The sequence below is a fragment of the Cetorhinus maximus genome, unplaced genomic scaffold, assembly GCF_964194155.1.
Source record: "Cetorhinus maximus unplaced genomic scaffold, sCetMax3.hap1.1 HAP1_SCAFFOLD_1982, whole genome shotgun sequence".
Taxonomy (NCBI): domain Eukaryota; kingdom Metazoa; phylum Chordata; class Chondrichthyes; order Lamniformes; family Cetorhinidae; genus Cetorhinus; species Cetorhinus maximus.
The window spans coordinates 1-60059 of NW_027597922.1; the positions used below are offsets into that span (position 1 = coordinate 1).

The window sequence follows — 60059 nt, forward strand, 5'->3', positions numbered from 1 at the left end:
TAAACACCGACAAGCCTGTCATCACAAACACTGAGCTCTCAGTCCTTTCTTACCCTGGAAAACGTCTACACAATGAATGAGGTCTCTGTCTTATTATTTCGAACTTACTGGGAAAACATGATGAGAAATGGGCATTCTTACAACAATCCCCTCCCATAGCCCACGTAGACTCTCCCCTATCACTGTCTCTACCCACCCATTTAATCCCCTCCCACAGCCCCATGTACACTCTCCCCTATCACTGACTCTTCCCACCCATTTAATCCCCTCCCACAGCCCCATGTACACTCTCCCCTATCACTGACTCTACCCACCCATTTAATCCCCTCCCACAGCCCCATGTACACTCTCCCCTATCACTGACTCTACCCACCCATTTAATCCCCTCCCACAGCCCCATGTACACTCTCCCCTATCACTGACTCTACCCACCCATTTAATCCCCTCCCACAGCCCCATGTACACTCTCCCCTATCACTGACTTTACCCACCCATTTAATCCCCTCCCACATCCCCATGTACACTCTCCCCTATCACTGACTCTACCCACCCATTTAATCCCCTCCCACAGCCCCATGTACACTCTCCCCTATCACTGACTCTACCCACCCATTTAATCCCCTCCCACAGCCCCATGTACACTCTCCCCTTTTGCTGTTTCTCTCCCTTTGTTAATTGTGCTGTTTTGCTGTTTAATTTCCAGAGTGAAGACGTTCTGGCGGAATGCCGTGTGCGTTTTCTCTCCTTTATGGGTGTCGGCCGTGATGTCCATTCCTTTGCCTTCATTATGGCAGCTGGTCCGGACCAGTTTGATTGTCACATGTTTTGGTGTGAGCCCAATGCTGCTGGCCTGTCAGAGGCTGTGCAGGCAGCCTGCATGGTGAGGGGCAAGGTGGGGTACAGGAGAGGGTGGGGGGTCAGCGGGGACAGAGGGTGGGGTGGGGGTCAGTGAGGGCAAAGTTATGGGGGGGCTGAAGGTGGGTGTTTGGGAGCGGGGTGAAGGTGGGGTGTTGGTGGGAGTGGAGGGCCGGGGTGGGGAGAGGGTGGGGGGTCGGGGTGGGGAGAGGGTGGGGGGTCGGGGGAGGGAGTGGGGGTGGGGGGTCGGGGTGGGGAGAGGGTGGGGGGTCGGGGGAGGGTGGGGGGTCGGGGGGTGGGGAGGAGTGTGGGGGAGGAGTGTGGGTGGGGTGGGGGGTGGGGGTGGGGAGAGGGTGGGGGGTCGGGGGAGGGAGTGGGGGTGGGGAGAGGGTGGGGGGTCGGGGGAGGGAGTGGGGGTGGGGGGTCGGGGTGGGGAGAGGGTGGGGGGTCGGGGGAGGGTGGGGGGTCGGGGGGTGGGGAGGAGGGTGGGGGAGGAGTGTGGGTGGGGTGGGGGGTGGGGGTGGGGAGAGGGCGGGGGGTGGGGAGAGGGCGGGGGGTGGGGAGAGGGCGGGGGGTTGGGGAGAAGGCGGGGGGTTGGGGAGGAGGGTGGGGGGTTGGGGAGAAGGCGGGGGGTTGGGGAGGAGGGTGGGGGTTGGGGAGGAGTGTGGGTGGGGTGGGGGGTGGGGGTGGGAGAGGGCGGGGGGTGGGGAGAGGGCGGGGGGTTGGGGAGGAGTGTGGGTGGGGTGGGGGGTGGGGGGTGGGGAGAAGGCGGGGGGTGGGGAGAGGGCGGGGGGGTGGGGAGGAGGGTGGGGGGGTGGGGAGAGGGCGGGGGGTTGGGGAGGAGGGTGGGGGGGGTTGGTGCAGAGACCGGGGGCAGGAGGGCAGGGGAGGAGTGTCTGGGGTATGAGGAGCTCAGTCTTATTGATTTTGCATCTTTTCCTGCTCCTCTCTTTCCTTCCTGTTTTCCAGCTGCGATATCAGAAATGTTTGGATGCTCGGCCCCCGGGACTTGGGAATTCGCTGACTGTGCCGTGTGCAGATTCTGTCGCTCGGAGAGTTGGCTCCAGTGTTAAGAAAGGGGTTCAGTCGCTCCTGGGTTCATTCAAACCCAAACGCTCTGGATCACAGACTCCGTGACAGCTCCGAGGATCAGACTCCACCTGAAACTCTGGGACTCATTCGACACCGAAATCAAACTGCCAACAAGAACAAATCAAATCCACGTGCCAGTGACCGAGACCCCTCCCCCTCCCCGAGACCCCTCCCCGAGCCCCCTCCCCTCCCCGAGACCCCTCCCCTCCCCGAGGCCCCTCCCCTCCCCGAGACCCCTCCCCTCCCCGAGACCCCTCCCCCTCCCCGAGACCCCTCCCGAGCCCCTCCCCCTCCCCGAGACCCCTCCCCTCCCCGAGGCCCCTTCCCCTCCCCGAGACCCCTCCCCTCCCCGAGACCCCTCCCCTCCCCGAGACCCCTCCCCTCCCCGAGACCCCTCCCCTCCCCGAGGCCCCTTCCCCTCCCCGAGACCCCTCCCCTCCCCGAGACCCCTCCCCTCCCCGAGCCCCCTCCCCCTCCCCGAGCCCCCTCCCCCTCCCCGAGTCCCCTCCCCCTCCCCGAGCCCCCTCCCCCTCCCCGAGCCCCCTCCCCGAGCCCCCTCCCCCTCCCCGAGCCCCCTCCCCCTCCCCGAGCCCCTACCCCTCCCCGAGCCCCTCCCCCTCCCCGAGACCCCTCCCCGAGCCCCTCCCCGAGACCCGTCCCCCTCCCCCTCCCCAAGAGCCGTCCCCCTCCCCGAGCCCCCCTCCCCTCCCCGAGACCCCGCCCCTCCCCGAGACCCCTCTCCCTCCCCGAGCCCCCTCCCCGAGCCCCCCTCCCCAGCCCCCTCCCCGAGCACCCTCCCCACTGCCACCGAGCCTCCCCCCCACCGGCGACGGAGGCCCCATCCTCCACCCCCCCCCCTTCCCCACCCACACCTTGCCCCCCCACCCTGTATTTCTCCTACCCCCACCTCTTCCCTCCCATCTCATCTCATCTCCCCATCTCCCCCCCCCCTCCTCATCTCCCCCCCCCCTCCTCATCTCCCCACCCCCTCCTCATGTCCCCACCCCCCTCCTCATCCCCCCCACCCCCCTCCTCATCCCCCCCACCCCCCCCTCATCTCCCCACCCCCCCCCCCTCCTCATCTCCCCACCCCCCCCTCCTCATCCCCCCCACCCCCCTCCTCATCCCCCCCACCCCCCCCTCATCTCCCCACCCCCCCCCTCCTCATCTCCCCACCCCCCTCCTCATCCCCCCACCCCCCTCCTCATGCCCCCCACCCCCCTCCTCATCCCCCCCACCCCCCCCCCTCATCTCCCCACCCCCCCCCCTCCTCATCTCCCCACCCCCCCTGCTCATCTTGCCCCTGCCCCCCTTCCCCCACTGTCTTTTCCCCCTCCTTGGTTCAGACTACAATGAGAGTTGGCCGGTAACACACTCCAGGCAACCTGGATCCAACCAGTGCCCAGTATGTGGGCCTCTACCTGGGGGTCAGTGCTGAATTGGGGGGCCGAGTACAGATGGAATCCAACACTTCTGAAAATGTTGATTTTCGTAAATTAATGTTTTGATTTGTAAAGCGATGAGGGTTTAGAGATTTATTTTCAGGTCTGGCCTGAGCAGGAGGAGCTGTGGCAGGGCCAAAGGCAAGTGAGGATTCCTGGGATTGGGGCAGGCGAACGGTCCGGGCCTGTTCCGATCAGCTCTTCTCCGGAGTTTTAAAGACTTTTGGCCTCAAAAAGTTTGCAAACCCCCAGCATTCTCCTCGCGACCAGGAAATGGAATTTATGTGCCTTTTTTGTTGGAATGTACAGTTCACCAAGAGAACCCTACAGAATATTCCCCAGCAACACTACAGCTATCCTAACAACCAGAAACAGTATACTTTCACTGTAGCAACACTACAGCATCCTCCATGGCTATGGGTCTCTGCCCTCCCCACCGGTTGCTAATGCTCAGTATTTTTGCAGTAACCCATGTGCCTGTGCTCTGCTCTGTGTTTCTCTTGCTGTAGTATTGCTGCTTGGTCTGCCCCACGGAGAACCCCTCAGTCAGAGGAACCCCTCTACCGGCTAACCAGTAACTATGGCTGGAATTGGTTAACCAGAGGGAGGCAGCCCAGGGTCAGGTAACCATGACGATTAAACTCCCCCTGTCACCACCAACCCCCCCTCCAAGTTTGTCTGTTTGAGCCCGAGGAGAACCCTCGGACCCCATATTGGACACTGAGGGGTTTGTAGTTCTCAGTCAATGTCTCTCTCTTTCCCCCCCCCCACCCACCCACCCAGCAGGGGAGCTGAGAGCTGGCACAGACCTTGTGTCGTTCCCCCCAACCCCCACCCCCAGAAGTAGCACCATGCAGATTGGGGAGAATTGGGAACGATTCCGTTCTCACTCCAGCCCCTGTCCAAGAATCATCCCAGGATGGAATCGTGGTTTTGATCTGAGTGATTGGACAAGCAGTGATGGCCGACGTGTATCGTCTCACTAGTGAGTAGATCATGCCTGACACTAATGTTGTGCTTCACACTCGTGTGCACAATTGTAATAATTAGTTAAACACGGGACGGGAAGGAAGTTACGTCGTTGAGCGATGTTGATGAGGCTAATTGGAGGGGATGCAGGGTTAGGGTTGCAGTAAAGTGCTGCAACCATTGGTGTGGGTTATGTTCAGGGGGCTTACCAGGGCAGTAGTTGCCCCCAACACTCCCGGACCCTCACAGAGATTACTGAATAGTGATGGTGTTTCAATCAGTTCCTGGAGTGAGGACTTGGTGCCCACTGACCCTCCTGTGACCTGAGCTGTGGAATGATGACTCCTGTAAGATACATTGAAAAATAGTTCATTTTGTATGAAAGTCATGTCTTTATTTCTGACATCATGTTTCTGTATTTAATGTACAAACATTCATAGCCAGATTTATTTATTGTGGGACTGTGTAGATGATTGTGGATATTTGTGTTGTACTAGCCTCATGAGCAGTGCACATTTACCTGAAGCTACAATCTGGTGACTATCTCGTTCACATCAGCTACTGAATTGGCAGCACTCCTACTTGCAGAAACCCTTAAATATTGCCAAGGTGGGGGAGTGAATTGTTCCATACTGACCCTTGGGCTCTCTGTGTTGGATAACAGATTCCTTGAGTAACGACGTTAATTCTCAGTACAGAATCGCATCGGAAAACTGTGGGGCTTAACCTGTTGTTATTGTGAATTAACAAATAAATTTCACTCAATGTCATCTCTCCTCGTGATTTGTGTCTGAATCTCAGCCTCTCTCCCTCTCCAACTTGTCCTTTTGTTCTCCCTGTCTCTTTTTTCCCTTCCCTTCTCTTCCCTTTGCTCTCTCCCTTCCCCTCCCCTCACCCCCCCCACCCCACCTTGGGGATTCTTGGTTGGAATCTGCCTGTCCCTTCCCTTCCTCATTTTCTCTCTCTCTCCATTTTCTCTGCATTCACTTTTGAACGAAGTCCTTCCACAGGATGAGTTCATGTTTTTGCCATCGCAGCTCCTGTCTGAAACTTCACCGACGGATGAGTTTACCGGTTACATGTTCGCTGCATCTGAGTTCGTGTTTGACATTCTGTCATCTTTGTGAGATCAGTCAATACAGAGAATTGTTCATTGTGGAATTGTATTTTGAAGGTTTGTGAAAATCTCTCTGGCTGTGTTGATGGATGTTTGCTGGCCCAGCCTATGTCATATGAACATACGAATTAGGAGCAGGAGTAGGCCACTCGACCCCTCGAGCCTGCTCCACCATTCAATAAGATCATGGCTGATCTGAATGTAACCTCAACCCCACATTCCTGCCCACCCCCGATAACCTTTCACCCCCTTGTTGATCAAGAATCTATCTAGCTCTGCCTTAAAAATATTCAAAGACTCTGCTTCCACCGCCTTTTGAGGAAGAGAGTTCCAAAGACTCTCAACTCTCAAGAGAAAAAATTTATCATTGGTCTTAAATGAGTGACCCCTTATTTTTAAGCAGTGACCCCTGCTTTTAGATTCTTCCACAAGAGGAAACATCTGCTCCACATCCACCTTGTCAAGACCCCTCAGGATCTTAAAGGTTTCAATCAAGTCATCTCTTGCTCTTCTAAACTCCAGTGGATACAAGCCTAACCTGTCTAACCTTTCCTCATAGGACAACCCGCCCATTCCTGGTATTAGTCTAGTAAACCTGCTCTGAACTGCTAATGCATTTACATCTTTCTTTAAATAAGAAGACCAGTACTGTGCACACTACTCCAGATGTGATCTCACCAGTGCCCTGTATAACGGGAGCATAACCTCTCCACTTTTGTATTCAATTCCCCTCACAATAAATGATATCCTATTAGTTTTCCTGATTACCTGCTGTACCTGCATACTAATCTTTTGTGATTCATGCGCTAGGACACCCAGATCCCTCTGAACCTCAGAGCTCTGTAATCTCTCACCATTTAGATAATAAGCTTCCTTTTTATTCTTCCTGCCAAAATGAACGCTTTCACATTTGCCCACATTGTATTCCATTTGCCAGATCTTTGCCCACTCACTTAACCTATCAATGTCACTTTATAGCCTCCATATGTCCTCATCACAATTTACTTTCCTACCCATCTTTGTGTCATCAGCAAATTTAGCCACCCATCCCTTCTGTCCCTTCATCTAAGTCATTTATATAAATTGTAAAAAGTTGAGGCCCTAGCATTGATCCTTGCGGCACACCACTATACCACCACCTCCCTCCTAGGGGAGGTGGTAGCATAGTGGTATTGTCACTAGACCGCTATGCCAGAGACCCAGGGTAATACTCTGGGGACATGGGTTCGAATCCCACCATGGCAGATGGTGGAATTTGAATTCAATAAAACTTTGGAATTAAAAGTCTGATGATGACCATGAAACCATTGCCAATTGTCGTAAAAACCCATCTGGTTTACTAATGGTCTGGCCTACTTGTGTCTCCAGACCCATAGCAATGTGGCTGACTCTTAAACCTCTGAACAAGGGCAATTAAGGATGGCCAATAAATGCTGGCCTGAACGAATAATAAAAAAAAAATCCTGCCAACTATCTGCTTCCTGTTAGCCAGCCAATCTTCTATCCATGCCATTATGTTATCCCCTACACCATGAGCCTTTTTTTCTGCAATAACCTTTGATGTGGTACCTTATCAAATGCCTTCTGGAAATCCAAGTACAGCACGTCCACTGGCCCCCTTTTATCCACAGCACATGTGACTCCATCAAAGAATTCCAATAAATTGGTTAAACATGATTGCCCTTTCACAAAACCATGTTGACTCTGCCTGATTACCTTGAATTTTTCGAAGTGCCCTGCTATAACATCTTTAATAATAGCTTCTAACATTTTCACTGTGACAGCTTTAGGCCAACTGGCCTATAGTTTTCTGCTTTTCATCTCCCTTTTTGAATAAAGGAGTTGTATTTGCTATTTTCCAATCTAATGAAACCTTCCCTAAATCTAGGGAATTTTAGAAAATTAAAACTAGTGCATCAACTATCTCACTAGCCACTTCTTTCAAGACCTTAGGGCGAAGTCTATCTGGACCTGGGGATTTATCAGCCCGAAGCCCCAGTTTGCTCAATAACACTTCCCTGGTGATTGTAATTTTCCTGAGTTCCTCCCTCCCTTCCATTTCCTGATTTACAGCTGTTTCCAGGATGTTACTTCTATCCTCTGTAGTGAGGACTGAAGCAAAATACCTGTTTAATTTATCCGCCATCTCCCTACTTTCCATTATTCATTCCCCAGACTCACTTTCAATAGGACCAATGTCCACTTTGTTAACTCTTATTTAAATATAGAAACTGTTACTATCCATCTTTATATCACTAGCTAGCTTTCTCTCATACTCTAACATTTCCCTCCTCCTTGATCTTTTCATCATTCTTTGCTGTTCTTTATATTCTTTCCAATCTTCTGAACAATTAGGAGCTAAATTTAAAAGCAGAACCTCCAAGGCAATAATCTCGGGATTGCTACCTGAGCCACAGTCAAACTAGCAAATAAACTCGAGGAGTTAAATCATGGCTCAGAGATTGGTGTGGGAGGAATGGGTTTCAGTTCATGGGGCACTGGCACCAGTACTGGGGTAGAAGGGAGCTGTTCCAGTGAGACGGGCTTCACTTGAATCGTGCTGGGACCAGTGTCCTGGTGGATCGAATAACTAGGGCTGTAGAGAGGGCTTTAAACTAAATAGGGGAGGGTTCTGGTAAAGGGAATACGTAGGCTTACAAAGCAAAAGGATATGGCCGCATTGCAGGGCAGTTATTTAGGTAATGATACCCAGAGTGTAGAAACATAAAAAAAAGCAGCAAATAGGGTCAAAGGGGAAAAAATGGTAAAAAGGCAAAATTAGTGGCCTTTACTTAAATACATGTAGTATTCAGAACAAAATAAAAGAATTAATGGCACAAATAGAAGTTAATGGGTATGATCTTATAGGAGAAGTGGTTACAAGGAAATCAAAGCTGGGAACGAAATATTCAGGGTATGTGGCTTTTCAAAAGGACAGGCAGGAAGGAAAGGGTGGTGGGGTAGCTTTGTTAGTACGAGATGGAATAAGTATGATAGCAAGAAAGGATCTTGGATCGGAAGATGTAGAATCCATATGGTGGAGGTAAGAAATAACAAGGGGAAGGAGACACTGGTGGGAGTAGTCTATAGGCCCCCTAACAGTAGCTATACTGTAGGACAGAATAAATCAGGAGATAATGAGGGCATGTAAAAAAGGTAGCACATTAATCATGGGTGACTTTAATCTTCCTGTAGACTGGGAAAATCAAATTGGCAGAGGTAGACACGAGCAAGAATTCATAGTGTATTCGGGACAGTTTCCTAGAACAATATGTTGTGAATCCAACCAGGGATCAGGCTATTTTGGATCTGGTAATGTGTAATGAGGCAGGTTTAATAAATGATTTCAGAGTAAAGCATGCCCTAGGAAACAGTGACCATAAAATGGTAGAATTTAGCATCAGTTTGAGAGTGAGAAACTTGGGTTGGAAACAACTGTGCTAAGCTTAAATAAGGGTAATTACAATGGAATGAGGGCAGAGTTGGCTGGAGTGGGCTGGGAAAGGAGTTTAGTGGAAAAGATGGTTGATGAACAATGGCGGACATGTAAGAAAATAGTTCATGACTTACAACAAAGATATATCCAGTGAGGAAGAAGGATTCAAGGAAGGGGATAAACCAACCATGGTTAACCAAGGAAGTTAAGGACAGTATCAAACTGAAAGAAAAAACATAATGTGGCAAAGATTAGAGGTAAACCAGAGGATTGGGAAAGTTTTAAAACCCAACAAAAGCTGACCAAAAATAATAGAGGGAGAAAATAAACTTTGAGGGTAAACTAGCAAGTAATATAAAAATGGACATAAGAGCTTCTTTAAATATATAAAAAGGAAGAGAGAGGAGACAGAGAGGTCAAGGAAGGGAAGGGAAGCGTCAGAGATGGACCATGTGAAAATGATGGAGGGGTGGGAATTGGAAGTAAAAGGCTGAGATAGACAGATTTTTAATCAGTAAGGGAAACAAGGGTTATGGGGAAAAGGCAGGAAAGTGGAGCTGAGGATTATCAGATAAGCCATGATCTCATTGAATGACGGAGCAGACTTGATGGGCCGAATGGCCTACTTCTGCTCCTATGTCTTATGGTCTTATGACCTGCTTTCTGATGGTCTTTGTGTAATTATATACTTTTTCTTCAAGTTTGATACTTATCTTTAACTTTTTTAGTTAACCACAGACGGTGGGCCCTCCCCTTGGAATTTTCTTTCCCATTGGAATGTATATATTCTGTGTATTCTGAAATATCCCTTTAAATATCTGCCACTGAACTTCTATTGACCTATCCCTTAACCTCATTTGCCAGTTCACGCTGGTGAGCTCTGCTTTCATGCCCTCATAATTGCCCTTATTTAAGTTTAAAATACTAGTCTTGGACACACTTCTCTCCCTCAAACTCACTGTAAAATTCAATCAAATTATGATTGATGTACCTAGGGGTGCCTTCACTAGGAGGTTATCAATGAATCCTATCTCATTGCTCAATGCCAGGTCTAGTATAGCCTCACTCTCATTGGTTCCAGAAGGTGCTGTTGTAAGAAACTATTCTGAAAACATTCTATGAACTCTTCATCTACGCTAAACAAAAACAGAATTACCTGGAAAAACTCAGCAGGTCTGGCAGCATCGGTGGAGAAGAAAACAGTTGACGTTTTGAGTCCTCATGACCCTTCGGCAGAACTGAAGTATAGTTAGGAGAGAGGTGAAATATAAGGTGGGGGGCGGGGGGAGAGAGAAGTTGAGGGATAAGCAAGCAGTGATAGGAGCAGATAATCAAAAGATGTCACAGACAAAAGGATCAAAGAGGTGTTGAAGGTGGTGATATTATCTAAGAAAAGTGCTAATTAAGAATGGATGGCAGGATACTCAAGGTACAGCTCTAGTGGGGGTGGGGTGGAAAGACTAACAAAGTTTTAGTTTTAGATTTAAAAATAATGGAAATAGTTGGGAAAAGAAGAATCTATATAAATTATTGAAAAAAAGGGGAGGGGGAAGAAACGGGGTGGGGATGGGGGGAGGGGGACTTTAAGATCTAAAGTTGTTGAATTCAATATTCAGCCCGGAAGGCTGTAAAGTGCCTAGTCGGAAGATGAGGTGCTGTTCCTCCAGTTTGCGTTGGGCTTCACTGGAACAATGCAGCAAGCCAAGGACAGACATGTGGGCAAGAGAACAGGGTAGAGTGTTAAAATGGCAAGCGACAGGGAGGTTTGGGTCTTTCTTGCGGACAGACCGCAGGTGTTCTGCAAAGCGGTCGCCCAGTTTGCGTTTGGTCTCTCCAATGTAGAGGAGACCGCATTGGGAGCAACGAATGCAGTAGACTAAGTTAGGGGAAATACAAGTGAAATGCTGCTTCACTTGAAAGGAGTGTTTGGGCCCTTGGACGATGAGGTTAGAAGAAAACAGTTGACGTTTCGAGTCCTCATGAGTCTTCTTCATCTACGCTACCTTTTCCCATCTGATTTTTCCAGCCTACATGTAGGTTAAAATCCCCCATGATTATTGCTGTACCTTTCTGACAAGCTCCCATTATCTCTTCTTGTATACTCTGTCCTACTGTCTCATTACAATTTGGGGGCCTGTACTCCACTCCCACAAGTGACTTCTTGTCTTTATCATTCCTCATCTCAACCCAAACCGCTTCTACATCCTGGTTTCCTGAATTTAGGTCATCCCTCTCTATTGTGCTAATACCATCATTAATTAACAGAGCTACCCCTCCACCTTTCTCTCGCTTCCTTTCTTTCCTAAATGTCACATACCCTTCAATATTCAGGCCCCAACCTATGTCATCCTGTGGCCATGTCTCTGTAATAGCTAGCAGATTGTACTTAGTTATTTCCATTTGCAGTTATTAGTTCATCTGTTTTGTTTCGAATGCTATGTGCATTTTGTCCATTATTATTTTTGTAGTGTCTGGTCTTTATCTGCTGATTTACTCTTAGATTTGTAATCTCTGTCCCTTCCTGTCACAGCCTGTTTATCATTTCCCATATTAATACCTGTCTCTGTTGCCTTGTCTCTACTCTTTGGTTTACCACATCTTCCCAAATTTGATCCTTTGCCCCCACTATTCAGTTTAAAACCTTCTCTACTTCCCTAGTTAGGCAGCTCGCGAGGACACCAGACCCAGCATGGTTCAGGTGTAGACCGTCCCAACGGTACAGATCCCACTTTCCCCGGTACTGGTGCCAGTGCCCCACAAACCGGAACCCACTTCTCCCATACATTCTTTGAGCCACACATTCAGTAATTGAATTTCTCTAATCTTATTTTTCCTTTGCCAATTTGCACGTGGCTCAGGTAATAATCCACAAATTACCTCTTGTGAGGTTCTGTTTCTTAATTTGATGCCTAGCTTGTCATACTGACTATGCAGAGCCTCCTTCCTCATCCTGCCTATGTTGTTGGTACCTACTTGGACTACGGCCACTGGATCTTCCCCCTCCCCCTCCCCCTCCCATTGCAAGTTCCTCTCCAGCCCTGAGCAGATGTCCCAAACCCTAGCACCGGGCAAGCAACACAGCCATTTGGACTCTCACTCTTTTCTGCACAGAATGGTGTCAATCCCTCTGACCATACTATTCCCTAATACCACTACATTCCTTTTTGCTCCCCCAGCTTGAATGTCTTCCTGTGCCACAGTGCCATGGCCAGTCAGCTCATCCACCCTGCAGCCCCCATTCCCATCTAAACAAGCTGCAAAAACCTCAAACCTGTTGGACAATTGCAGAGGCTCACACTCCTGCCCTCTGGGTCCCCCTAGCAGCCTCACTCACAGTCACACCCTCCTGACCCTGATCACTGACCAAATCAGAAGACCCTATGCTAAGCGGTGTGACTACCTCCTGGTACAAAACACCCAGGTAACTTTCCCCCTCCCTGATGTGTTGCAGTGTCTGCAGCTCAGCCTCCAGCTCATTGACTCTGAGCCGAAGTTCCTCAAGCCGCAGACGTGTTTGCCCTGGATCACGATGTTACCCAGGAGCTCCCACATGCTGCAGCCTTGACACATCACCTGTCCTGCCATCCTTAGTGTGCTTTAAATAATTACTTAATTATATTAATTACCTATTTAATATTGCTTTCTTATATACTTTATTAACTTTACCACCAAATTATGTACTAATTTAAACCTTAGAAACTTAGAATAGAACTTACCTACTTACCAGATACTTACCCTGTAGTAGAGCTAGAACCAATTTTTATGGGGTGATAAAGATAGAAAGAGGAAATGAACAACTCCTTCTCCCCTTTCACCAAACTCCCCTCTCACCAAACTCCAAGTCTTCACTCAGTCGGCTGTGCTCAATTTTTGTCACAGGAATAATTGTCACTCCCTCCACTTATCCCAAGAACCTTATTAACTCTGAGAACACAGGCGAACACAGAGTAATTTAATAGCAGCTACTTAGAGTTATGAAGGAATGGGACAGGAAATTGACTCTCAATCATTAGAAACAATCTGATTCTAAGATCATGGCATGTCAATGTAAGATTAAGTGAGAGAGATTCAGGAAACAGAACAGGAGAAATTATTTTTTTAACAAAAAGTTATGAGACAGCAGAAGCCAGATTAGCATTGAAGGAAAGGTTGGAGAGGGCGTTGACAGAGAACGGGAATCCCTGTACCTGAGCTGTTATTTGTGTGGACGGATGGCCAGAGTTTCCAGTCGCATGATCTCAATCCCAATGACTATAATCATTGTTTTGCTTTGCTATCCCTCCCCTTGGAGGTGGCAGCATTTCAGAGACAGAGCTACTCTTAAGAAGATAGTGTTCTGTCAATCAAAAATACTCCTCCCATCCTGAAACATGATGGGTTGATGAGAATTGGGGTTTGAAACACTGGTGAAGCTGGGGCTCCAGCTGTTGGAAGATGGGGTTTGTGGAGGGAAGGGAATGGTAGCCAAGTTTGAGAAGTTGCTCAGGGAAACTTGATTTGAATTTCCCCAAACACAGGTTGTATAGCGTCTGCTGGGAGAGGGCAGAACAATTGGCAAAATGCCCTTCACATTGTCCCCGTCTCCATCTACAGTTTCTTACAGAGTTGTAGGAATTCACTGGAGAAATTAAATATATATTCTCCCACACCCCCTCCTCCCACACACACATCTCCCACCCACACACAAACCCCGTCCCCTCCCCCACACACACTCCCCTCCCCCACACACACTCCCCCCTCCCTCTCTCCCCGCACCCACACTCGCCTCCCCCTCTCCACACACACTCCCCTCCCCCACACACACTCCCCCCTCCCTCTCTCCCTGCACCCACACTCGCCTCCCCCTCCCTACACACACTCCCCTCCCCCACACACACTCCCCTCCCCCACACACACTCCCCTCCCCCACACACACTCCCCTCCCCCACACACACTCCCCTCCCCCACACACACTCCCTTCCCCTTCCCTCTCTCCCTGCACCCACACTCGCCTCCCCCACACACACTCCCCTCCCCCACACACACTCCCCTCCCCCACACACACTCCCCCCTCCCTCTCTCCCCGCACCCACACTCGCCTCCCCCTCCCTACACACACTCCCCTCCCCCACACACACTCCCCTCCCCCACACACACTCCCCTCCCCCACACTCGCCTCCCCCTCCCTACACACACTCCCCTCCCCCACACACACTCCCCTCCCCCACACACACTCCCCTTCCCCCACACACACTCCCCTCCCCCACACACACTCCCCTCCCCCACACACACTCCCCTCCCCCACACACACTCCCCTCCCCCACACTCGCCTCCCCCTCCCTACACACACTCCCCTCCCCCACACACACTCCCCTCCCCCACACACACTCCCTTCCCCCACACACACTCCCCTCCCCCACACACACTCCCCTCCCCCACACACACTCCCCTCCCCCACACACACTCCCTTCCCCCACACACACTCCCCTTCCCCCACACACACTCCCCTCCCCCACACACACTCCCTTCCCCCACACACACTCCCCTCCCCCACACACACTCCCCTCCCCCACACACACTCCCTTCCCCCACACACACTCCCTTCCCCCACACACACTCCCCTCCCCCACACACACTCCCTTCCCCCACACACACTCCCTTCCCCCACACACACTCCCCTCCCCCACACACACTCCCCTCCCCCACACACACTCCCCTCCCCCACACACACTCCCTTCCCCTTCCCTCTCTCCCTGCACCCACACTCGCCTCCCCCTCCCTACACACACTCCCCTCCCCCACACACACTCCCCTCCCCCACACACACTCCCCTCCCCCACACTCGCCTCCCCCTCCCTACACACACTCCCCTCCCCCACACACACTCCCCTCCCCCACACACACTCCCCCCTCCCTCTCTCCCCGCACCCACACTCGCCTCCCCCTCTCCACACACACTCCCCTCCCCCACACACACTCCCCTCCCCCACACACACTCCCCTCCCCCACACACACTCCCTTCCCCTTCCCTCTCTCCCTGCACCCACACTCGCCTCCCCCTCCCTACACACACTCCCCTCCCCCACACACACTCCCCCCTCCCTCTCTCCCCGCACCCACACTCGCCTCCCCCACCCCACACACACTCCCCTCCCCCACACACACTCCCCTCCCCCTCCCTCTTTCCCCGCACCCACACTCGCCTCCCCCACCCCACACACACTCCCCTCCCCCACACACACTCCCCTCCCCTACACACCCCCCTCCCAAACAGCCCCCTACCCCACACACCCTCCCCCCCACCACCACACACACTCCCCTCCCCCACACACCCCCCTCCCAAACAGACCCCTACCCCACACACCCTCCCCCCCACCTGCACACACATCCTCCTCCCCCTTACCGCACACACCCCCCTTCCCCACACACACTCCCCTCCCTCTCCTCTCTCACACCCCCCTCCCCCTCCCCCTACAACACCCCCCCCACACACCCCTCCAACTCACACACTCCCCTACCCACTCCCCCACACACACATTCCCTTAACTCCCCCACGCACACACACCCCACCCCTCCCCTGCACACACCCCCACTCCCCCTCCCTGCACACACACCCCTTCCCCTCCCCCATACATACCCCAGTCCCCCTCAACTGTACACACACCCCCTCCCCCTCCCTTGAACACATGCCCCCCCCTCCGCTGCACTCCCTTTTCCCTCCCCTGCACACACCCCCTACCTTCCCCTGCACACACACCATCCCCACCCTTGCAAACACACTCCCCTCCCCTGCGCACACACACATCCTGTAAATAACTTTTTTTTTTATTTTGCTTGCTTGGACTGTGGCTTTAAAATTGGGATGTGGCTTTAATAACTACCATGGCTGCAGCTGAAAGACATATTCACTGGAACAGGATGAGAAACATCTACAATGTTGTTATCATGGGACAGAGTGTGCCATAAAAGAACAGGATGGTGCTGGAAAGGGGCCCTGGACTAAGGGGAACTGCTTAACAACGGCATTTTGATTGGCTCCTGACCAGGTGACCAAGGTTTTGTGTGGTAACAATGCAGGCAGTACAGCTCCTAGCCTGCAAAAAGGGAAGACCTAAAACCTCTCTCTCCTGTGTTTGTAAGATTCCAGTAATTCTGCCATCGTAGCTAGCTGGCTACTGCTCACATATCAATAACATGCGTTCTCTGAAAACCCCTGTCAAGAGGAAGAGGGGAAAAATCACAGAGTCGCAGAATCTTAATGGCACAGAAGGAGGCCATTCAGCCCATCATGTCTGCACCAGCTCTCCAAATGAGCATTATGACCTCGTGCCATTAAAACATAGAAACATAGAAACTAGGAGCAGGAGTAGGCCATTCGGCCCTTCAAGCCTGCTCCCCCATTCATTATGATCATGGCTGATCATCCAACTCAATAACCTGCTCCCGCTTTCTCCCCATATCCTTTGATCCCTTTCGCCCCAAGAGCTATATTTAACTCCTCCTTGAAAATATACAATGTTTTGGCCTTAACTACTTTCTGTGGTAGCGAATTCCACTGGCTCACCACTCTCTGGGTGAAGAAATTTCTCCTCATCTCAGTTCTGCCTTTTCCTCGTACCCTTGCACATTGTTTTTATTCAAATAATTAACTAATCCCTTCTTGAATGCCTCGATTGAACCTGCCTCCACCACACTTCCAGGCAGTGCATTCCAGACCCAAACCACTCGCTGTGTGAAAGAGTTTTTTCTCACGTCACACTTGCTACTTTTTCAAATCAGTTTAAATCTGTGCCCTCTCGTTCTTGATCCTTTTACGAGTGGGAACAGTTTCTCCCTATCTACTCTGTCCACCCCCCTCATGATTTTGAACATCTCGATCAAATCTCCTCTCAACCTTCTCTCCAAGAACAGTCCCAACTTCTCCAATCTATCCTGAAGTTTCTCATCCCTGGAACCATTCTTGTAAACCTCTTCTGCACTCTCTCCAATGTGTTCACATCCTTCCTATAATATGGTGCCCAGACTGTACACAATATTCCAGCTGAGGTCTAATGAGTGTCTTATATAAATTCAGCATAACCTCCCTGTTCTTGTACTCTTTGCCCCTATTAATAAAGCCCAGGATACTTTATACTTTATTAACTGCTCTCTCCACCTGTCCTGCCACCATCAATGATCTATACACATATACATCCAGATCTTTCTGCTCCTGCACCCCATTCAAAATTTCACCCCTTATTTTATATTGTCTGTCCATGTTCTTCCTACCAAAATGCATCACCTCACACTTCTCCGCACTGAACTTCATCTGCCACCTATCTGCCCACTCCACCAACTTGTCTATGTCCTCTTGAAGTTCCACACCATCCTCCTCGCAGTTCACAACACTCCCAAGCTTTGTATCATACTCAAACATGCACACCAAGATCTAGATCATTAATATATATCAGGAACAGCAAGGGTCCCAATACTGACCCCTGGGGAACTCCACCACAAACCTTCCTCCAGCCTGAAAAATATCCATTGACCATTACTTTCTGCTTCCTATTTTTCAGTCAATTTTGTATCCACGTTGTTACTGTCCCTTTTTAGAGACTTTGAAAAGCAAGTTTTTCAACCAGTGAACCACAGACTGAAAGTATTTGGAGGCCACCTCATGTCATCAACATCAAACTGCAAGGAATTTGGAAGATATCAATCAAAATCAACCCATCTAATCCTGTACTCCAGATTGATGCTATTGAACTGTTTTATCTCACCCTTAAAATCCATGTTTTGTGTGTCTTATGTATGGGTAGAATCTTCGGCATAAAATGACGCGGGGTGACATTGGGCGTGCGTCCTAACGTCACCATACATCATTCAGATTTTCAGTTCGGCGGACACGCAGCCAACTCGGCTGCGCACCCGCCGACTAGTCAAAGGCCTATTAAGGCCATTTAACAATCAATTAAATCATTGACCTGAGCTGACCAGGTGAAGAGCCCAGGCGGCCTCTGCATTTTCCATGGAAACTCATCCATGGGTGGGATGAGGTTTCATGAAGGGTTCATTGACATGTCCCAGCTCATGTGACACTGTCACATGGGACATGTCTTAATTTTTTTTTCTTTATTATAATTTTTAAAACTTAAAACTTATCCCCCTAAGGCACTTTTGTGGCTTTTGTGAGGCCAGATGGACTATATCTGTTTAGAGTCACTGCCATTTGGTATAAAGAATGCACCTGCAACATTTCAAAGACTGACAAAGTAATTGCAGGTCTGAGCAATTGTGCCGTTTATATTGACGACTTGATAGTTTTCAGTCAGAAGTGGGAGGAGCATTTACAACATCCAGAAGAATTATTTACTCAACTACAAGAAGCTAATTTGGTGATGAACTTGGCTAAAAGTGAATTTGCAAAAGCGCAAGTTACGTATCTAGGCCACACCATTGGACAGGGTAAGGTGGCTGTGAGAGATGCAAAAGTCAAGACTATCGTGGATTTCCCAATGCCTACAAAAAGCAAGAAGTTTTGAGATTTCTGGGCTTGAGTGGGTTTTACCGGAAATTTGTACCAAATTTTAGCCATGTGGTTGCTCCACTGACTGAACTATTAAAAAGGAACAAGACATTTCAATGGACACTGGAGTGTCAGAAAGAATTTGACAATTTAAAAACTGTATTAACTATGACACCAGTGTTGACTGTACCCAATATGCCAAGCAATTTAAGTCAGCTGTTGACACAAGCGATATCGGCATTGGGGCTGTACTGTTACAAGAAGATGACACTGGAATTGAGAAACCGATAGGATATTTTTCATGGAAGCTGAATGTACAACAGAGAAGATATTCAATGACTGAAAAGGAAACTTGGGGTCTGGTGTTAGCATTGCAGCATTTTGAGATTTATGTTGCAAACAATTCATCACAAATAATTGTTTATGCAGACCACAATCTTTTAAAGTTTCTGGACAAATTTCGAGACAGAAGTGCAAGGCTATTCAGATGGAGTTTATTACCGCAGCAATTTAATCTACAGATTATACATGTAGCGGGACGAAGAAATCTGATTGCAGATACATTGTCAAGAGCTTGAAGCTTAAAGGAAAAATTGGACATTTAAAAACCTGGACACTGGACTAGAATGATTTCCGTTGACACCAAGGATTTGTGTATATATTGTTATATTAATGCATGCATCTGTTGATGTAATAGTGTAATAAGTATAAGAGGTAATGTAAGATGAGTTCAGAAAATGAAGCCATCTTTTTAAATTATGATGGTTCATTTTTTAATAAGGAGGGGAATGTCAGGAAGATATAATAATTCTCATAATATTATTAGAATTTAATGTAAATTCTGTGTCCATGGGGCTATGTCTGTGTGTGTGGGGGGTGAGTGACTTAATTAAATTAAAGGCAGCTGGTCTGAAGGCTTTGATGTATTAGAAGATAAGCTAGATTTAAAATGTTAAATAGGCAAACATAGGGGTAAAGGGAATATTTGCATTTTAAATAAACCAGACTAGATTGATTTCAAAGGAGGGGTGAAATGTGTCACCGAGCCAGAAGTAAGAAACAGTGTGTTTATTTTTCCCAAAGATTAATGGTGAAATTGGTACTATAAGAGATTTTTATTATCAGAGAGGTAAAGTCCAAAGACAGTGAAAGAATGGGGATTTGCATTCAAAGGGGAAAATATGTACATTGGAGTGAAGGTTGTGTGCAAGGGAAGGCATTTTAGGATCTAACAAGTGTGAAACACTTTCAGCATCTAAGCCTCAAGCTGCTGTCTACAGAGAACTGAAGTTAAGAAAACTCACTTTGAATTGGATTGTTCAGGGTATCGTGTTTCTTTGCCTGGGTCTTTAAAAATCTGTGCATCATAGTTGCCATAACGAAAGTGTAACTGGGAGTTAGATTAATTAGGGGATTTAGAAGTTATCATAGTAGTAATTTGTAGATTATGTATGTATTTAAAATCCTTTCTTCTATTAATAAAAGTTTAATTTAGTTTTGTAAGAAACCTATAAGACTCAGTGGTCTTATTACTACTGAATTCAAGGCGCGCATCTTGAAATTTATACAAATTTGCAAAACAAGTTGTGGTAATTGTTTCATGTTTCCTTTTGGGATTTGAGCTGTTCAGCATTTACCATTGGCTGTGCCACAGCACTGTGGGTGTACCTACACCATATGGACTGCAGAGGTTCAAAAGATGGTTCACCTCCACCTTCTCAAGGGCAATTAGCGATGGGCAATAAATGCTGATCTGGCCAGTGATGCTCACATCCCATGAGCGAATATAAGAGTAGGGGAGTGGAACTAATTGGATAGCTCTTTTCAAGAGCCAGCAGAGGCACAGTGGGCCAAGTGACCTCCTGTGCTGTAAGATTGTATATTTTTGGGATGTGGCCAAATTAAATGGTCTCCATTGGACCTCAGGATGTGCCTATTTATTTTTTTTTTTCAAATTCATTCATGGGATGTGGGTCTCACTGGCTAGGCCAGCATTTATTGCCCATCCCTAATTGCCCTTGTTCAGGGGGCAGTTTTTAAAGAGTCAACCACATTGTTGTGGGTCTGGAGTCACATGTAGGCCAGGCCAGAAAAGGACAACAGATTTCCTTCCCTAAACCCCTTGAGTGAACTAGATGGGTTTTTACAACAATTGACAACAGTTTCATGGTCATCATCAGGCTTTTAATTACAGATTTTTATTGAATTCAAATTCTACCATCTGCCGTGTTGGGATTCGAGCCCAGGTCCCCAGAGCATTATCCTGGGTCTCTGGAATACTGTACCAATGACAAAACACTACATCACCGCCTCCCCATTTACCCACACTGCACCTTAGTAGCAGAATACTATACTTGCTGATCGCAGGATGTCCTCCAAACAATCAGGAGAATGGCTGGGGGCACCCCTTTTATATCCAGACTGTGGGGTCAGGGTTGAAGGGTCAAGGTGGAGCACCCCTGGACGAGCAGTGGTCAGTCAGCAGCTCCGAGATCAGGTGATCCCAGCATCTGGTGTGAAAGGTCAGCCCATTGACACAGCCTGGGTCAGTGCAGAAATTTCGGCCAATCAGATTGCACGCTTCTTGGAGCTACATTAATCCCATCTGCGCCAGTGCTCTCACAGCATGCTTCATGCTACAGGGCAGATGTGGGGGGGTGGTGGGGTGGTGGTGGAAAGAAAGAGAGAGAGAGAGAGACATGCATACATTGGGTGGGTGGAGGCTAGAAATTACAGGAGACACAAAACACAGGTGGAGCTGGGGGTGAGTGTGAGGGACAAAGGGGTGAGTGTTGTGTGTGAGGGCATTTTCTAATCCCCACTGGCTACAGGTTTTGTGCCAGAGGATTGGAGGACAGCTAACGTATCACTGATTAAAAAGGGAGCAAGGGATAGACCGAGTCATTGCAAGCCTAACATCAGTTCCAATAGGAACTTTCAAAAAAGACATGGACTTAAAGGAAATATCTTGCAGGGTTACAGGGAAGAAACTGGAACCTGAGACTAAATTGGACAGCTCTTCTTCCAAAGGACAGATACAGGCATGATGGGTCAAATGGCCTCCCTCTAAGCTTCAAGCTTCTGATTCTAAAATCCAAAGCAGCAGTGGCCATGAACTCAGCAGCAGTGGCACTGGAGAAGGTGAGATAAAGATTGACAAGGATGATACCAGAGCTGAGAGGTTATAACTATTGGGAAGATTAAACAGGCTGGGGCTCTTTTCTCTAGAAAAGAGAAGACTGAGGGCTGACCAGAGGTTTCAGAAATGGATCAACAGGTAGACATAGAGATGTTTCCATTTGTAGGGGAGACCAGAATTCAGCCGTCGTAAATGTAAGATACTCACCAACAAATCCAATCAGGAATTCAGGAGAAAACCTCTTTACCCAGAGAGGAGTGAGAATGTGAACTCACCACCACAAGGAGTGATTAAGAAAAATACCATGGAGGTATTTAAGGTGAAGCTAAACACACGAGTGAGAAAGGGATAGACGGATATGCTGATAGGGTGAGTTGAAGGAGAATTGGAGGAATGTTTCTGTGCTGGTATCTCCATATAACTGGTGCACCAACCTGCAAGGCATTCATGGTGAAAACAACAAAGTGGAAAAAAAAAGGGCCCAGGGGTTTCCTGAAGTCCCTCAGCGACGTTCCATGTGAGACTTTAAAGCTTCTGGAATTAATAGCAATACCTGACCATTGAAAAAGCACAGAATAGAGTAACTTTGCTGTATCTGTGGATAAGAAATAAACTCATCACAGAAAGTAAAGTCTCATCAATTCAAGTGCTCGTAATGTTAACTTCATTAAACTAATAACAATTAAACAACTCACTGGAGGAGGAGGCTCCACAAATATCCCAACCTCAATGATGGAGGAGCCCAGCACATCAGTGCAAAAGATAAGGCTGAAGCATTTGCAACAATCTTCAGCCAGAAGTGCCGAGTGGATGATCCATCTCAGCCTCCTCCAGAGGTCCCCAGCATCACAGATGCCAGTCTTCAGCCAATTTGATTTACTCCACATGATATCAAGAAATGGCTGAAGGCACTGGATACTGCAAAGGCTATGGGCCCTGACAATATTCCGGCAATAGTGCTGAACACTTGTGCTCCAGAACTTGCCGTGCCCCTAGCCACTGGCATCTACCAGCATTGTGGAAAATTGCCCAGGTATATCCTGTACACAAAAAGCAGGACAAATCCAACTCAGCCAATTACTGCCCCATCAGTCTACTCTCGATCATCAGCAAAGTAATGGGAGGGTTCATCAACAGTGCTATAAGCGGCACTTGCTCAGCAATAACCTGCTCACTGACACTCAGTTTGGGTTCCGCCAGGGCCATTCAGCTTTGACCTCATTACAGCCTTGGTTCAAACATGGACCAAAGAGCTGAACTCCCGAGGTGAGTTGAGAGTGACTGCCCTCAATATCAAGGCAGTATTTGACCAAGTGTGGCACCAAGGAGCCCTAACAAAACTGGAGTCAAAGGGGAAAATTCTCCGCTGGTTGGAGTCATATCGAGCACAAAGGGAAATGGTTGTGGTTGTTGGAGGTCAGTCATCTCAGATCCAGGACATCACTGCAGGAGTTCCTCAGGGTAGTGCCCTCGGCCCAACCATTACCAGCTGCTTCATCAATGACCTTCCTTCTGGCATAAGGTCAGAAGTGGGGATGTTTGCTGATGATTGCACAATGTTCAGCACCATTTGCGGTTCCTCAGATACTGAAGCAGCCCATGTCAAAATGCAGCAAGACCTGGACAATATCCAGGCTTGGGCTGACAAACGGCAAGTAACATTCACGCCACACAAGTGTCAGGCAATGACCATCACCAACAAGAGAGAATCTAAACATCACCCTTTGACGTTCAATAGCATCACCACCGCATTTCCACTATTAACATCCTGGGGGTTACCATTGACCAGAAACTGAACTGGACCAGCCCTATAAATACTGTGGCTACAAGGGCAGGTCAGGAGCTAGGAATCCTGTAGTGAGTAATTTACCTCCTGGCTCCCCAAAGCCTGTCCACCATCTACAAGGCACAAGTCAGGAATGTGATGGAATACGCCCCACTTGCCTGGATGAGTGCAGCTCCAACAACACTCAAGGAGCTTGACACCATCAGGACAAAGCAGCCCACTTGATTGGCACCACACCCACAAACATTCACTCCCTCCACTTCTGACACAGAGTAGCAGCAATGTGTACCATCTACAAGATGCACTGCAGTAACTCACCAAGGCTCCATAGACAGCACCTTCCAAACCCATGACTGCTTCTATCTAGAAGGACAAGGGCAGCAGACACGTGGGAACACCACCATCTGCAAGTTCCTCTCCAAGTTACACACCATCCTGACTTGGAAATATATCGCCGTTCCTTCACTGTTGCTGGGTCAAAATCCTAGAACTCCCTCCCTAGCAGCACTGTGGGTGTACCTACACCACATGGACTGCAGCGGTTCAAGAAGGCAGCTCACCACCACCTTCTCAAGGGTAATTAGGGAAGGGAAATAAATGCTGGCCTACCAACGATGCCCACATCCCGCGACTGAATGAAAAAAATTACAGCCAAACAACCTCCCTGGTTCTGAAAATTAGCAATCAATTGTGAATCTCGTTCATTCAGGCTTTAATCTTTGGAGATTTTTTAAGAAGTAAAATTTTCAATTATGTATATCTTTAAAAGTTTTATTTTTTCCCCCCAATTCAATCTTTATTTTTTTCTGTACCTGATTTGACATTGAATTCACCCACTCTAATTTACATTTCATTCCCAGTTTTCGTGTTGTTAACTCCACAATTCTTCACTCAGACTGGTAAAGGAGATCTCTGCTCAGCCAAGTTCTGGGATAATCAGTTTCCATCTGCTGTGTTGTTATCAGCTCACATATTCAGCAACTTACCCAGCAAAATAGTTAAAACACTGAAACATGCAAGAGCAAGTCTAGCTCATGGCAGATGGCATTAAGATGCACATCAGATTTTCTTTTAAATTCATTCACAGGGTGTGGGCTTCGCTGGCTGGGCCAGCATTTATTGCCTATCCCTAGTTGCCCTTGAGAAGGTGGTGGTGAGCTGCCTTCTTGAACCGCTGCAGTTCATGTGGTGTAGGTACACCCACAGTGCTGTTAGGGAGGGAGTTCCAGGATTTTGACCCAGCCACAGTGAAGGAACGGCGATATATTTCCAAGTCAGGATGGTGAGTGACTTGGAGGGAACTTCTAGGTGGTGGTGTTCCCATCTATCTCCTGCCCTTGTCCTTCTATATGGTAGTGGTCGTGGGTTTGGAAGGTGCTGTCTAGGCAGCCTTGGTGAATTCCTGCAGTGCATCCTGTAGATGCCACACACTGCTGTTGCTGTGTGTCAGTGGTGGAGGAAGTGAATATTTGTATATGTGGTGCCAATCAAGCAGGCTGCTTTGTCCTGGACGGTGTCAAGCTTCTTGAGTGTTGTGGGAGCTGCACTCATCCAGGCAAGTGGGGAGTATTCCATCACACTCCTGACTTGCGCCTTGTAGATGGTGGACAGGCTTTGGGGAGTCAGGAGGTGAGTTACTCACCGCAGGATTCCTAGCCTCTGACCTGCTCTTGTAGCCACAGTATTTATATGGCTAGCCCAGTTCAGTTCCTGGTCAATGGTAACCCCCAGGATGTTGATAGTGGGGGATTCAGTGATAGTAATGTCATTGAACATCAAGGGGCGGTGGTTAGATTCTCTCTTGTTGGAGATGGTCATTGCCTTACATTTGTGTGGTGTGAATGTTACTTGCCACTTGTCAACCCAAGCCTGGATATTGTCCAGGTCTTGCTGCATTTGGACATGGACCGCTTCAGCATCTGAGGATTCATGAATGGTGCTGAACATTTTGCAATCATCAGTGAACATCTCTACCCTGACCTTACGATGGAAGGAAGGTCATTGATGAAGCAGCTGAAGATGGTTGGGCCGAGGACACAACCCTAAGGAACTCCTGCAGTGATGTCCTGGAGCTGAGATGATTGACCTCCAACAACCACAACCATTTTCCTTTGTGCCAGGTATGACTCCAACCAGCAGAGAGTTTTCCCCGATTCCCATTGACTCCAGTTTTGCCAGGGCTCCTTGGTGTCACAATGCGGACTTGGTGTCAAGGGCAGTCACTCTCACCTCACCTCAGGAGTTCAATTCTTTTACCCATGTTTGAATCTAGGATGTCAGGAGCTGAGTGGCCCTGGCAGAACTCAAACTGGGCATCAGTGAGCAGGTCATTGCTAAGCAAGTGCTGCTTGGCAGCACTGATGATGATCCCTTCCATCACTTTACTGATGATGGAGAGTAGACTGATGGGGTGGTAATTGGCCAGGTTGGATTTGTCCTGCTTCTTATGTAGAGGACATACCTGGGCAATTTTCCACATAGCCGGAAAGATGCTAGTGTTATAGCTGTACTGGAACAGCTTGCCTAAGGGCACGGTAAGTTCTGGAGCACAAGTCTTCAGTGCTATTGCTGGAATATTGTCAGGGCTCATAGCCTTTGCAGTGTCCAGTGCCTTCAGCCATTTCTTGATATCACGCAGAGTGAATCAAATTGGCTGAAGACTGGCATCTGTGATGCTGAGGACCTACGGAGGAGACCAAGATGGATCATCCACTCAGCACTTCTGGCTGAAGATTGTAGCAAATACTTCAGCCTTATCTTTAGGAGTGATGTGCTAGGCTCCTCCATCATTTAGGATGGGGGTATTTGTGGAGCCTCCTCCTCCAGTGGATTGTTTATTTATCCACCACTATTCATGACTGGATGTGGCAGGACTGCAGAGCTTAGATGTGATCCATTGGTTGTGGGATCACTTAGTTTTTTGTAAGGGACATATGTTTTTATTTCCATTGAACTGGGGATTAAAATTACAATGTCATGAGGACTCGAAACGTCAACTTTGCCCTTCTCCGCCGATGCTGCCAGACCTGCTGAGTTTTTCCAGGTATTTCTGTTTTTGTATTAAAATTACAATGGCTGAAGTTTGAAGGGCATGTATACTGGAACAGTGTGAGGGTTATATACAATGTTGCTGTCCTGGAACAAAGTGTGCCATGAAAGACAGGATGGTGCCTAGGAGGAGTTTGGTCTAATGGGGAACTGTCTCGAAACATTTTAATTGGCTCCTGACCAGGTGACCAGGGTTTGTGTGAGAGCAGTGCAGCAGAACAGCTCCTTGCCTGAAAGTAAAAAGACGTAAAACCTCTCTCTATCCGGTATATGTAAGATTCCAGTAATTCTACAATAATAGCTAGCTGGTTTTTTCTCCTCATATCTCTATGACCTGCTCTCTCTCTGAAAACCCCTGTCAAGAGGCAAAGGGGAAAATCACCATTAGAGACATCGAAAGGCAAGTGCTCAACTCGTGAACTAAAGGCTGAAACATATAGATTGGGCAAATCAAATCAATAATACCGTAGAGGAAGAATTCCTGGAGTGTACACGGGATGGTTTCTGGACCAATACGTTGAGGAACCAACTACAGAACAGGCCATCCTAAACTGGGTATTGTGCAATGAGAAAGGAATAATTGGCAATCTAGTTGTGAATGGCTATAAATTGAGAGAGGGGAATGTGCAACGAGACCTGGGTGTTTTCGTACACCAGTCGCTGAAGGTAAGCATGCAGGTGCAGCAGGCGGTAAAGAAGGCAAATGATATGTTGGCCTACATAGCGAGAGGATTCAAGTACAGGAACAGGGATGTCTTGCTGCAATTATATAGGGCCTTGGTGAGACCACACCTGGAATATTGTGTGCAGTTTTGGTCTCCTTATCTGAGGAAGGATGTTCTTGCTATAGAGGGAGTGCAGTGAGGGTTTACCAGACTGATTCCTGGGATGGCGGGACTGACATATGAGGGGAGATTGAATCGGTTAGGATTATATTTGCTGGAATTCAGAAGAATGAGGGGGGATCTCATAGAAACCTATAAAATTCTAACAGGAATAGACAGGGTAGATGCAGGAAGGATGTTCCCGATGGTGGGGGAGTCCAGAACCGGGGGTCACAGTCTGAGGATATGGGGTAGACCATTTAGGACTGAGATGAGGAGAAATTTCTTCACCCAGAGAATGGTGAGCCTGTGGAATTCGCTACCACAGAAAGTAGTTGAGGCCAAAACATTGTATGTTTTCAAGGAGTTAGATATAGCTCTTGGAGCGAAAGGGATCAAAGGATATGGGGAGAAAGCAGGAGCAGGTTATTGAGTTGGATGATCAGCCATGATCATGATGAATGGGGGAATAGGCTCGAAGGGCTGAATGGCCTCCTCCTGCTCCTAGTTTCTATGAAAGTGCTGGAAGACCACCTCCTGCCATCAAAAACTGAAAGGAATTTGGAAGGTGTTGATCAAAATCAACCCATTGAATCCTGTGCTCTGGAATTGGTGTTATTGAAATGTTTTATCCCATCCTTAAAATCCATGTTTTTGTGTGTCTTGTGTATGTGCATAGAGATATAAGAAGGGGTAGAGTTTAGGTTATAGAGTTAGGAATTAGCAGTTCATATTTCTTTTGCCACTGGTTGAAGACAATTTGTCCAATAAAGTTATTTACTTATTAAATTTACAAACCTGGTGCTCGTATTCTGTTAACCTAAATTAAACAACTAGGTGGGTTGATCAAACTTTTTCACATCTGTTGCGGCTGGGGAGCAGTGGGGCTGATATTGCAGCGCACTATCCCCAGTGAGTTGTGACATCTATCACGTGCTGCTAATGCTGTTTGGCACACAAGTAGTCCTATGTTATAGCTTCACCAGGTTGACGCCTCATTTTTAGGTATGCCTATTTAGGCTACTCAGACTAGGCTTGTATCCTCTGGAGTTTAGAAGACTAAGAGGTGACTTGATTGAAATATATAAGATCGCGAGGGGTCCTGACAGGGTGGATGCTGAGAGGATATTTCCTCTTGTGGGAGGGTCTAGGACTAGGGGCCAATGTTTAAAAATAAGGTGTCACCCATTTAAAACAGAAATGAGGTGAAATTCTTTCACTGAGAGGGCCTTGAGTCTTTGGAACTCTCTTCCTGAAAAGGTAGTGGAAGCAGAGTCCTTGAACATTTTTAAGGCAGGGGTGGATAGATTCTTGTTAAGCAAGGGGGTGATAAGTTATCGGTGGTAGGTGGGATGCAGATTTCAGGTTACTATCAGATCAGCCATGATCTTATTAAATGGCAGAGCAGGTTCAAGGGGCTGAACGGCCTATTCCTGCTCCTTGTTCGTATGTTCGTATTGCTACGAGGTTAGATACAGAGTAAAGCTCCCTCTGCACAGTCCCCATCAAATTACTCCGGGTCTCTGGGTTACTTGTCCAGCGACAATACCACTACGCCATCGCACCCCTCTTCCGATACTGACCACGGAATGTCTACACCCATCTGAAGAGACAGGCAGGGCCTCGTTTGAGGATGTTTCTAATAAATGTTGCAAGATTTTGCCTCCCAGTTGCACGGCTTGTGACCGACAGTTCAACTCTAACAGGATGAATCAACTTGGGCAGTGCAAGAAACAGGAGTCAAGAGTTGAGACACAAACCCGTTTATTGCACCCGTGGGCAAAGCACGAGGTGGTGAAATTGGAGAATCATTACTGACAGGCAGCTTCAACATTCAGTACACAAAATACAAAATCTCTCACACAGCTCCCAGGCACACACTGTGCAAAATCTGTTATTGTGCAAATTTTCAAGTTTAAAGTGAAAGACATAAGCGCAGGGACAACATAAATTATTTCAAACGTTCCCAGGACAGGTACAGCACGGGGTTAGATACAGAGTAAAGCTCCCTCTACACTGTCCCCATCAAACACTCCCAGGGCAGGTACAGCACGGGGTTAGATACAGAGTAAAGCTCCCTCCACACTGTTCCAAAAATCCCTCCAAGAATTACCTTCAGCACACCTCAAACTGCATCACTGTAGGATTTCATGGGCCAGTGGTCCATCTACTCGAAGAGATGGGTGGGGGGCGGATTATCACCTGTACATACACATAACAGAAATCTGAAATTCTCTCCTCAAAAAGACTTTGGACTGGGAATCAAATGGAGCTTTCAGAACTCAAGGGATATGAAGCAAAGGCAGATAAATGCAGTTGAGATTCAGATCAGCCATGATCTAATTGAATGGTGAAGTAGACAAGGGATTGAATGGCCTCCTCCTGTTCTGACATTCCTGTCAAGGACCCCAGAGTGACGACTGGCACATAGGCACATAATGGGGGAATTAACAGGTTCCCTGGGACACAAGTCCTGGCTCAGGCTGAGTTAAGGGATCAAAGGTTATCAGGGGTAGGCAGGACGGCGAGTTGACCCCACAATCAGATCAGCCATGATCTTAATGAATGGCTGAGCCAGCTCGAGGAGCTGAACGGCCAACTCCTGCTGCTGATTTCTATGTTCGTATGCAGGAGAGGGAAAGAAATCAAAGCAGTATGAGGGCTTGAGGAGGCTTGTGGTGATCTGGGATCATTGTCACCCAGCAGTTATTCAGGGATTAAAAACAGCCCAATGTTGCAACCCCTCCCTCCCCTGGCACTCGATGATAAGGGTTTGGACGAACCTGCGTCCTAATACTGAACTTTTGCATCAGCAACTTCACTGGTCGGGCAGTTACTGATGCTCTGACTGGACTGAGAGTTCATAAGGACCGTCACCCATAACTTTGAGTCCACTGTCTCACACCCAGCCCGTTAGCCATCAGTCAGGGTCCACTCTGTTGCGCCCAACCTGTCACCCATCGCTCTGATTCCACCACATGGTGCCCAGTCTGTCACCCGGTCAGAGTCCATCCAGCTGTGCCCAGCCCATCATCAAGAAAGTCGATTAAAAGTTTATTAATTGGATGTCTCCCAAATTAAATTGAGGATAAAATCATTAATAGGATATGTTTTGGATTGCTTTCCTGGGATGATTTTAGCACATTCTCCGCCCCCTCCAAATGTTCTGCGTTTCCCTGAACATCAGCTCCTTGTGAAAGCCCTTGCATAGGGCAGGATCGTCCGCTCGGCCTGTGCGCAGGGCACAGATGGTGGCTGTCTTGCAGGCTTCCTTACACACCTGCGCAGTGTGGCCCTTGTGGTATAGGAACCAGTACCTCTGGAAGAGGCTATCGTCACGCAGGAAGAGGCTGATGAGATTGTCCATGTCAGCAGGGAACACAGTCTCCATCCTGTATGCCTCCCTGAGCCTGTACAGGAGGACCCACTTGGGATTCACACTCTCATTGGCCTCGGTCAGGTTCAGGATATATGTCTCATGGTCAAGCACCAAGTGCGAACTCTCTGAATAATTTCCGTCAATCAGATAAATCCGAAATCCTGCAGAACAAGGTGTTTTTTAAAAAGAATGTAGAGTAATACCAGAAGTCAGACAAATATAGTGACGTTCTGTTACTGCAATAACAATCTAGAGAACAGGAATGCGAACAGTGTGAAGGGCACAGGGGGTGCAAAATTCTTGAACTGCATTCAAGGGAACCTTTTTTAGCCAGCACGCAACAAGCCCAATGAGAGGGGGCGCAATTCTAGATTTAGTCTTAGGAAATGAAGCTGAGCAAGTGGATGAAGTAGCGGTGGGGGACCATTTTGGAGATCACAGAATCACAGTGCAGAAGAGGCCCTTCGGCCCATCGAATCTGCACCAACATAGATAGTGACCATAATATAATTAGATTTAGCATCATTATGGAAAAGGACAAAGATAGATTAGGAGTAAAAGTTCTAAATTGGTGGAAGACAAATTTTACAAAGCTGAGAGGTGAGCTGGTGAGAATGGACTGGATACAGATATTAGCAGGAAAAACTGTGTCAAATCAGTGGGAGGCATTCAAAGGGGAGATTCTACGGGCACAGTGTAAACATGTCCCCACAAAGAGAAAGGGTGGAACTGCCAAATCTAGAGTCCCCTGGTTATTCAGAAGCACACAGGGTAAGATAAAGCAGAAAAAGAAAGCACATTACAGTCACAAAAGACTTAATAATGTAGAAAGCCTAGTGGAGTATAGAAAATACAGGGGTGAAGTAAAAATGGAAATTAGGAAATCAAAGAGAGGATACGGAAAAATATTGGCAAGTAAAATCAAAGAAAACCCAAAGATGTTTTACCAGTACATCAAGAGAATAAGGGAAAGGTAGGTCCTATCAGAGCTGTACATGGTAACTTGTGGGTTAATGCAGAAGATGTGGGCAGGGTTCTCAATGAGTACTTTGTCCCTGTCTTCACTGAGGAGAGGGATGGTGCAGACATTCTAGTTAAAGAGGGGGAGTGTGAAATATTAGATACAATAAGCATAGTGAGAGAGGAAGCACTGGAGGGACTGGCATCCTTGAAGGTGGATAAATCACCAGGGCTGGATGGATTGTATCCCAGGCTGTTAAAGGAAGCCAGGGGGGAAATAATGGATGCTCTGAGGGTCATTTTCCAATCCTCACTAGATACAGGCGAGGTACCAGAGGATTGGAGGTCTGTGAAAGTTGTACCATTATTTAAAAAGGGTGTGAGCGATAGGCCAGAAAATTATAGACCCATCAGTCTGACTTCAGCGGTGGGTAAATTATTGGAGACAATTCTGAGAGACAGGATAAACTGTCACTTAGAAAGGCACAGATTAATCAGGGACAATCAGCATGGTTTTGTTAGGGGGAAATTGTGTCTTACTAAATGTAATTTTTTGAGGAAGTAACGAGGATGATTGATGAGGGGAGTGCAGTGGATGTTGTCTACATGGATTTTAGGAAGGCATTTGACAAGGTCCCACATAGCAGACTGGTCAGGACAGTGACATCCCATGAGATACAGGGGAAGGTTGCAGGTTGGATCCAAAATTGGCTCAGTGACAGGAAACAAAGGGTAATGGTTGATGGATATTTTTGCGAATGGAAAACTGTTTCCAGTGTTGTTCTACAGGGCTCGGTGTTTGTTGTATATATTAATGATTTAGACTTAAATGTGGGAGGCATGATTGAGAAATTTGCAGATGACACAAAAACTGGCCGTGTAGTTGATAATGAAGAGGATACTGTCGACTCCAGAATGATGTCAATGGTTGAGTGGCGGAGAAGTGGCAAATGGAATTCCATCCAGAGAAATGTGAGGTAATGCATTTGGGGAGGGCAAACAAAGCAAGGGAATACTCAATAAACAGGAACTTTTTTATTGAGAGGGGTTGAGGAAGTGAGAGACCTTGGAGTGCATGTTCACAGGTCTCTGAGGGTGGCAGGACAGGTGGACAAGAGAAAATATGGAATGCTTTTCTTTATTGGGCGAGGTATTGATTACAAAAGCAGGGATGTAAGGCTGGAACTGTATAAAACGCTGGTTAGGCCACAGCTGGAATTCTGTGTACAGTTCTGGTTCCCACATTACAGGAAGAACATAATTGCTCTGCAGAGAGTGCAGTGGAGATTTACATGAATGTTGCCAGGGCTTGAGAATTGCAACTATGAGAAGAGATTGGACAGGCTGGGGTTGTTTTCCTTAGAACAGAGGAGGCTAAAGGATGACCCATTTGAGGTGTTCAAAATTATGAGGGGCTTAGATAGGGTAAACAGGAAAGACCTGTTCCCCTAGCTGGGGGGTCAATTACCAGGGGGCATAGATTTAAGGTGATTGGTCAAAGGATTAAAGGGGACATGAGGAAAAACCTTTTCACCCAGAGGGTGGTGGGCATCTGGAATTCACTGTCTAAGTTGATGGTTGAGGCTAAAACCCTCAACTCATTCAAAAGACTCCCTTCTCTCTCCCCTTGTCCAGTCCCTTCCCACCTACATCCATGATTCCTCTGACACCTTACGTCACATCAACAATTTCCAGTTCCCTGGCCCCAACCGCTTCCTCTTCACCATGGATGTCCAATCCCTCTACACCTCCATCCCCCACCGGGATGGTCTGAGGGCCCTTAGCTTCTTCCTTGAACAGAGGCCCCAACAATCCCCATCCACCACTACTCTCCTCCGTCTGGCTGAACTTGTTCTCACACTGAACAGTTTCTCCTTTAACTCCTCTCACTTCCTCCAAATAAAAGGTGTGGCTATGGGTACCCGCATGGGCCCCAGCTATGCCTGTCTCTTTATGGGGTATGTGGAACATTCCTTGTTCCAGTCCTACTCCAGCCCCCTCCCACAACTCTTTCTCCGGTACATCGATGATTACTTCGGTGCTGCTTCATGCTCTCGTCGGGACCTGGAAAAATTTATTAATTTTGCTTCCAATCTCCACCCCTCCATCATCTTCACATGGTCCATCTCTGACACTTCTCTTCCCTTCCTTGACCTCTCTGTCTCAATTTCTGATGATAGACTGTCCACCAATATCCATTACAAGCCTACCGACTCCCACTGCTACCTCGACTACAGCTCCTCACACCCCGCTTCTTGTAAAGACTCCATCCCATTCTCTCAGTTCCTTCGCCTCCGTCACATCTGTTCTGATGACGCTACCTTCAAAAACAGCTCCTCTGACATGTCCTCCTTCTTCCTTAACTGAGGTTTTCCATCCACGGTCGTTGACAGGGCCCACAACCGTGTCCGGCCCATATCCCGCGCATCCTCCCTCACGCCTTCTCCTCCCTCCCAGAAACATGATAGGGTCCCCCTTGTCCTCACTTATCACCCCACCAGCCTCCGCATTCAAAGGATCATCCTCCGCCATTTCCGCCAACTCCAGCATGATGCCACCACCAAACACATCTTCCCTTCACCCCCCCGACGGCATTCCGTAGGGATCGTTCCCTCTGGGACACCCTGGTCCACTCCTCCATCACCCCCTACTCCTCAACCCCCACTTATGGCACCTCCCCATGCCCACACAGAAGATGCAACACCTGCCCCTTCACTTCCTCTCTCCTCACCATCCAAGGGCCCAAACACTCCTTTCAAGTGAAGCAGCATTTCACTTGCATTTCCCCTAACTTAGTCTACTGCATTCGTTGCTCCCAATGCGGTCTCCTCTACATTGGAGAGACCAAATGCAAACTGGGCGACCATTTTGCGGAACACCTGCGGTCTGTCCGCAAGAAAGACCCAAACCTCCCTGTCGCTTGCCATTTTAACACTCCACCCTGTTCTCTTGCCAACATGTCTGTCCTTGGCTTGCTGCATTGTTCCAGTGAAGCCCAACGCAAACTGGAGGAACAGCACCTCATCTTCCGACTAGGCACTTTACAGCCTTCTGGGCTGAATATTGAATTCAACAACTTTAGATCTTAAACTCCCCCTCCCCCCATCCCCACCCCGTTTCTCCCCCCGCCCCCCCCCACTTTTTTTTCAATAATTTATATAGATTCTTCTTTCCCCACCTATTTCCATTATTTTTAAATCTAAAACTAAAACCTTGTTAGTCTTTCCACCCCACCCCCACTAGAGCTGTACTTTGAATATCCTGTCTTCCATTCTTAATTAGCACTTTTCTTAGACAAATATCACCACCTTCAACACCTCTTTGACCCTTTTGTCTGTGACATCTTTTGATTATCTGCTCATCTCCACAATCACCACACCCTCAACGTCTCTCTCCCCACCCCCCCCACCCACCTTAAACCAGTTTATATTTCTCCCTTCTTCTAACTATGCTTCAGTTCTGCCGAAGGGCCATGAAGGCTCGAAGCGTTAACTGATTTCTTCTCCGCCGATGCTGCCAGACCTGCTGAGTTTTTCCAGGTAATTCTGTTTTTGTTTTGGATTTCCAGCATCCGCAGTAGCTTTTAGCTTTTTGTTTTTATCATTCAAAAGGCACCTGGATCTGCATCTGAAGTGTTGGAACCTGCAAGGCTACAGACCGGGTGCTGGAAAGTGGATTAAAATGAGCGGCTAGTTTCTTTTTTCTCATTTTTGGCTGGCGCAGACACGATGGGCTGAATGGCCTCTTTCTGCACTGTAACTTTTCTGTGGTTCTAGGAATTCAAGCCCCACCTGGAGAATTTGAGTTCAATTCTAAAAATCTGAGTTCAGTAAAAGTGATAATGAAGCTGTCAGATTGTCAGATGATCCTTCACTTGTTTCTTATTGTCCTTAAGGGTAGGAATTCTGCCACCTTTACACAGTTGTTAAAAGCCAATCACCTTGATGTAGGACTGGAGTCACAGACAGGTCCAGACTGAATACGGACTCAAACTACCTTAGTTACATTGGAACTTGTGTTCCAGTAACACACACCAAGATACCCAGTCCCCAACCCCAGGCTGATTGCTGTTTACCACCTTCATCCCCGATTTTGAATAGCACCCAATACCTCTCCTGGCGTGTGTACAGTTCCCTCACATACCTGGGTTGAGGTTGATGTAAGTGGTAACACTCGGGGCGATGAAGGCCACAGACACTGCACGGCTCAGAGTCTCCTCATCGTAGAAAACCTCAAACTCATCAACATGGGTATGGCCAAAAAACTGGGCAGCAATTGTCCCCTCGTACCTGAGGTAGCAAAGAGAGGGTGAACAGACTGAGGGGGGAAACACGGAGAGGGTGAACAGACTGAGGGGGGATACACGGAGAGGGTGAACAGACTGAGGGGGGAAACACGGAGAGGGTGAACAGACTGAGGGGGGATACACGGAGAGGGTGAACAGACTGAGGGGGGAAACACGGACAGGGTGAACAGACTGAGGGGGGATACACGGAGTGGGTGAACAGACTGAGGGGGGATACACGGAGAGGGTGAACAGACTGAGGGGGGGATACACGGAGAGGGGTTAAGAGAGCAGGGCGTTCGAAGCAGAGGGCTCTCTGCAATGTGTAATGACAGATCTTTCTGTCTGCCTCTGCCACCTACCTGTTGACAATTCTGTAATAGTTCCAGCTCCAAACCTTCATGCAGAGACCTGGTGGAATGTGACCAATGATGTGAACCTAGAGTGAAAAACAACTGTTGTTTGAGAAGGTGGTGAGGCTGAGAGTGTGACAGTGAACCAGCTCACCTTCAGCACGTTCCCAGGAACAGAAACTGGGCTCCAGGAGACTCACAGGGCGGCACAGAGAGTTCAAATGAGGAGTCAGGGTAAGAAGTGAAGTCGAAGGGAACTATTCCACCCAGATAGAGAAAACAAGTTGTAAAGTCAGTTCTGTGGGAGGAAGACGAAAGTGGAGGAGGCGGGGTTAGGGGAGGAGGCGGGGTTAGGGGAGGAGGCGGGGTTAGGGGAGGAGCGGGGTTAGGGGAGGAGCGGGGTTAGGGGAGGAGCGGGGTTAGGGGAGGAGCGGGGTTAGGGGAGGAGCGGGGTTAGGGGAGGAGCGGGGTTAGGGGAGGAGCGGGGTTAGGGGAGGAGCGGGGTTAGGGGAGGAGCGGGGTTAGGGGAGGAGGTGGGGCCGGGGATGAGGCGGGTAGGTGGGTTTGAGGGATATGGGTGAAAGTGAGTATTAGGGATTGTGGGATATGGGGAGGTGATGTGTTGTGTTACTCAGACTAAGTGTTTTTCGTGGAAGAATGAATCCAAAGCTACTCTTTTATCTCAAGCTGGTTTATTCCCAAGACAGCTCTACAGTATAGCAGACTCTCCCAGTCCCTTCCACCCTGGGGTGTTACAGCTTGGACCAATGCCCATCACCTTTTTTAACCACCAGTAGTCTTAACAATGTAATTGCCAATCAACAAGATGATTGTTATTGGATATTGACAGGTTGGTGGGGATTGAGAGATAAGGGTAGAAGGTGGGTGGGTGGGGTTGAGGGACACGGGGAGAAGGTGAGAATAAGAGTGATTCAGGTAGGGCTTCTGATGCTGATCACTCAATGGTGGCTCTCGTTGGGAGTGTGCACGTGCATCAGCACTGAGCTCAGTAATGATTCTGCTCAACTCCTAAAGTCAGCAAACTGGTGCAACTTTACCTGATCCAGAAATTGAAGCCTTGAACTGATGGGCAACAGAGTGAGTGGGGAGAAACACTGCAAAAGGCTTATTTCTTTTAACAAATTGTGGTTTGCAGTTTTACACCCCATCCTGTGTACTTGTCAAAACTGCCTCGCTCTCTCTCGATGTAATGCCACACAACCACAGCTGGCTGCAGGCTGGGGCCATGTTTGTGAGATAGCCAAGTGTTGAAATATGCAGAGAGATAATTCCTGCACAAAATCAGCTACAACCCCTCCTGCAACTCCCTCTCTAACAGCACTGTGGGTGCACCTACACCACATGAACTGCAGCGGTTCAAGAAGGCAGCACACTACCACCTTCTCAAGGGCAACTAGGGATGGGCAATAAATGCTGGCCTAGTCAGTGATGCCCACATCCCATGAAATAATAGACAGTAGACAAGGCAGCTGTCCCATTGCTGCTCACCCTCTCTCAGAACATAAATTGTATGTGGCACCCAGTCCGTGACAGACAGGTGCCCCTCCTTTGGTTTGCACTGGATACTTGCTGTATTCCTCAGCTGGCTGTTGCATACGAGATGTATCGAGGGAGACAATGAGATGCTACATAAAGTTATGTAGCACTTGGTGGAGTGACTGCACTCCACTCCACCTCAAAGACACCAGTGAGAAACCACAATTTTGAAATAAACTGCTGCTCACGCAGAGTCTTGCAAAATGTCACCTGATCTCCACACCCAAGCTGTTACTGAGCAGGACAACAGCAAAGCTGCACAGCAACAATTAAAGGCACCAAATCTAACACATAGCGCAGAACGTGCAATGGAGAAAGGATGCTGAATCCATCGATTAGAGCAGGGACAGGAGAAATTATAATGGGCTACAAGGAAATGGCGGACACATTAAATCAACACATTTTATGTTTTGTTTTAGGAGAAACAAAAAACATTTTGGAAATAATGGGAGCCAAGGATCTAACGAGAGTGAACAACTTAAAGGAATTAGTATTAGTAATAATGTGGAGACCTGGTGACCTACATCCAAGGGTTTTATAAAGAAGTAGCTACAGAGAAAGTGGGTGCATTGGTTTTGATTATCCAGAATTCCCGAGATCAGGTTGGAAGGTAGAAAACAAAATCCTGCTATTCAACAAAGAAAGGAGAGAGAAAAGGGAAGTACAGGCCAGTTAGCTGACATCTGTGGTAGAGAAAATACTGGAATCTATAAAGGTGGAAAGGACACTTGGAAAATCAAAATATCATGAAGCAGAGTCAACAGGGATTTATGAACAGGAAATGGTGTTTGACAAATCTACTGAAGTTTTCTGAGGATGAAGCAAGCAAGGTTGATAAGGGAAATCAAGTGGATGTAGTATATTTGGATTTTCAAAAAGCATTAGATAAGGTGAAGAGGTTATTACACAAAATTAGAGTTCATCAGATGGGGGTAATATATTAGTATGGATTGAGCTTTGCTTTAATGAACCAAAAACAGAGAGTAGGAATAAACAGGACATTTTTAGGTTGGCAGGTTGTAACTAGCTGGATACTGTAAGGATCAGTACTTGGGCCTCAGATATTTATAATCTACATTAATTACTTAGATAAGGTGACTGAGTGTAATGTATCCAAGTCTGCTGACAATACAAAGTGAGAAAGTAAGTTGCAAGGAGAATCCAAGGAGGCAAAGGGATATAGGCAGATTGAGTGAGTGGCCAAGAACATGACAGATGGAACATAAGGTGGGAAAGCATAAAGTTATCCGCTTTAGTAGGAATAATAGAAAAGCAGAATATTTTTTGAATGGTGAGAGACTGGGAAATGTTTACATTCAGGGGAACTTGGGTGTCCTTGCACAGCAACCACAAGGAGTTACCATAAAAGCAAAATACTGCACATACTGGGAATCTGAAACAAAATCAAAAAGCTGGGAAAACACAGCAGGTCTGGCAGCATCTGTGGAGAGGGAAGCAGAACAGCGATTCTGAAGAAGTCATATTCAACTCAAAAAGTTAACACTGCTTCTTTCTCCATAGATGTTGCCAGACCTGCTGAGTATTTCCAACATTTTGTTTTTATTACAGAAAATTAACATAGAGATACAGCAAGCAAGTAGAAAAGCAAGTACAGTAGCATGTTAGTTATTACTGCAAAGGGATTGGAGTATGAGTGTGAAGAAGTCTTCATGCAATTGTACAGGGCCTAGTGAGGATGCACCTGGGGTCCTGTGTACAGTTTTGGTGTCCTTACCTAAAGAAGGATTTACCTCCCTTATGGGGAATGAAACAGAGATTCACTAGGCTGAGTCCTGGGATAACAGAGTTGTGCCACATGCAGGCGCAAACTCAGGGTAGTGTCCTAGGCCCAACCATCTTCAGCTGTTTCATCAATGACCTTCCTTCCATCATAAGGTCAGAAGTGGGGATGTTCGCTGATAATTGCACAATGTTCAGCACCATTCGCAACTCCTCAGATACTGAAGCAGTCCATGTGCAAATGCAACAAAACCTGGGCAATATCCAGGCTTAGGCTGACAAGTGGCAAGTAACAGTCATGCCACACAAGTGCCAAGCAATGACCATCTCCAACAAGAGAGAATTGCCCCATGACATTCAATGGCATTACCATCACTGAATCCCCCACTATCAACATCCTGGGGGTTACCATTGACCAGAAACTGAACTGGACCAGCCACATAAATACTGTGGCTACAAGAGCAGATCAGAGGCTAGGAATCCTGCGGCGAGTAACTCACCTCCTGACTCCCCAAAACCTGTCCACCATCTACAAGGCACAAGTCAGGAGTGTGATGGAATACTCCCCACTTGCCTGGATGAGTGCAGCTCCAAAAACCTTCAAGAAGCTTGACACCGTCCAGGACAAAGCAGCCCACTTGATTGGCATCACATCCACAAACATTCACTCCCTCCACAACCGACACAGTGACAGCAGTGTGTGTACCATCTACAAGATGCACTGAAGGAACTCACCAAGGTTCCTTAGACAGCACCTTCCAAACCCACGATCATTACCATCTAGAAGGACAAGGGCAGTAGGTACATGGGAACACCACTAACTGGAAATTCCCCTCCAAGCCACTCACCATCCTGACTTGGAAATATATCGCCGTTCCTTCACTGTGGCTGGGTCAAAATCCTGGAACTCCCTCCCTAACAGCACTGTGGGTGTACCTACACCACATGAACTGCAGCGGTTCAAGAAGGCAGCTCACCACCACCTTCTCAAGGGCAACTAGGGATGGGCAATAAATGCTGGCCCAGCCAGTGAAGTCCACATTCCATGAATGAATGAATACATTTTTAAAAACTGCTTCAGTATCTGAGGAATCACGAATGGTGCTGAACATTGTACAATCACTAGTGAACATCCCCACTTCTGACCTTATGATAGAGGAAAGGTCATTGACGAAGCAACTGAGGATGGTTGGGCCGGGGACACTATCCTGAGGAACTCCTGCAGTAATGTCCTGGAGCTGAGATGACTGACCTCCAACAACCACAACCATCTTCTTTTGTACCAGTTATGACTCCAACCAGCAGAGAGTTTTCCCCCTGATTCCCATTGACTCCAGTTTTGCTAGGGCTCCTTGATGCCACACTTGGTCAAATGCTGCCTTGATGTCAAGGGCAGTCACTCACACCTCACCTCTGGAGTTCAGCTGTTTTGCCCATGTTTGGACCAAGGCTGTAATGAGGTCAGGAGCTGAGTGGCCCTGGCAGAACCCAAACTGAGCGTCAATGAGCAGGTTATTGCTGAGTAAGTGCTGCTTGATAGCACTGCCAATGACCCCTTCCATCACTTTGCAGATGATCAAGAGTATACTGATGGGCAGGTAATTGGCCGGGTTGAATTTATCCTGCTTTTTGTGAACAGGACATACATACCTGGGCGATTTACTTGGCTTGGGGCACGGCTAATGTTGGAGCAGAAGTCTTTAATACTATTGCCAGAATGCTGTCAGGGTCCATAGCCTTTGCAGTATCCAGTGCCTTCAGCCGTTTCTTGATATCACGTGGAGTGAATCGAATTGGCTGAAGACTGGCATCTGTGATGCTGGGACCTCTGGAGGAGGCCGAGATGGATCATCCACTCAGCACTTCTAGTTGAAGATTGTTGCAAATGCTTCAGCCTTATCTTTTGCACTAATGTGCTGGGCTCCCCCATCATTGAGGATGGGGAACAAAAACAGAAAATGCTGGGAAAACTGAGCAGATCTGGCAGCCTCTGTGGAGAGAGAAACAGAGTTAACATTGAGTCAAGACTAGAACTAGGGGATACAGTTTAAGAATGAGGTCTCCCTTTTAAGATGGAAATGGAGACAATTTTTTTTCCTCAGAGGGTCATTAGTCTGTGGAACCTGGGTCATTGAATGAGTTTGACAGATTTGTGGGAGTTAAGGTTTATGGGGGGCAGGCAGTAAAGTGGAGTTGAGACCACAGCCAGATCAGCCATGATCTTATTGAATGGTGGAGCAGGCTCAAAGGGCTGAATTGCCCACTCCGGCACCAAAGTCCTATATTCTTCTTCGGAACCCTAAAGTCATTCGACTCAAAACGTTAACTCTGTTTCTCTCTTCACAGATGCTGCCAGACCTGCTGAGTTTTTCTAGCACTTTCTGTTTTTATTTTAGATGTCCAGCACACGCAATTTTGCTTTTTGGGAATGGGAATGTCTTTTGGAGCCTCCTCTGGTTAGTTATTTAATTGTCTAGCACCATTCACATCTGAATATGGAAGGACTGCAGGAGCTTTGATCTGATCTGTTGGTTGTGGGAATACTTGGCTCTGTCTGCTGTGTTCCACTGTTTAGCATGCACGTAGTTTGATTTTGGAGCTTCACCAGATTGACTCCTCGTTTTTAGATATGCCTCATGCTGCTCTTGGCATGCTTTCCTGCACTCTCCATTGAACCAGAAGAATGAGAGGCGATATAATTAAAACATAAAATTCATCAGGGGTTTCACAGGATATATGACGGGAGAATGCTTCCTCTGGCTGGAGTCACAGTCACAGAATAAGGGGTCAGCCATTTAAGATCAAGGTGAGGAGAATTTTTTTCACTCAAAGGGTTCTGAATTGTTGGAATTATCTAACCCAGATAATGGATGTTGAGTAAATACTACTTCTCTTTCGCTCTGAAGAGTCGTTGTACGGACTCAAAACATGAACTTTGTTTCTCTCTCCACAGATGCTGCCAGACCTGCTGAGTTTTCCCAGCATTTTGTGTTTTTATTTCAGATTTCCAGTAGCTGCAGTATTTTGCTTTCATCAATGGACGCTGAGTCATTGAGTATATTCAAGTCAGATATCCTAGGCACTATGAAAATCAAGGGATATGGCGATAGTGAGAGGAGCTGGAGCTGAGGTAGATGATCAGGCATGATCTTAATAAATGGCTGAATAGCCATATGGCTTACCCCTGCTCCTATTTTGTTTGTTCTATTCCTCCCCTCCCTCCACCCACTCCCCAGAGTGCAGAGTACACTGCTCAGGTTGGAGGGCGCCCCTCACTCCACAAACCCCCATTTTCCTCCCAATCCCTCCGTCTCACTCCACAAAACCCCACTCCCATCCCCTCCAGAATTACACGATTAACAAGGTAAGGTTAGGGTTGAAGGGTTGAAGGTGATGTATGATGACAGCACAAGTTCTAGATATGGAGATAGAGAAGAAGAATAATTTTGTTAATGCTCCTCCCTGCAGGAAACGTTATAATAATTACTTTATCTTGTTAAAGTGCAGAGCTCAAATTGTACTTTGTAATGAATCCACTGGTTAATCCTGAAAACCATGTGCTCTTTCAAATCTGTTACCCGATTAGTTTCGTTTTCTTCTCAATCCCTTAGCCCTTCACAAACTCCCAGGCCAATTGCATCAACCCATCCTGCAACCCCTACACACCCCAAGGCAGCTTCCCCCACACCCAGCCCCTGCCATTACCTTGTCTCCATTGTTCTCTGCATCCTGCAGAATGTTGATCAGCCACTGTAACTGGCCAGCTGGATCAGTCGAGTTCACCAACAGCCAGAAGTTTTCATGGGAACAAAAGTTCATATTTAGGGCGACGAGTCGCAGTCCAGGCTGGAGTTTCACTGTGTAAAACCCTGCCCTCCTGGGAGTGAGGAACACACAGAGGTCAGCAACCAGGAGAACAGCAGCAGAACAAAACTCTCTGACTCTAAATCAATCTTCCCCAGCGCCTTCAGACTATCACCTCCACCACTCACTCTCCCCTTCCCAGTGTCAGCACTGAGGGAGCGCTGCACTGCACTGTCAGAGGGTCAGCACCGAGGGAGCGCTGCACTGCACTGTCAGAGGGTCAGCACCGAGGGAGCGCAGCGCTGCACTGTCGGAGGGTCAGCACCGAGGGAGCGCAGCGCTGCACAGTCAGAGGGTCAGCACCGAGGGAGCGCAGCGCTGCACAGTCGGAGGGTCAGCACCGAGGGAGCGCAGCACTGCACTGTCGGAGGGTCAGCACCGAGGGAGCGATGCACTGTCAGAGGGTCAGCACTGAGGGAGCGCTGCACTGTCAGAGGGTCAGCATCGAGGGAGCGCCGCACTGTCAGAGGGTCAGCACCAAGGGAGCGCAGCGCTGCACTGTCGGAGGGTCAGCACCGAGGGAGCGCAGCGCTGCACTGTCGGAGGGTCAGCACTGAGGGAGCGCTGCACTGGCGGAGGGTCAGCACCGAGGGAGCGCTGCACTGTCGGAGGGTCAGCACCAAGGGAGCGCTGCACTGTCGGAGGGTCAGCACCAAGGGAGCGCTGCACTGTCGGAGGGTCAGCACCGAGGGAGCGCAGCGCTGCACTGTCGGAGGGTCAGCACCGAGGGAGCGCTGCACTGTCGGAGGGTCAGCACCGAGGGAGTGCAGCGCTGCACTGTCGGAGGGTCAGCACCGAGGGAGCGCTGCACTGTCGGAGGGTCAGCACCGAGGGAGCGCAGCGCTGCACTGTCGGAGGGTCAGCACCGAGGGAGCGCTGCACTGTCGGAGGGTCAGCACCAAGGGAGCGCTGCACTGTCGGAGGGTCAGCACCGAGGGAGCGCAGCGCTGCACTGTCGGAGGGTCAGCACCGAGGGAGCGCTGCACTGTCGGAGGGTCAGCACCGAGGGAGTGCAGCGCTGCACTGTCGGAGGGTCAGCACCGAGGGAGCGCTGCACTGTCGGAGGGTCAGCACCGAGGGAGCGCAGCGCTGCACTGTCGGAGGGTCAGCACCGAGGGAGCGCAGCGCTGCACTGTCGGAGGGTCAGCACCGAGGGAGCGCAGCGCTGCACTGTCGGAGGGTCAGCACCGAGGGAGCGCAGCACTGTCGGAGGGTCAGCACCGAGGGAGCGCAGCGCTGCACTGTCAGAGGGTCAGCACCGAGGGAGCACTGCACTGTCGGAGGGTCAGCACCGAGGGAGCACTGCACTGTCGGAGGGTCAGCACTGAGGGAGCGCTGCACTGTCGGAGGGTCAGTAGCGAGGGAGCGCTGCACTGTCGGAGGGTCAGTAGCGAGGGAGCGCTGCACTGTCGGAGGGTCAGCACCAAGGGAGCGCTGCACTGTCGGAGGGTCAGCACCGAGGGAGCGCAGCGCTGCACTGTCGGAGGGTCAGCACCGAGGGAGCGCTGCACTGTCGGAGGGTCAGCACCGAGGGAGTGCAGCGCTGCACTGTCGGAGGGTCAGCACCGAGGGAGCGCTGCACTGTCGGAGGGTCAGCACCGAGGGAGCGCAGCGCTGCACTGTCGGAGGGTCAGCACCGAGGGAGCGCAGCGCTGCACTGTCGGAGGGTCAGCACCGAGGGAGCGCAGCGCTGCACTGTCGGAGGGTCAGCACCGAGGGAGCGCAGCACTGTCGGAGGGTCAGCACCGAGGGAGCGCAGCGCTGCACTGTCAGAGGGTCAGCACCGAGGGAGCACTGCACTGTCGGAGGGTCAGCACCGAGGGAGCACTGCACTGTCGGAGGGTCAGCACTGAGGGAGCGCTGCACTGTCGGAGGGTCAGTAGCGAGGGAGCGCTGCACTGTCGGAGGGTCAGTAGCGAGGGAGCGCTGCACTGTCGGAGGGTCAGCACCGAGGGAGCGCTGCACTGTCGGAGGGTCAGCACCGAGGGAGCGCTGCACTGTCGGAGGGTCAGCACCGAGGGAGTGCTGCACTGTCGGAGGGTCAGCACCGAGGGAGCGCTGCACTGTCGGAGGGTCAGCACCGAGGGAGCGCTGCACTGTCGGAGGGTCAGCACCGAGGGAGCGCTGCACTGTCAGAGGGTCAGCACCAAGGGAGTGCTGCACTGTCAGAGGGTCAGCACCGAGGGAGCGCAGCGCTGCACTGTCGGAGGGTCAGCACCGAGGGAGCGCAGCGCTGCACTGTCGGAGGGTCAGCACCGAGGGAGCGCAGCGCTGCACTGTCGGAGGGTCAGCACCGAGGGAGCGCAGCACTGTCGGAGGGTCAGCACCGAGGGAGCGCAGCGCTGCACTGTCAGAGGGTCAGCACCGAGGGAGCACTGCACTGTCGGAGGGTCAGCACCGAGGGAGCACTGCACTGTCGGAGGGTCAGCACTGAGGGAGCGCTGCACTGTCGGAGGGTCAGTAGCGAGGGAGCGCTGCACTGTCGGAGGGTCAGTAGCGAGGGAGCGCTGCACTGTCGGAGGGTCAGCACCAAGGGAGCGCTGCACTGTCGGAGGGTCAGCACCGAGGGAGCGCAGCGCTGCACTGTCGGAGGGTCAGCACCGAGGGAGCGCTGCACTGTCGGAGGGTCAGCACCGAGGGAGTGCAGCGCTGCACTGTCGGAGGGTCAGCACCGAGGGAGCGCTGCACTGTCGGAGGGTCAGCACCGAGGGAGCGCAGCGCTGCACTGTCGGAGGGTCAGCACCGAGGGAGCGCAGCGCTGCACTGTCGGAGGGTCAGCACCGAGGGAGCGCAGCGCTGCACTGTCGGAGGGTCAGCACCGAGGGAGCGCAGCACTGTCGGAGGGTCAGCACCGAGGGAGCGCAGCGCTGCACTGTCAGAGGGTCAGCACCGAGGGAGCACTGCACTGTCGGAGGGTCAGCACCGAGGGAGCACTGCACTGTCGGAGGGTCAGCACTGAGGGAGCGCTGCACTGTCGGAGGGTCAGTAGCGAGGGAGCGCTGCACTGTCGGAGGGTCAGTAGCGAGGGAGCGCTGCACTGTCGGAGGGTCAGCACCGAGGGAGCGCTGCACTGTCGGAGGGTCAGCACCGAGGGAGCGCTGCACTGTCGGAGGGTCAGCACCGAGGGAGCGCTGCACTGTCGGAGGGTCAGCACCGAGGGAGCGCTGCACTGTCGGAGGGTCAGCACCGAGGGAGCGCTGCACTGTCGGAGGGTCAGCACCGAGGGAGCGCTGCACTGTCAGAGGGTCAGCACCAAGGGAGTGCTGCACTGTCAGAGGGTCAGCACCGAGGGAGCACAGCGCTGCACTGTCAGAGGGTCAGCACCGAGGGAGCACTGCACTGTCGGAGGGTCAGTAGCGAGGGAGCGCAGCGCTGCACTGTCGGAGGGTCAGCACCGAGGGAGCGCAGCGCTGCACTGTCGGAGGGTCAGCACCGAGGGAGCGCTGCACTGTCGGAGGGTCAGCACCGAGGGAGCGCAGCGCTGCATTGTCGGAGGGTCAGCACCAAGGGAGCGCTGCACTGTCATTACGCCAAGGGAGCTCGCTCAGGTGGATGTAAAAGATCCCACAGCCACCACTGGAAGAGGAGCAGGAGAGTTCTTCTTAGTGTCTTGGTCAATATTTCTCCCAGTCATCCAACATCATGAAAACAGATTGTTTGCTGTATCTGGAACCCCCCTGTGGTTGTGAATGATAATATAAATGCAAACCCTTCCTTCCTTTCTCTCGAAGGGTCAGTTCCCAAGATCTGCACCAAACAGGCTGCAGCAGGTTTGACGGTCTTAGAGAGGAAAGGGAGGTTGGACGTAGGGTGGGAGTGAAGGGGCAAATGGACAGTGAGTGGGCTTTGAGTAGGGGTTTTGGGTTGGTTCTGGTGTTGTGGCTGCAGGAAACCCTCAGAAACCAACCAGACTCAGAGTTCTGATCATCAGTTCTGAAGAAGAATCACACGGGCTCGAAACATTAACTCTGTCTTTCTCTCCACAGATGCTGTCAGACTTGCTGAGTTTTTACAGCTATTTTTGTTTCAGGTTTCCAGCATCCACAGTATTTTACTTTCATCTTTTAGACTCAGTGCTGCTATTTTAAGAGCCACTTTCCTTAAAGCTATCTCATGTTTGTGTTTTCTGATATTAAATTTAAAATGTCACTTCCAAACTTGTGTTCCCAACTCAAAACCTGCACCCCAGCACATTCAGAATCCCCTCCCCCACAAACCACTAATCCCCAAGATCCTATTGGTCAAGAGCTGGATACACCCAAAATTAGCTCCTGGGTGTTCAACGGTGAAGGTTATCTCACGGAGACACACTGTTTGCTGGATGTGTGCCTGTTTTTAGCAAATATTGAAATTAACATCCCACTCACAGAAGCAGCACCACAAAATGAGCAAACTGTTTAAATCAGCTGACCCTGCGGTCTCTTAGTTTCCAGTCTCAAACCACAACAGTTACGGGTAACTGGGTGGATCAGAGACTAAAAGCATTGCAGCAGCTTCAAAGTGGCTCTGACAGAAAAGACCTTGGGCCCATTGTACTCTATGCCAGACTTATCAGTCAGTGATAGGGGAGAGTGTACATGGGGCTGTGGGAGAGGATTAAATGGGTGGGTAGAGTCAGTGATAGGGGAGGGTGTACATGGGGATGTGAGAGGGGATTAAATGGGTGGGTAGAGTCAGTGATAGGGGAGAGTGTACATGGGGATGTGGGAGGGGATTAAATGGGTGGGTAGAGTCAGTGATAGGGGAGAGTGTACATGGGGCTGTGGGAGGGGATTAAATGGGTGGGTAGAGTCAGTGATAGGGGAGAGTGTACATGGGGATGTGGGAGGGGATTAAATGGATGGGTAGAGTCAGTGATAGGGGAGAGTGTACATGGGGATGTGAGAGGGGATTAAATGGGTGGGTAGAGTCAGTGATAGGGGAGAGTGTACATGGGGATGTGGGAGGGGATTAAATGGATGGGTAGAGTCAGTGATAGGGGAGAGTGTACATGGGGATGTGGGAGGGGATTAAATGGGTGGGTAGAGTCAGTGATAGGGGAGAGTGTACATGGGGCTGTGGGAGGGGATTAAATGGGTGGGTAGAGTCAGTGATAGGGGAGAGTGTACATGGGGATGTGGGAGGGGATTAAATGGGTGGGTAGAGTCAGTGATAGGGGAGAGTGTACATGGGGCTGTGGGAGGGGATTAAATGGGTGGGTAGAGTCAGTGATAGGGGAGAGTGTACATGGGGCTGTGGGAGGGGATTAAATGGGTGGGTAGAGTCAGTGATAGGGGAGAGTGTACATGGGGCTATGGGAGGGGATTAAATGGGTGGGTAGAGTCAGTGATAGGGGAGAGTGTACATGGGGATGTGGGAGGGGATTATTAAATGGGTGGGTAGAGTCAGTGATAGGGGAGAGAACAAAGAAAAGTACAGCACAGGAACAGGCCCTTCGGCCCTCCAAGCCTGCGCCGATCATATTGCCCGTCAACTAAAACATTTTGCACTTCCGGGGTCCGTATCCCTCTATTCCCATCCTATTCATGTATTTGTCAAGCTGCCTCTTAAACACCACTATCGTACCTGCTTCCACCACCTCCTCTGGCAGCGAATTCCAGACACTCACTACCCTCTGTGTAAAAAACTTGCCCTGCACATCTCCTCTATACTTTTCTCCTCTCACCTTAAATCTATGTCCCCTAGTAATTGACTCTTCCACCCTGGGAAAAAGCTTCTGACTATCTACTCTGTCCATGCCACTCATAATTTTGTAAACTTCTATCAAGTCGCCCCTCAATCTCCATCACTCTAGTGAGAACAATCCGAGTTTCTCCAACCTCTCCTCATAGCTAATAACCTCCAGACCAGGCAGCATCCTGGTAAACCTCCTCTGCACCCTCTCCAACGCCTCCATATCCTTCTGGTAATGTGGTGACCAGAATTGCACGCAATATTCCAAGTGTGGCCTAACCAAGGTTCTAAACAGCTGCAGCATGACTTCCCAGCTTTTATACTCAATACCCCTGCCAATGAAGGCAAGCATGCCATATGCCTTCCTGACTATCTTATCCACCTGCGTTGCCACTTTCAGTGACCTGTGGACCTGTGCACCTAGATCCCTCTGCCTGTCAATGCACTTAAGGGTTCTGCCATTTATTGTATAATTCCTGCCTGTTTTAGACCTTCCAAAATGCATTACCTCGCATTTGTCCGGATTAAACTCCATCTGCCATTTCTCCGCCCAAGTCTCCAACTGATCTATATCCCGTTGTATCCTTTGACAATCCTCTTCACTATCTGCAACTCCTCCAACCTTAGTGTCGTCCGCAAACTTACTAGTTAGCCCAGTTACATTTTCCTCCAAATCATTTATGTATACTACAAACAGCAAAGGTCCCAGCACTGATCCCTGCGGAACTCCACTAGTCACAGCTCTCCGTTCAGAAAAGCACCCTTCCACTGCTACCCTCTGTCTTCTATGACCAAGCCAATTCTGTATCCATCTTGCCAGCTCACCTCTGATCCCATGCGACTTTACCTTCTGTACCAGTCTGCCATGAGGGACCTTGTCAAAGGCCTTACTGAAATCCATGTATATAACATCCACTGCCCTTCCATCGTCGATCATCTTTGTCACTTCCTCGAAAAACTCGATCAAGTTAGTGAGACACGACCTCCCCTTCACAAAACCATGCTGCCTCTCACTAATACGCCCATTTGCTTCCAAATGGTAGTAAATCCTGTCACGAAGAATCTTCTCCAATAATTTCCCTCCCACTGACGTAAGGCTCACCGGCCTGTAATTTTCTGGATTATCCCTGCTACCCTTCTTACACAATGGAACAACATTGGCCATTCTCCAGTCCTCTGGGACCTCACCCGTAGCCAGTGAGGATACAAAGATTTCTGTCAAGGCCCCAGCAATCTCCTCCCTTGCCTCCCTCAGTACTCTGGGGTGGATCCCATCTGGCCCTGGGGACTTATCCACCTTATTATTCTTCAAGACGCCTAACACCTCCTCTTTTTTGATCTCAACATGATCCAGGCTATCTACACACTCTTCCCTAGACAAATCGACCGCTAAGTCCTTCTCTTTGGTGAATACTGATGAGAAGTATTCATTTAGTATCTCTCCCACTTCTTCTGGCTCCACACAGAGATTCCCACCTCTGTCCCTGAGTGGGCCTACCCTTTCCCTGGCTACCCTCTTGCTTTTTACATATGTATAAAAGGCCTTGGGATTTTCCTTAATCCTGGTTGCCAGTGACTTTTCATGACCCCTTTTAGCCCTCCTGACTCCTTGCTTAAGTTTCTTCCTACTTTCTTTATATTCTCCACGGGCTTCATCTGTTCCCAGCCTTCTAACCCTTACGAATGCTTCCCTTTTATTTATGACTAATCTCACAATATCCTTCGTTATTCTAGGTTCCTGAAACTTGCCATACTTATCCTTCATCCTAGCAGGAACATGCCGGTCCTGAATTCTTATCAACTGACGTTTGAAAGCCCCCCACACGTCAGTTGTTGATTTGCCCTCAAACATCCGCCTCCAGTCTAGATTCCTCAGTTCCTGCCTAATATTGTTATAATTAGCCTTCCCCCAATTAAGCACCTTAACCCGAGGACTCCTGTTATCCTAATCCACCAGTACCTTGAAATTTACTGAATTATGGTCACTTTTCCCAAAATGCTCCCCTACTGAAACTTCGACCACCTGGCCGGGTTCATTCCCTAATACCAGGTCCAGTTATGAGTCAGTGATAGGGGAGAGTGTACATGGGGATGTGGGAGGGGATTAAATGGGTGGGTAGAGCCAGTGATAGGGGAGAGTGTACATGGGGATGTGGTAGGGGATTAAATGGCTGCTCTAGAACCAGGGGACATAGATTCAAGATAAGTGGCAGAAGGTGTAGGGGGTACATGAGGAAAAACTTTTTTACGCAGAGGGTAGTAGGTATCTGGAATTTGCTGCCCAAGTCGGTGGTAGAGACAGAAACTTTAAACTCTTTTAAAAAGTACCTGGATCTGCGCCTAAAGTACTGTGAACTGCAGGGCTATGGGCCGGGTGCACGAAGGTGGGATTAGAAAGGGCACCTGGGTGTCCTCAGGCTGGCATGGACAAGATGGGCCGAATGGCCTCCTTCTGTGCTGTAACTTTTCTATGGTTCTATGGGTGGGTAGAGTCAGTGATAGGGGAGAGAGTACATGGGGCTGTGGGAGGGGATTAAACGGGTGGGTAGAGTCAGTGATAGGGGAGAGTGTACATGGGGCTGTGGGAGAGGATTAAATGGGTGGGTAGAGTCAGTGATAGGGGAGAGTGTACATGGGGCTGTGGGAGGGGAGTGAATGGGTGGGTAGAGTCAGTGATAGGGGAGAGTGTACATGGGGCTGTGGGAGGGGAGTGAATGGATGGGTAGAGTCAGTGAAAGGGGAGAGTGTACATGGGGCTGTGGGAGGGGTGTGATCACCTGATCCAACGGTCCTTTCTCATACTGATATGCCTGATGCCCCACTGCCACTACAATGAGCAACCGCTTTGGCAGGAAGAATAGAAAAGCAGTATAATACTTAAATGGAGAGAGATTTTGATCTCATTTGAAAAGGATATAAATGCATTGGAAGCAGTTCAGGCAAGGTTCATTTGGACTCATTCCTGAGATGAGGGATTTATCCTATGAGGAAAGGTTGGACAGGCTGGGCCAGTACCCATTGGAGTTTAGAAGAACGAGAGGTGATTTTATTGGAACATAAAAGGTCCTGAGGGGACTTGACAGGGTGGATGCTGAAAGGATGTTTCCCCTTGTGAGAGAAACTAGAACTAGGGGACAGTTTAAAAATAAGAGGTTTCCCATTTAAGACTGGCCACTGCATGAGCAGACCTCCCAGCATTGAAGGAATCCCTGTCCCTGCTCCCCTCCCAATGCTCAGATTCCTGTTTACCGGAGCGTTTCCTGGGCCTGCTTTGGCAGCCAGTCTTTCCAGGCTTCCACCATTGCATCATAGAGCCAGGCTGAGGACTCGTTGCCATGAATGAACGGAGGGGGGAAGCTGTTGACTGGCGTACTCTCGTGGTTGCCGACTGCGGGGAAGATGGGAACTTTTCCCAAGTGCTTCCGGACGAGTGCCGTGATGGTGTTGAGGGCCAGGAGTTGGTCTTTCCGAGTTTGATGCCAGACATTGTGCGCTGGAATGTCCCCAGTCCAGTAGACTAGGTCAAAATGTCTGGACTGGAGGTGCTGGAGCATGTTCTCAATGGTGCTTAGGGGAAGGTCACACTTGCTGTACTCGCCCCACTTGCCGGCTCCTTTCCGATGTTTTGGGGGTAAACCTGAGCCTTTCCTGCAGCACAAGGGGTCTCTGCAGTCAGGGTTGCTCCCCGGGATGTAATCCTTATCCCAGTGAATGTCAGTAAGGAACAGGACCCTCGTGATCGGTGCACCAGGTTGGGGTGGTTTTGGGGGAATAACAGGTGGCTTTGGCTTATCAGGGAGCGTCACATTCCAGTCAGAGTAAATGTCCCAATGACCACAATAAATGCCAAGCAACAAGCCGCAGATTTCCGAGGGCTTTAAGATGGAGTTAATCCAGGCAGTAATCATATCGTGTTTGAACAAAGCAATGGCCTGTTCACAGATATCCTGAGGTGCGAGCTTTAGACGGACACACAAGTCTGAGGCGAGAACAGCCACTTCATCTAAGTTATTGTTCAGCTGTTAGAACAAAAATCAGAAATTAGCACAAATTAGGTAGGGTTGTAACACCCAATAACACAGGAGTTTTAACATACACAGGGCCATTACACCCAATAACATGCGCAGGAGGATATTACAACCATCTAACAGTTACAACGGGGACCTCAATTATCCGAAGATAGACTGGGATAGTAACAACGTAAAGGGTAGAGAGGAGGTGAGAGTTTCTAAAGTACAGAATTTTCTCAAGAGCAGTTAGGAATGGGTGACAAGCATTCACCTCGCCAGCAATGCTCACATCCCATGAAAGAATAAAAAATGTTCTACATCAGTCTGTTTCTAGTCCAAGGGAAGACACTGCTGGATTTGGTTCTGGAGAATGAGGCAGGACAAGACGATCAGTTAGCAGTAGGAGAACATTAGGGGACAGTGATCATAATATCATAAGATTTAAGTTGACTGGAAAAGGATGAAGAGCAATTTAGAGTAAAAATTAACGAACTGGGGGTGGGCCAAATTTAATCAGATGAGAATGGTCCTAACCCAGATAAGCTGGAATCAAAGCCTGTCAGGCAAAACTGCAACTGAACAATGGGCTGACTTTGAAGAGAAGATAGTTCAGGTACAGTTAAGGTACATTCCTAAGAGGGGGAAGGTGGGACAAACAAAGTTGGAGCTCCGAGATAATGAAAGAGAAAGGGAGTAAGATAAAGCAGAAAAAGGAAGTGTATGAAATATGCCAGGTGAATAATATGTGAGAAACAGGCTAAATATAGAAAGTTCAGAGGGAAAGTGGATAATTAAATAAGAGCAGCAAAAAGAGAGTATGAGAAGAGAGTGGCAGCTAACAAAAAGGAAAATTTTTAAATCTTCTACAGGTTTATATATAGTAAAATGGTGATAAATGGATGAGTAGGGATGACAATGGGACTAAAAGGGGATTTCTGCATGGAGGCAGAGGGCATGGCCAAGGTACTAACTGCCATCTGTCTTTACCAAGGAAGATGCTACCCAAGTTATATTGAAAGAGGCAGTACTTGAGACAGTGGATGGGCTCAAAATTGATAAGGAGGCATTAGATAGGCTGTCTATATTTAAATTTGATAAGTCACCATGATCAGATGAGATGTATCTGAGGCTACTGAGGGAAGTGGGAGTGGAAATTGCGGAGGCACTGGCCATAATCTTCCAAACCTCCTTAGATACAGGGGTGGTGCCAGAGGACTGAAGAATCGCAAATGTTACACCCGTGTTCAAAAAAGGGTGTAAAGGTAAACTCAGCAAAGACTGAACAGTCAGTTTAACCTCAATGGTAGGAGAGTTTTTAGAAATGATAATCTGGGACAAAATTAACAATCACTTACACAAATATGGATTAATTAAGGAAAGCCAGCATGGATTTGTTAAGGGCAAATCATGTTTAGCTACCTTGCTGGAGCTTTTAGATGAGGTACCAGAGAAGGTTTATGTGGATAATGCTGTTGATGTGGTGTGTCTGGATTTTCAAAAGGCATTTGATAAAGTGCCACACAATAGGCTTGTCAACAGAGTCAACACCAGTGGAATAAAAGGGTAAGTGGCAGCATGGATACAAAGTTGGCTGAGTGACAGGAAACAATAGAGGTAAGTGGTTGTTCTTCAGACTGGATGGAGGTGAGATTCCCCAAGGGTCAGTATTAGGGACCCTGCACCCTGCTTCTCTTGATGTATGCTGATGACCTAGACTTGGGTGTGTACATCAAAATTTCAAACTTTGCAGATGACACAAAACTTGGAAATACTGTGAACTGAGGAGGTTAGTGATAGACTTCAAGAAAACAGACAAGTTGGTGGATTGAGCAGACAAAATTTAATACAGAGAATTGTGAAGTGATTCATTTTGAAGGGAAGAACATGGTGAGACAATATGAAATAAAGGGTACAACTTTAAAGAAGGTGCAGGAACAGAAGGAACTGGGGGCATATGTGCAGAAATCATTGAAGATGGCAGGACAGGTTGAGAGCAGTTAGCAGGGGTATAGAGTACTAGAGAAAGGAAATTATGATAAGACACTAATTTTTGTGCTCAAGCCCTAGAGTGGGAATTGAACCCAGAATCTTGTGACTCAGAGGCAAGTGTGCAACCCACTGAGCCACAAGTGACACTACAGAAGCTGGATTGTTCCAGTGCGTATGGTGAAGGTACATCCCACAGGGAGGAAATTCTGAGATTTTGACCCAACAATGATGAGTCAGGGTGGATTGCGACCTGGAGATGATGCAACACTCTGTCCTTCTCAATGATGAGGGTCACAGGGGAAGGTGATGCTGTTGAAATAACCTTGGCGAGTTGCTGCAGTGCATTCTGTAGATAGTTGGAGGGCCACATCGTGCGACAGAGTTCTGGGCTTTGGAGTAATAGAATTTAAGGCTGTGGACAGGACATAGGATGTGCACGTAAGTCGAAGGGCTCAGTCGAAGACAGTGCACCATAGCGTGTGTGGAACGGACGACAATGGAACCAAACCACAAGGGTTTCAAGCTCCACTACTTCACATCGCTTTTTTAGATCCTGGTATCAGTTCTCTAATGTGTCACAACACCAGGCCACAATGCACAATTTGAAACTCTTATGGCATTGCACATATCCTATGTGGTGAGGTCTTGAGAAATGTCAGAAAATGATCTTGTTGCAAATCACAAATGTCATCACATCTGATTTCAACTGTCTCAAGAATGAGTGGATAGAAAATAAAGAAGCAAATTTATTTTATTGGAAGCCACTGGCAGCTTAATCAGGGAAAGGGAAAGTTGGAGAAAGAATTTCAGGGAGCTCAAAGAAGAACATACAAGGTGGAAAAAAATGAAGCTTTAAAAAATTAAAAGTATGACCAAAAGAAATTAGGAAAGAATAAAGATAAGAGGGGAGGCAGACATTTGTGTGTTAATATTCGGGTATCAAAAGCTGTACCTCATCTTTGAGATGTGCTACTGGATTATTCTACAGAGCTTGAGGAGTAGAAACTGTGATCCGCTCCTCTGCTCTTTCCTAACCCTGGGAGGATAGAGTGGGGCCTCGGAGCCACCATCAGGCCCACCCCAAACCTCACACAATCCAGACCCAACACAGACAGTCCCCAGACACCCCACCCCACCCTGCCCCGCCAATCCCAGGCCCACCCAGAACCACACCAAATGCCGTGATCGCCCCAGACACCATTCTGAACGTATCCCCAACCCCGGATCTGAGCCCAACGAATACTCTCCACTCACACTGCCAACACCAAATGTCCACCACAAACATCGACCCAAACCCCAGGCCCAACTGAGATCATCATCTGCTACCAAACCTGTCACATCCCTGTCTCTGTCTCCCTGTCTCTCTCCCTCCCTCCGTCTGCGCATGTCTCCCCCGCTCTCCGTGTTTCCCCCGTTTGCGTCCCCTTCCACCTCTCTCACCGGGTCTCACTCTCAGTCCCTCGCTCTCAGTCCCTCGCTCTCAGTCCCTCGCTCTCAGTCCCTCGCTCTCAGTCCCTCGCTCTCAGTCCCTCGCTCTCAGTCCCTCGCTCTCCTCTCAGTCCCTCGCTCTCTCACTCTCAGTCCCTCGCTCTCTCACTCTCAGTCCCTCGCCTCTCACTCTCAGTCCCTCGCCCTCTCACTCTCAGTCCCTCGCCTCTCACTCAGTCCCTCGCCCTCTCACTCAGTCCCTCGCCCTCTCACTCTCAGTCCCTCGCCCTCTCACTCTCAGTCCCTCGCCCTCTCACTCTCAGTCCCTCGCCCTCTCACTCTCAGTCCCTCGCCCTCTCACTCTCAGTCCCTCGCCCTCTCACTCTCAGTCCCTCGCCCTCTCACTCTCAGTCCCTCGCCCTCTCACTCTCAGTCCCTCGCCCTCTCACTCTCAGTCCCTCGCCCTCTCACTCTCAGTCCCTCGCCCTCTCACTCTCAGTCCCTCGCCCTCTCACTCTCAGTCCCTCGCCCTCTCACTCTCAGTCCCTCGCCCTCTCACTCTCAGTCCCTCGCCCTCTCACTCTCAGTCCCTCGCCCTCTCACTCTCAGTCCCTCGCCCTCTCACTCTCAGTCCCTCGCCCTCTCACTCTCAGTCCCTCGCCCTCTCACTCTCAGTCCCTCGCCCTCTCACTCTCAGTCCCTCGCCCTCTCACTCTCAGTCCCTCGCCCTCTCACTCTCAGTCCCTCGCCCTCTCACTCTCAGTCCCTCGCCCTCTCACTCTCAGTCCCTCGCCCTCTCACTCTCAGTCCCTCGCCCTCTCACTCTCAGTCCCTCGCCCTCTCACTCTCAGTCCCTCGCCCTCTCACTCTCAGTCCCTCGCCCTCTCACTCTCAGTCCCTCGCCCTCTCACTCTCAGTCCCTCGCCCTCTCACTCTCAGTCCCTCGCCCTCTCACTCTCAGTCCCTCGCCCTCTCACTCTCATCCCTCGCCCTCTCACTCTCAGTCCCTCGCCCTCTCACTCTCAGTCCCTCGCCCTCTCACTCTCAGTCCCTCGCCCTCTCACTCTCAGTCCCTCGCCCTCTCACTCTCAGTCCCTCGCCCTCTCACTCTCAGTCCCTCGCCCTCTCACTCTCAGTCCCTCGCCCTCTCACTCTCAGTCCCTCGCCCTCTCACTCTCAGTCCCTCGCCCTCTCACTCTCAGTCCCTCGCCCTCTCACTCTCAGTCCCTCGCCCTCTCACTCTCAGTCCCTCGCCCTCTCACTCTCAGTCCCTCGCCCTCTCACTCTCAGTCCCTCGCCCTCTCACTCTCAGTCCCTCGCCCTCTCACTCTCAGTCCCTCGCCCTCTCACTCTCAGTCCCCTCGCCCTCTCACTCTCAGTCCCTCGCCCACTCACTCTCAGTCCCTCGCCCCTCTCACTCTCAGTCCCTCGCCCTCTCACTCTCAGTCCCTCGCCCTCTCACTCTCAGTCCCTCGCCCTCTCACTCTCAGTCCCTCGCCCTCTCACTCTCATCTCCCTCGCCCTCTCACTCTCTCCCTCGCCCTCTCACTCTCAGTCCCTCGCCCTCTCACTCTCAGTCCCTCGCCCACTCACTCTCAGTCCCTCGCCCACTCACTCTCAGTCCCTCTCCCACTCACTCTCAGTCCCTCTCCCACTCACTCTCAGTCCCTCTCCCACTCACTCTCAGTCCCTCTCCCACTCACTCTCAGTCCCTCTCCCACTCACTCTCAGTCCCTCGCCCACTCACTCTCAGTCCCTCTCCCACTCACTCTCAGTCCCTCTCCCACTCACTCTCAGTCCCTCTCCCACTCACTCTCAGTCCCTCTCCCACTCACTCTCAGTCCCTCTCCCACTCACTCTCAGTCCCTCTCCCACTCACTCTCAGTCCCTCTCCACTCACTCTCAGTCCCTCTCCCACTCACTCTCAGTCCCTCTCCCACTCACTCTCAGTCCCTCTCCCACTCACTCTCAGTCCCTCTCCCACTCACTCTCAGTCCCTCTCCCACTCACTCTCAGTCCCTCTCCCACTCACTCTCAGTCCCTCTCCACACTCTCAGCCCTCTCCCACTCACTCTCAGTCCCTCTCCCACTCACTCTCAGTCCCCCTCTCCCACTCACTCTCAGTCCCTCTCCCACTCACTCTCAGTCCCTCTCCCACTCACTCTCAGTCCCTCTCCCACTCACTCTCAGTCCCTCTCCCACTCACTCTCAGTCCCTCTCCCACTCACTCTCAGTCCCTCTCCCACTCACTCTCAGTCCCTCTCCCACTCACTCTCAGTCCCTCTCCCACTCACTCTCAGTCCCTCTCCCACTCACTCTCAGTCCCTCTCCCACTCACTCTCAGTCCCTCTCCCACTCACTCTCAGTCCCTCTCCCCACTCACTCTCAGTCCCTCTCCCACTCACTCTCAGTCCCTCTCCCACTCACTCTCAGTCCCTCTCCCACTCACTCTCAGTCCCTCTCCCACTCACTCTCAGTCCCTCTCCCACTCACTCTCAGTCCCTCTCCCACTCACTCTCAGTCCCTCTCCCACTCACTCTCAGTCCCTCTCCCACTCACTCTCAGTCCCTCTCCCACTCACTCTCAGTCCCTCTCCCACTCACTCTCAGTCCCTCTCCCACTCACTCTCAGTCCCTCTCCCACTCACTCTCAGTCCCTCTCCCACTCACTCTCAGTCCCTCTCCCACTCACTCTCAGTCCCTCTCCCACTCACTCTCAGTCCCTCTCCCACTCACTCTCAGTCCCTCTCCCACTCACTCTCAGTCCCTCTCCCACTCACTCTCAGTCCCTCGCCCACTCACTCTCAGTCCCTCGCCCACTCACTCTCAGTCCCTCGCCCACTCACTCTCAGTCCCTCGCCCACTCACTCTCAGTCCCTCGCCCACTCACTCTCAGTCCCTCGCCCACTCACTCTCAGTCCCTCGCCCACTCACTCTCAGTCCCTCGCCCACTCACTCTCAGTCCCTCGCCCACTCACTCTCAGTCCCTCGCCCACTCACTCTCAGTCCCTCGCCCACTCACTCTCAGTCCCTCGCCCACTCACTCTCAGTCCCTCGCCCACTCACTCTCAGTCCCTCGCCCACTCACTCTCAGTCCCTCGCCCACTCACTCTCAGTCCCTCGCCCACTCACTCTCAGTCCCTCGCCCACTCACTCTCAGTCCCTCGCCCACTCACTCTCAGTCCCTCGCCCACTCACTCTCAGTCCCTCTCCCACTCACTCTCAGTCCCTCTCCCACTCACTCTCAGTCCCTCTCCCACTCACTCTCAGTCCCTCTCCCACTCACTCTCAGTCCCTCTCCCACTCACTCTCAGTCCCTCTCCCACTCACTCTCAGTCCCTCTCCCACTCACTCTCAGTCCCTCTCCCACTCACTCTCAGTCCCTCTCCCACTCACTCTCAGTCCCTCTCCCACTCACTCTCAGTCCCTCTCCCACTCACTCTCAGTCCCTCTCCCACTCACTCTCAGTCCCTCTCCCACTCACTCTCAGTCCCTCTCCCACTCACTCTCAGTCCCTCTCCCACTCACTCTCAGTCCCTCTCCCACTCACTCTCAGTCCCTCTCCCACTCACTCTCAGTCCCTCTCCCACTCACTCTCAGTCCCTCTCCCACTCACTCTCAGTCCCTCTC

General features: G+C 49.6%; 1 protein-coding gene across 1 annotated transcript; it reads right to left on the reverse strand.

Moving 5' to 3' along the window:
• Positions 1 to 28939: 28939 nt before the first annotated feature.
• smpd1 (sphingomyelin phosphodiesterase 1) lies at positions 28940 to 53019 on the reverse strand. The gene is made up of 5 exons (XM_078537153.1): positions 52253 to 53019; positions 43172 to 43343; positions 36179 to 36255; positions 35675 to 35820; positions 28940 to 30732 (listed from the first exon to the last, which is right to left on the reverse strand). Exons 1-5 carry the CDS (start codon positions 52909 to 52911, stop codon positions 30329 to 30331), a joined length of 1458 nt encoding a protein of 485 aa, XP_078393279.1. The 5' UTR covers positions 52912 to 53019; the 3' UTR covers positions 28940 to 30328.
• Positions 53020 to 60059: the final 7040 nt, after the last annotated feature.

Excerpts from the sequence above, each read along its gene's own strand:
- smpd1 (XM_078537153.1), bottom strand. The coding sequence starts at position 52,911 with ATGATTACTGCCTGGATTAACTCCATCTTAAAGCCCTCGGAAATCTGC. Across the intron at positions 43,344-52,252 it reads CAGGCCCAGGAAACGCTCCG|GAGGGCAGGGTTTTACACAG; the intron begins GTAAACAGGAAT and ends CCTCACTCCCAG. Across the intron at positions 36,256-43,171 it reads CAGAGAACAATGGAGACAAG|GTTCACATCATTGGTCACAT; the intron begins GTAATGGCAGGG and ends TTTTCACTCTAG.